Source organism: Diospyros lotus, chromosome 12, assembly GCF_014633365.1.
Source record: "Diospyros lotus cultivar Yz01 chromosome 12, ASM1463336v1, whole genome shotgun sequence".
NCBI classification, from domain to species: Eukaryota; Viridiplantae; Streptophyta; class Magnoliopsida; order Ericales; family Ebenaceae; genus Diospyros; species Diospyros lotus.
In genome coordinates this window covers 14534512-14606600 of record NC_068349.1, presented here as the reverse complement: position 1 = coordinate 14606600, position 72089 = coordinate 14534512, and the positions used below count along the sequence as shown (strand labels likewise).

General features: G+C 35.8%; 1 pseudogene; it reads left to right on the top strand.

Moving 5' to 3' along the window:
* Positions 1 to 25764: 25764 nt before the first annotated feature.
* On the top strand, positions 25765 to 29265 carry LOC127787512 (cucumisin-like; annotated as a pseudogene).
* Positions 29266 to 72089: the final 42824 nt, after the last annotated feature.

Below are 72089 nucleotides of genomic sequence, written 5' to 3'. Positions count from 1 at the left end.
CTGCAAAACTTAATGAAACATGATTATTTTATAATTAATTTACATTTTTACTTGATCATAAAGTTATGAATTTAATTTAATTATAAAAAAATACAATATAATATTACCAATTCAGAACATCATCTAGTATGAACATTTTTAGTTTTTAAGCATCTACTCTGTTCTTGGAGGATGATTGTCAGTGAAAAAACAAGAAAATCAAATATCATAACATCATCTTTGTCATTGTTAGTTAAAATTTCAGAAATTTCGGCAAAGTCTCCCTTATTTTCAGCCCATTGAACCTACATTAGAGACTTAGTCTCTCTGTCCATCAACATACAACTACACAACCTTTCAATCATTAATTACAAGTTTATATCAAGGAAACTGAAAGATTACAATTGTTAAAATATTATCAATTCAAATAATAATGTAAAACACAACATTCATTTCTGGTGGAGCATGACAAAATAGTTTTGATTGATGATGTCTCAAAAGCCTTTTGGTCATCCTTTTTCTCTTGTGGTAATGATTTTTGAGCATTGCTGACACATGAAGTATGATATGGTCAATAAGAAATCCATTCACACTGTAAATGCAAATAAGAAATCACACTTCAAATGATCTAACTATTAACATAAATGATGACATTATCATACCTCAATGAGTTCATTTCTATTGCATGTCTACATCGTTGCCAAAATTATCATCACCTTGATTTCTCAACTGTATAATGCACCGATGACTAGTATGTCCAGTCTCTTTACAAATGCTACATTTTTTACTTCTCTTGTAGTGGCCATAACAGCGTCTCTTGATTCTGTAGTAGCGGTTGTGTTCGACTCTCCAATGAAGGAAGACCATTCATTAGGGTAAGATAGACGATTGTGCCCCTGTGCACTGCATTTTTCATTTTTTTTTCTTTCCACGAGCTTCCCCACTGGAAGGAATCCAACCCTTTCTCAATCTACCCAGTTGTCTTCTTTGTACGGGTGGGTGTACAACCACAATTTTGACATGTGCAGTAATAACCCAAGAAAACTTGTTAGGGACCGGATTGATGGGAAGTTCATATGCTTTTCTGACCCAACTTGCGTTGTAATATGGATGTCAAAACGAATGGTAGTGTACCCAAATTAAACTATCACGTATGATAAAGAAAGATAGAGTGTTAATATATCACATTAAACAATGAACGTAATATGAACAATAAAGTAAAACCATGATACCTACCAGCAACAACTGCATGAAGACATGACAATTGATCAAGATCCTACTTATGACAACTGCATGTCTTCGCAACAATGTTAACGATCCCATCGCCTTCATTGGCATGTTTTACGAGGAACTTGTTCCCGTGTATTATAGGAACTATGCTACATCCTCAATCTAATGTTTTGCTATGGGAAAAGTTGACATGTGCCACTGCAGCGGAGGTAATCTTAGTTACAATCCTGTCAGCAATAGCACGTTTGTCGCTGAACCATTTCTGAAGCATATGTCTCAAAAATTCATGTGCACTCGTTATAGGCAACCAACGTGCTTTCATCATGCATTTATTGAGACACTTGGCAATATTGGTGGTCATCATAGAATATCTTCTTCTTGGACAATATGCACACGACCACATTTCCATTCCTACATCCACTAATGTTAGATGCATCTGAGGATGCATTAATTGAATTTCTGCCATGTGTGTATCACACTCTACTTGGGTGTAGCTGTATGTTATACGGTAGAATGTCTCTATCGCATCCTTTCATTATCTACATCATTTCTTTAGGTTTTGCTTAAGGTGGAAGAAACAAAATACATATGGGATATGAGGGAAAATAAGGCTCATCGCATTCGCAATGCTTTGGTGCCAATCAGATACAATTACCAAATCCTCCAGCACGCTGATAGCCTCTCTCAATTTTCTTGAAAACCAAATTCATGATCTGTCAGACTCACCATCTCCAAATCCAAAAACGATGGGATAAATCATCTCCTCTCCATCTTTGTAAGTGGTAACAAAAATCACCCATTTGTATTTACCTTTCAAATGGGTGGCATCAATAGCAACAATCGGTCTTATGTAAGACCGAAAACCCTAAAGCGAAGCTCCTAGAGCAAAAAATGAATACAAGAAATGATTATTTTCATCTGTCTCTATTGCCATGATAGTGCCAGAATTTGTTTTTTCAACATGTGAAAATATGAGGGTAGCTGCTGAAATAACTCATCTATATTGCCATAAGCAAGTCTCTTCTCATGTTGTAAAGACCTCCAAGCTTTAGTGTACATGATCTGTACACCATGCTCCTCAAGCAGCTCTCCCATTAGCATTCTAGGAGTATATTCACTAATTATCACTCGTTGTGAGAACAAACTCCCAATGAAAATAGCCTTCACACTCTAAAAATGTGAATTGTAGATGTCCGGACTACATGTGTGACCCGGCATAAACTTCACCACATGCCAAAACATACAACTAGGTCTGCATCTTACATGAAGCAAAAACTTGCAATTCACATCTTTGCAACTGGACCGGCCTCAAATCGAACCGTGCACGAACACCTGATTCGATAGTTTATCTTCACATCAACACAATATTTTTCAAAGGCCAAAATCAGTTCCTATTTACTTTTAAATAGTGCGATCTAGTAAAAAATATCACCATAATAGGGAATCAGCACTTCGAGTTGCGTTGCCTCAATTGCATAATTTTCTACACCAGGAATGACCCAATTTCCATGTAAAAGGTTGTCCTCAAAATGAAAACGTGAAAATCTTACTTTTGGATACTCCAAACTAGCTCCTCCTTCATCACCACCACCACTGTCATCACCACTACTATCAATACCATTATCATCTGTTTCATTTTCATCATCATCATTTATGTGTGAAGCATCATCTGACAAACCAGTCGTACCATATGTACCAAAATCATCATTCCACAGTGGATTAAGTGCCAATGTAAGTGGAACGTTAACACCTGCATCCTGATTACTACCACTATATGAAGAAAATTGGTATTGTGGCTTACTATGTATGTTACAAACTCCAGCATCTTTATGAATCATATCAACATAAATCACTTTATAGTTACGTCCTTCATACATAACAAACTCAACACCATAGTTATCCTTGATAAGAATGGAAGATTGCACGATGGTTCCATTAAAAAATGAATGTTGATGTCGTACCTTATCTTATCATTTCCCGTCTCTATGTAAACAATATTAGTTAATTAAGTAAAAGACGCATTCTTATTGGCCATCATACACGTCTTATTACCCTTAGTGTACTTATCATCATTCCATTCCCCATTCCACATAATTACCAACTACACTTTATCCATTGTTACAAGATTCAAAGCAAGAAGTTAGGCTATTTAACTCAGACATGTTAAATTCCCCAATTCTAACTATTAGTAAGTATAAAAGGCTTTATTTCATTTTCTTTTTCTAAAGAGATAATTTGTATAACTTAAATACATGATTTACTTACAAAATAACAATTTTATTATTAATATAATCTTCTCTAATTATGACTAAAATATTTAGTTTATGAAAAAATTTTATAAAAATATTGAAGGATTTTAACATAACACATTAGGCATATTTAATTTAATTATTTTATCATATTTTGGCACACATGAGAGTTTTGCCCGAGGGCTTCTCATCGGGCTTCGTTGGCCAACGAAGCCCGATGGAAAGTCTTATCGAGCTTCATTGCCAACCCATCTAGTCTCGTGGGGTAGGAGGCCGATGGGAAGCCTATCGGGCTTAGTTGGGCCTATCAGGCTTTATTGGGCAATGAAGCCTGATGGGAATCCCCACCGGGCTTTGTTACCTAACTAAGCCCGATGACGGTGTGCCATTTTTGGAAATTTTGATGACGGTGTGCCTTTTCTAAAAAAAAAAAAAACATAGATCTGGAATGAATATCTACCAAAAATGTTTTATTCACAACCACAACCATTCTACACAACTTTAATAAGTAATGTCAACACAAAAATACTTTTAAAGAACAAAACAAATATAAATCAAAATCAATACCTTCAATGCTTGTTGGAGAGGGAAACTTCTCATGAATGCGGCTTCAATGAGGTCATTATGATGATTGATGAAGAAGTTAAATGACCCAACAAGCAAAAGATTGAATATAGGAAGAATGGTTAAGTTTGGTGGTTTCGACAATGGAGAGAAGAAAGTAAGAGCGTGAATATTGGAAGATAAGAGAGAGGGGAAAGGTAAGTGAAAGAGACAAGGGTATTTTGGTAAATGAGGCTTAGGGCAATGTGGGCTTTCCATTTTAAAATTTCATCAAGGGTATTTTAGGTGTCTTACATAAAAGTGGCTATAGAGTGCAATTAGTTTGTTTGATTGTACAAAAACAATTTTTTTTTGTGAAATGGTTAAAAACAAATCTGTTATATTCATTTAGGTTAATTATGAATCCATCCCACATATTTGCAATGTTCTATTTTAGTCAAGTAATGGTGAATTACTTGACTTATGTATGTTTTATGTGAATATGTTTCATAAAGATTATTTGATGTATCTTCATGGTACATGCTATATTGATATATGAACTTAGTAGAATATTCTTTCCTTGATCAAAAAGGAAATATTTTTAGTGTAGTAGCATATATTGTTCTCAACTTTTTGTCAAAACCATGAGCATTAAAATGTCTCATTTTTCTTTTAAGGCTTTCTATGTAACTAAGTGAATGTGATTGGAAAGTTTGTTTTATCCAACTTTCACAAATGACACTTGTGTTTTAAGTTTCCAATGTGTTTTTGCTTAAGGTTTATATTATTTAGATGATGAGAAAATTTAGTCTTATATTTAAGCTGAATGTTTATGATATTTAGATGCTTATGTTGATGAGAAAAGTGTTTTGATGATATTCAAAACAATATATATTGTTTGAATGATAGTCAAGTGAGTAAGAGAGTAAATCAATTATGTTTGAATATCACTCGAATGAATGCTTTTAGTAATCGAGTATTTTTTCAAGTTTTGGTTATTTCAAAAATAATTGAGTGATCAAAGTGATAGTCGAGTGTTATACCTTTGTAATCAACTAAGAGTTAGTCTAGTAAATTCTTGTATTAGTTGAGTATGTCAATCCCATAGTCGAGCATTTGTGTTTGAGGATTGATTATGAAGTTCTATTATCTTTTAATCGAGTATTTTTGGTAAGCAATCGACTGAAGTTGATGGATAATCGACTATTTGTGAGTGATTGTTGAGTATTTATTGTATGTCTTTGTATAATTGAGTATTGCTGAGCATAATCAAGTAGCTGTTGACTATAATCGAGTGTCTGTTGAGTTTACTCGAGTGTTGTCAAAGCTTACTCAAGTAAAGGCCTAAGTTAGTCGAGTATGAACCAAAGTTACTCAAGTAAATGTGTGTTAAAGCTAATTTTTATAATGTTGCAAGTGCTTTTAATGCAAAGTTTGGACCATTAAGGCTTTAAAAATGCTCTAAATTTTCCCTCAAATCATTTGTATTGATATTTGAATATTCTAATAATTTTTTTATGGGAAAAGTAAGGTTGTCCTTGCAGATATCTTTCTATTTGATGGCCACTATAAAAAGAGATGAAGATGAAGATCAAGGTTGTTGTTCTAATACTTCCTACTACTGCTTCGAGCCAAGAAAGTTTCTCAAGTTTTCATCTTCATTTAGAAAAAGAGAGAATGAGTGCTTAAATTCTTTTCATTCTTTGTATTTCTCTTTTATTTGTGAGAAGCCAATCTTATTGTTTGTTCTAAATCTTTATAAGAGCTTCTCAAGTGTTTTAAACTATAATCTTTCTTTATCTTATTGTGGTTACGCCCAATCCCTAAAAGGCAAGAGGTTACGTCTAATCCTTTAAAAGGCAGTGGTTTCAATTGAGCCTTGAAAAATCGAGTGTATTTGTGTAACGGCCAGCCTCCCGAAGCCCCTACTAGCGTAGAGGATCCGTGAGAAGGTCATTACCTGAATGATATAGAATAATAACACAAACTAAAACTCACACACAACCCTTAATAGAACCATACTCTTTTTATTACATAATATATCATAATCGTCCTCAACATGAGCCCATCTAGGCTTACTTAACATACATGCATCTCAAAAGCATAAAACATTAACCTTAACAGTAGCACAATGACACCCAGGATCTAGTTTCGAGAGAGCTCTGCACTTGCTATCATGGCTTGATGATCGGAACCCAACCCCGTCGAACGTATTTGATGCCTCAGACAATTCTCTTACATGGAATGATGGAAAGCAAACATGAGTCACAAGGCTCAGCAAGCTCATGAAAGAAAGGTGTTAGGTTAACGATAGACTCTTCCCGAACATCCCATGCAATTCGTGTCAATGCAACAACACCATGTCATGATCAATACGTGCCTTAGCTCTAAATGCATAACATAAAAATCAACCACACATAAAGGTATCTTGGGGCCCACATAACACAAACAATGGCACCCAAGTCCCACATACAAACCTGTTGCAGCCCAATATAGGCTACCATATCATCATTAAACAAGACCCGCCTTTTCCTGACCTTGGTTGGCTTTTCCTGATATTCATAACATCATTTTCCTGTCATCCATCATATCATTCTATCATGCTGCGATTATGGTCTACTGCCACAGCATACAATCCATGGTGGGTGCCACCCATCCCCATCACTTATAGCCACACATCCTTACCATGCAATGCAACAAATAGGAAATGCAATGGCTTTTGTAGAATAAACGTGATGACAAGGCCCCCATAAATCAAGCATCAGGCCATGCTACGCCCACATAGGAATACACCCATGCAAAATGCTCTAGATGCACCGGCTCACCTAGGGGACCCAAGTTGGCTCTTAGACCAACCGGGTCATGCAAATGCTCACGCATCCCATCACACACAGAGCATGTCCCTCCAATGAATGCAACCCAATCCCCATACATCACACACATCATGATATACACAAGCCAAGGTGAGAATCTAGCAATACCAGCTCTTCTGGACTGTCTAGCACTTATCGTGACAGTTGATGACTGGCACCCATAAATCTAGCCATCGGCTACCACGACCCATGATTGACAGTTAGTGGCTTTGTACCCCATTCCCTTAGACCCACATAGACAACATTACATTTATATCTTTTAGACTTAGCATTTCATAACCTTCCTCCATAACTCTTCATGTACATAGCCACATAGACATCATGATACCATTCTTATTCTCGTCTCTTCTCAAACGTAGAAAACTGTCTCAGTACACATTATACCGATCAACACACTTTTCTCATTAAGACTCTTAACATAGATCCATTAAGCCATAGTCAACTCTTTTAAAAACCTAGCCCCAACGGGTTTGGCATCATTTCCAAAGGAAGCGGAGCAATACAAGGCCCCATGACAGACGTAATGAAAGACACTAAGACATCATTGCTTAACTCATTCCATTAACAATAAACCCATTACTAAAATATAAGTCATAAGGTGGTTGCCACGTGGATTATTATTATTAATACCTACAACCGAAGTCATGGTGAGGGAGGGGATAAAATATAACAAACCATGGAGTCTTTTGCAGGAAATTAATAACATGAGGAGAGGGTTAAGAGCTTTCCTAAAAATGGCTTATTCTTGCCTCTTTTGCGCTCTCGCTGGTAACTAAAACATTTTATAAGAAAATGATGAGATTATGGTCCTCAATAATCAGATTAGGTTGTGTAAAATATACAATCTAACAGTGAAAAATCTATAATCTAAACATATAATACTTTCAATAATTTTACCCTCTTACCTGAGTATTTTAAATACCAAATAACCTCCAAAATCTCTTGAAATTCTCCCATTTCTCCCATTTTCCATGGTTTCTTGCGCCCTCATTTTCTCTTAATTCCTCCCCCCCAATGCCTCTTCTTCAAGAACGGCTGAAATCGACTTTAAAGTGGCTAAATTTGGCCTTTATATATAGCAAAATGGAAGCAGTGAGGAGGGCCAAACTTCTGATCTTATGGTTCTAGGATCAGGTGGCAATACTTGGAGTTAGCTACTCAAGAACTTTATGGAACTCTGACCACTTGAATTTTATGGAAGTATAGATGTTGTGGCCATGGAGACCTGGATGTTATCTATACAAAAACTTCTTCGGACTATGGATTGTATTGATAAGTAGAGGGTGCAATTAGCTACTTTTCTTTTGAGAGGCAATGTTGAGTGTTAGTGGGAAATGGTCCGGCAACGGTTTAGGAATCGAAACCATTGTGGACGGAATTCCAGGCAACATTTAATGAGCATTTCTTTCTCGACTAGATACAGGAGTAGAAGACATATGACTTCATCGAATTGGTGTAGGGTAGCAACACAGTATCTTAATATGAAGCTGAGTTAACTTCTCTAGCTCATTTTACTCTAGACTTAATATCTATAGAGGCCAAGAAAGTAGCCAAGTTTCAGAGAGGCCTTCGAGAAGAGATTTGGCATGCCTTCGTTGGAGTGAGGATTTTGGATTTTCCCACTATTGTACAACAGGCTTATTCCATTGAAAGAGTTGAATGAATTCAAGAACATCCAAGGACCACAGAAAGGAGTAGGGATATCGTAGGGTCCTTATGGGAGCAAGAAAAGGAAGTGGAAGGCATGGCCGATTAAAGATATGGTAAATCTTCCATTATGTAATACTTATGGAAAGAGGCATGGGGGAATTTGCCATTTTGGAGGCAGTGTATGCTATTCATGAGGACAGATGGGGCAGCAGCGTAAAGATTGCCCACAGTGTCAGGGGACAATAATTACGACCAAGGACATAGCTGTGATGTGTTTCCAGTGTGGCCGAAAAGACACCAAATGGATAGCTACCCACAACCATCCTAGCCCTGGTTTGGGGGATAATGATTTGGTGGGTAGGGACCCAGATTTAATCAGAGATTGCCTGCACCTAGAGTGCAAGTAGGAGCAGCTTAGTAGACAGTAACGCCACCAACACAACACCATGTAAATTCAGATAGGCCCCATGTGCAGGGGTGAGTGTTTACCCTCACAACAGCTGACGCTAAGAACGGTATTGAGACGGTGCAAGGTATCCTTTCCTTATATGGCATAGATGTATGTGTGTTTTTTGACATAGGTTCCACTCATTCATTTATTACCCCACATGCTATGTGTCATATTCCTATCCCTAAGACTCCTTTATTATATCATTTAGTAGTGGTTAGTCCAAGAAATATGGTTTTATTGGGTAATGAAGTCTTGAGGGATTTTTAAATTAAAGTATGTGACAGGGATTGTTAAATTAAAGTATGTGACAGAGATTGTCATAGTGATTTGGTGGTGTTAGATATTAAAGATTTTAATCTTATTTTGGGTATGGATTAGCTGTTTCAGCACAATGCTAAGGTTGACTGTCAAGAGAAGATCATTCATTTTGAGTTACCTCAGCAACCTACTATTGTGTACAGAGGGGTTAATCCAGTCAGTTCCACTCCAATGATTTTAGTGATGAAAGCAGAAAAGTTAGTGTGACATGGTTGTGAAGCATATTTAGCCTTTGTGACGTCGAGCGGGAGACATTAAATAGAGTTGACAGAGATAACTGTGGTATGTGATTTCCTTGATGTTTTTCTTGATGATCTACAAGGTTTACCACTCCAACGAGAGATTGATTTCTCGATAGATTTAATACTTGGGACTTAGCCCATCTCTAAGACTCCATATAGAATGGCCCCAAATAAATTAAAAGAATTGAAGACATAATTACAAGAGTTAATTGACAAGGGCTTTATTTGGCCTCGTACTTCACCATGGGGTGCATCGGTGTTATTCGTACGAAAGAAGGATGAGTCAATGAGGTGGTGTATTAATTATTGACAGCTAAATCAAGTGACCCTAAAGAACAAATATCCTCTCCCTCGTGTGGATGACTTACTAGATCAACTTTAGGGAGCCTCTGTATTCTCTAAAATTGATTTGAGATCGAGTTATCCTCAAATTCGAGTGAGAGAAGAAGATATTTTGAAGACTAATTTTTGCACCCGTTATGGACACTTTGAGTTTGTGGTGATGCCATTCAGGTTTACCAATGCCCTGGCTATCTTCATTGATCTCATGCATTAAGTATTTCAGGAGCACCTAGATTGTTTTGTGATTGTATTCATTAATGATATTTTAGTGTACTCTTCGAGTTTTGAGGAACACGAGATTCACCTTAAAATAATATTACAAAAGTTGTGGGAGAAGCAACTTTGTGCAAAGCTTAGTAAATGTGATTTTATTGAGAGATTTGCTAGGTTGGCTTTGCCTATGACTAAATTAACAAGGAAAGGGAAAAATTTGAGTGGAGCAAGGCCTATGAAGAATGTTTCCAAGAGTTGAAGTGACGATTGACTACCATGCTGAAAGTAAAGCAAGATCGCTAAGGGGCAAGTAGCGTAGTTCAAAAATTTTGAACTTTACCCCGATCCTGGCGATTGGATCAACGTCGAAATCAAATCGTTCACATACAAATTAAAATAAATCTAACCTTTAGATTATTAAGTCGTTCGCAGATTCAAGCTGTCCAAGTGTCCGGCCTCTAACTAGTGATATACGGCACGCGTCCGTTGGCAAGGAGAGTGGAATAGGAGTGCTAGCTCTTTCTCCTTTTCGCGGCTTGTGTATGGATGGAAAAAAAACCCCCACGTTTCAAATTGATGCCAAAAAGAAACGGGGAAGAGTGAACAGCAATATGTTTTTCAACTCTTGAAAAACGACACCAAAACTCACTATTATTTTGGCAACCTATAAAGGGATATTTATAGACAAATATCCCAGGGTTTCTAAAACCCTAATGGATTGGGCTACCCCATTAATTCTAATTTAATTAGAATCTTAAGTGGACTTATTCTAGTCTAACTAGAAATATAATTAAATGGCCCAATCCTTTTATAGGTTTAAATATAATATTTTTGGCCCAAATCTAATTTAAGGCCAAATATATTTTATTTAATATTTAGCCCAAATCTAATTTGATCCAAATATAATATTTAATATTTGGCCAAAATCCAATTTAGTCAAAATATAATATTTATTTTAATATTTAGTCCAAATATTAACTTAAGCCTAAATATATTTTATTTCCTATTTGCCACTCCAACAAATAGAAAATTATTAAATTAGAAACTCCTTCCTAATTTAATCAATTGCCATTTTAGGAAACTCTTTCCATTATGACGACTCCTCGTCATATCAACGTCATTACGTCTATTTGTTCTTTTCCCGTGAGACCCTACGATGGCACAACTTCTTACTGAAGTGTCCCACTTAACCATATGTCCACTCTCCCGGTTTAAGCCAGGGACCGTGCCTATTGCGTATGACTCATTAGGCTTTCGAATATGTTGGCAATGTGTTAGTACAAACACATAAGACAAGATTGGCCTATAGCAAGGCATCATGCCTACCCAATTATTCAGAAGGATTCATAATCCGCAAATAACCTTTCATGAGCATGGTTACTGTGTAATACAATCCTCTCGTCAATGTATCCTATGTGATCTCAAGTTGGCAATGTGTTGCTTGATTATGATCACATAAGTTTTTCTTCGGTCATCCGGATATCTTCACTTAATAGAAAGTGAATCAATAACTCTTTATTGATCTCTTTCACCATGGCCATGGATTTAAAGTGAATATCCACCGAAGGTGCCTTAGATACATCATCCTCTATCAAGGGATAGACGAGTCCCATCTTGGCTATGCACCCATCTCCATAAGCCTCATGATATGCCCAACGATCGCCCATGTGCATCCTTTATCTAGGCCCATCAAAACGATGTTAAAGCATACCGATCTTCTTATGAGATGACCGTGACAATCTCAGGTCCAATGATTAGTTACACCCATCTCGTATGAGAATTCCATCAACATATAACCAAAATGAATTCTCATGGCTAGTCATGTCCAATGACACGTTCTCCAACATTAATCACCTATGTACTTGTCTAGACATCCCCATGCCTATGGGTGTGAGACCCCCATTGCTATCACATAGCAAAAACATAGTACATACAAGTCTTACTGCAATTGTCAATGTCCATTCTTGACATTGCTAGGACTTGGGACGTTTAATGATGTCTAGAAACTATGATGCATCATCTCACATCTTTATGAATTAATCACAATATATATCATATAGACTTCTATCTAAGTTTCATTTGGTTATTACAATAATAACAAGAAACTAATAGAATGACTTCTTATGAATTTGAACAACTCCTTATTCAAATAATAAACATGATTACAATTGTCAGTGTATAATTTGCCCAATCTGATTGGGTCTAGAGCACCTACACTAACACACGCTTGTATGAATTATTCCTAAGAGTGGGGTAAGGTTTAGTATATATAGCGATGCTTCCCATTTGGGTTTGGGTTGTGTTTTAATGTAGGAAGGTTGTGTGAATGCCTATACCTCTAGGTAATTGAAGAAGCACAAAATGAAATACCCTACTCATGATCTATACTTAGCCGTAGTGGTATTTGCCCTTAAAATTTGGAAACATTATCTCTACAGTGAGAAAGTTGAAATTTACACTTACCATAAGAATTTGAAATACCTCTTCTCTTAGAAAAAACTGAATATGATGCAACAGTGTTGGATAGAATTGCTCAAGGATTATGATTTGAGATTTTGTATGACCATGAAAGGCTTATGTTGTAGCAAATGCCTTGAGCCGACGCAGAGCCTCCATGGCAACTATGATGGTGTATGAATGGGAGTTACTGAAACATATGAGTGAGTTGACTATTACCCCTACTGAGGAAAACTTCCTGTGTTATATTCTTATGTATAGGTGCAACCAGAATTAACAAATCGGATTCGGGCTTGATAGCACGATGACAAACTATTGGCTAAATTTCTGGGAGATATGGAGAGATTTACTCATTTGAGATATAACCGACAGGATGATGGTTTATTGTTATATTGAGGATGGATTTGTGTGCCTAATAATAATGATATAAGACATGAAGTTCTTACTAAGGCTCATAGGGTACGATATGCTATCCACCCAAGGATGATCAAGATGTATTCAACACTATGGCATCAATTTTGGTGGGACAACATGAAGATAGATGTAGCAAAATTTTTAGCTCGATGCATTGTATGCCCACAAGTGAAAGACAAACACCAGAGACCGATAGGTACGTTGCAATCTTTGTCTATACCAGAGTGGAACTGGGATTGTGTGTCCATAGATTTTGTCATAAGCTTGCCACAGACTATAAAGGGGTATGACACCATATGGGTGATTGTGGATAGACTAACAAAGACTACACACTTTATACCAATGAAATAGACCTATCCCCTGAATAGATTGGTTGAATTATATATTAAGGAGATTGTAAGATTACATGGAGTACCATTTAGTATTGTGTCCGATTGTGATTCTTAATTCACCTCTCATTTTTGGAGGGCCCTATATGATGCTCTAGGGACTTAATTATAGTTCAACATGACATTCTATCTGCAAACTGACAGGCAGATAGAATGGACCATACAAACATTGGAGGATATGTTAAGAGCCTGTGTGTTAGACTTTCGTGGCAATTGGGATGATCATCTACCTTTGGCAGAATTTTCATATAATAATAGCTACCATTCCACCATTGGGATGCCACCTTATGAGGTTTTGTATGGTTGACCATGCAAGTCAATGTTATGCTGGGAGGAACCAGGAGATAGGATAATGTTGGGACTAGAAGTGGTTTAGAAGACGACGGAGAAAATTCGGATTATCAAGGCATGTATGAAAGTTGCCCAAGACAGATGAAAAAGTTATGTAGATAAATGGCGTCGTGAGCTAGAATTTACTACTGGGGATTACGTATTATTGAGAGTCATGCCTACAAAGGGCATGCAAAGATTTGGAATATCAGGGAAACTTAGTCCCTTGTATATCAGACATTTTGAGATACTTAAACGACTAGGATCTATCGCCTATCGCTTAGTTTTACCCCCATAGTTATTGCATGTGCATAATGTGTTCCACATGAAATATACAACGGGATCATACATCCACCTGTTATAGACACTTTGAGTTTGTGGTGATGCCTTTCGAACTGACCAATGCCCTATCTATCTTCATGGATCTTATGCATCAAGTATTTTGGGAGTACCTAGATTGTTTTGTGATTATATTCATTAATGATATTTTAGGGTACTCTCTGAGTTTTGAGGAACACGAGAATCACCATAGAACAATATTACAAAAGCTGCAGGAGAAAAAACTTTATGCAAAGCTTAGTAAATGTGATTTTTGGCAGAGACAAGTTGGCTTTTGGGGGCATATAGTGTCCAAGGAAGGCATTTCAGTAGATCCGAAAAAGATGAAAACTGTTGTGGAATGGCCAAGACCTAAAACTGTGACTAAGGTTCGAAGTTTTCTTGTACTTGTCGGTTACTACCGAAGGTTTATTGAGGATTTTGCTAACTTGGCTTTGCCTATGAATAAATTAACAAGGAAAGGGGAAAATTTTGAGTGGAGTGAGGCCTATGAAGAATGTTTCCAAGAGTTGAAGCGACGATTGACTATCATGCCTATATTGACTATTCCTAAGAGCGGGGTAAGGTTTACTATGTATAGTGATGCGTCCCATTCGGGTTTGGGTTGTGGTTTAATGTAGGAAGGTCATGTGAATGCCTATGCCATTAGGAAACTGAAGAAACATGAAATGAAATAACCTACTCATGATCTATAGTTGGCCGCAATGGTATTTGGCCTTAAAATTTGGAGACATTATCTATATGGTGAGAAAGTGGAAATTTACACCGACCACAAGAGTTTGAAATATCTCTTCTCTCAGAAAGAACTAAATATGAGGTAGCAGCATTAGATAGAATTGCTCAAGAATTATGATTGTGAGATTTTGTATGACCTTGGAAAAGCCTATGTTGTAGCAAATGCCTTGAGCTGACACGAAGCCTCCATGGTAACTATGATGGTGCATGAATGGGAGTTATTAAAACATATGAGTGAGTTCACTATTACCCCTACTGAGGAAAAACTTCTTGTGTTCTGTGCTTATGTATAGGTGCAACCAGAATTAACAGATTGGATTCAGGCGCGACAACACAATGATAGACTGTTAGCAAAGATTCTAAGAGATATGGAGAGATTTACTCATTTGGGATATCACCGGTGGGATGATGGTTTATTGTTGTATCGAGGCTAGATCTATGTGCTTGATAATGAGGATATAAGATAGAAAATTCTTACTAAGGCTCATGGGGTGCGATATGCTATCCACCCAGGGATGATCAAGATGTATCAGACATTATGGAGTCAATTTTGGTGGGACGACATGAAGAGAGATGTAGCAAAATTTGTAGCTCGATGCCTTGTGTGCCAACAAGTGAAAGACAAACACCATGTTAGTTCCAATGGTGGAAAATATATCCCAAGAGGGGGGTGAATTGGGATTTGTATAAATTTTACTTCTTTTAAAACACTAATTGATGGCAGAACTCTATGTTTTGAAATATAGGGTATATGTTTCAAAATAAACCTTTCCGTTTTGCAAGTTTCGAAATATATGGGGTATGTTTCGAAATATAACTTTCTGTTTTGCAAGTTTTGAAATATATGGGGTATGTTTCGAAATATAACTTTCTATTTTGTTTGTTTTGAAATCTTTTTGTTGTATTTTGAAACAACTTTGACAAAGGTGATTTCCTTAAGAATAAGTATATCAAAATACTTAAGATAAAAGTATGATATCAATTTAAATACTTATGCTTATACCAAAAGAAAATTCGTTTTGGACTTAAATAATGATTGTTTTGAAAGCTTAAGCAACGAGTAATAAGCAAATAAAATAATAAATTTAGTGCACATGAAATTTATAGTGGTTCGACAACCCACCTAGTCCACTACCTTCAAGTCTTCCCACTTGAAGGATTTTTCAATCCCAATCACTTTCACAAGTGAAAGAATCACAAGGGTTTTACTGTGTTTCACCCTAAAACCTTGTACACATTGAGTTTTTATGGCTTAACTCAAACCTTACAACAAATGAGTTTTTAGGCTCAACTCAAACCTTTGACACAATGAGTTTTGAAGCTCAACTCAAACCTTTTCCACAATGAGTTTTAGGCTCAACTCAAACCTTATAGTAAATGACAATATAAATAAAGTTTTATCCTTACAGCCCAATGAACTGATAACAATGAATATCTTACCAATGGCTGCAGAAACCTTTATATCAACTTGAGACTAGGAGAGCTAGAGGAGATATGACTTCTTGTTTCCACTTGCTTCTCTTTCTCACTTTCAATGCACAAGAGTAAGATGTGTAAGGATCTTCTTTGAGAGCTCAATCAACGTTTTGATCACCACTTGTGCTTCTGTGTGTGTCTCTAGTGTGTGCTCTCTCTTCTTGTCTTCAAACACCTACTATTTATATCAAGAGATGGAAATTTGATCGTTTATAGCCATTAGAGACAAGATTTAAAACAATGTTTCAAAACATAGCTTTTTGATTTCAAAATAGTACAAATTAACACTAAGGTTTCAAAACATATACCACATGTTTTGAAACATCCGACCTTTACAGCTGGACTTCCACTTAGAGATAACATTTAGTGGGAGATAGAATCTATTCCCCACTACGATATTTAAATGATCTCCACTTCAAATTTGAATTTGAATTTGAATTTAGAGAGTATGGAGATTAATTTAAAAAATATTTGAGAAGCTTTTAGATAAGAATAAAAAATGTAAAGCAAAAGCATCTCAATTTTTAAATGCTCTGTTGATAGAAATGTCAGAGGTTTCGAAACATATCATGTAAGTTTTGAAACAGAGTCCAAAACCTGATTTCAAAAACATATGCATTACGTAGATGTTTCGAAATATAACTTGCATACTTAGAAAACATTTGAAAACCTTATTAGAGAGTTTCAAAACATGAATAGAAACATGGATTAGCCATGTTTCAAAACATAGAACATAGGTTTCGAAACATGATGCATGAACTAAAGATTTTTCAAACTTTTGAACTTTCGAGCCAAAACGTTTCATACATGTTTCAAAATCAAGAAAGCTTATTTCAAAATATGAAATTGACATAAATGATTTTTCATTCGAACTTAGGTTTTTCATCAAACTCATTTTTTCATTAATCAAAAATATGTTCTAATTGGTTTTTTCCTTAGAGCAATTTTAGCTTTATTTTGACCAACGATTTCAAGGCTAATTTTTTAAAATCTTTTTAGGAGATTCTTTTAAATCTTAATACTTGTTTTATGCAAATCTTCATATGAATAAGAATGAAATTAATTTTGCTTTCATTTAAACAAACTAATACTTGATATTGAAATTGATTTATATTGAAAAACTTCTTCGAAACTAGGGCTAGGATGGTTGTGGGCAGCTATCCATTCGGTGTCCTTTTCGGCCACATTGGATACACATCACAGCTACGTCCTTGGCCGTGATTATTTTCCTCTAACACTGTGGGCAATCTTTACATTGGAGCCCCATCAGTCCACATGAATAGCATACACTACCTCCAAAATGGAAAATTCCCCTGTGCCTCTTTCCATAAGTATTACATAATGGAAGATCTACCATATCTCTAACCAGTCATGCCTTCCACTTCCTTTTCTTGCTCCCCCTAGGACCGTACGATGCCCCTACTCCTTTTTATGGTCCTTGGATGTTTTTGAATTCATTTAAGTCTCTTTCAATGGCATAAGCCTGTTGTACAATTGTGGGAAAATCCAAAATCCTCACTCTAGCCAAGGCATGTCAAATCTTTGCTCGAAGGCCTCTCTGAAACTTAGCTACTTTCTTGGCCTCTATAGATATTAAGTCTAGAGCAAACTGAGCTAGAGAAGTAAACGCAGCCTCATACTAAGATACTGTGTTGCTACCCTACACCAATTCGATGAAGTCATGTGTCTTATACTCTTGTATCTAGTCGAGAAAGAAATGCTCATTAAATGTTACTTGGAATTCCACCCACAATGGTTTCGATTCCCAAACCGTTGTTGGACCATTTCCCACTAACACTCGATGTTGCCTCTCAAAAGAAAAGTAGCTAATTACACCCTCTACTTATCAATACAATCCATAGTCCGAAGAAGTTTTTGTATAGATAACATCTAGATCTCCATGGCCACAACATCTATACTTCCATAAAATTCAAGTGGTCAGAGTTCCATAAAGTTTTTGAGTAGCTGACTCCAAGTATTGCCACCTGATCCTAGAACCATAAGATCAGAAGTTTGGCCCTCCTCATTGCCAGCTAGATCCCACTTAATCCCCTGACATACCTGATCCTGCCTTACTTGGTTAACTGCGAGTGTTTCCATAGTCCTCATCATCCAAGCCAAAGTCCCTCATACTCCTGCCATCTCTTGGCGCCAATCTCCATTGGGCTCCTCTAGAATCTCACTTGCAAGCTTAGCTCGACCTCGGCTGTAGATTGGTGGCCGTCCCTAATGAGAACTCATCTTTCCTACACAACCAACATATCCAAAAGTTAAAATTCTTTAACCAAACTCACATCAATTCATAAGGCGTATCCCTAACTCTACCTAACATGCCTACGTGTACAAAGACTTGTCCCAACCCCACTTTGATGCCAAACTTATGGCTACCCTGCCCTTGAAGACCCCAACTGAGGAAAATAAGGGAGAAGTGTCAAAAAGAAAGGGTGCCTGCGAGAGTCATGAAGGAAAACACCATAATCATCTCATACCCAACATCAAGGTTATGTATACAAAACTAAACATTAAGTACTGACATATACAATGAGATCATACACCCATAACATCTCTAAAGAAAAAAAAAACACATAGCCCTCAAAAGAACAAACATCTACAGACACGCACCATGCCAAAATCCCCCATGGATCTTCTAGCTAGAACTGTTCTGTACACATCTAGACACTAGACCCCACATTGCTAAGCTCCCCTTCCCCTTTAGACTTGCCTTTACCTGGAATAATGCAAGCATAAATGAGCTACTAAGCCCAAAAAGCATAATAAAATAACAGGTAGCAAGAGTACCAAGGACTAAATCATAGATAATAACGAGTATCCCCACTCACACATTAACACAAGAGAGTAACTGAGTCATATGCACTGTGACCATGCAACGATATGCACCCATGATATGCTAGAATTAAGCCACAAATGAACATGTATAAAGAATAAGGTCACAAGCTCTACTGTAACCATAACCATATCAAGGGATCGAAGTCCCACATGAGTCCAGCATTATAGCCCCCACGAGCTTTCGGCTTAACACCGTAAAGGATATATCCTAGCGGATCTCATCTGCAGCACCCGTCAAGTATCACATGTTTTCCCAAAACCATGCCATGTATAAGCATAAACATCATGTCCCACAAAACCCATGCATAGGACCACTTATAAACTACATGCACAATGCAAAGCATAATCTTATAACCATGTTTAAAATGCATTGGACACACTCAAGGATAGGGAAACATGACTTAAGAGGAAGAAAATAGACATTTAAGCCTGTAAGAAGTATTTGGGCTGAAAAATGAAATAATCGGTCGATAGTGTCATAGGCAATTGTTGATAGTTTACTCCTGGGAAGGGAAATTATCGGCAATCTGTCAACAGACAAACTCACAAAACCCTTGAAAACTCTATTTCTCATACCCCAAACCATGGCAAAATGGATTGAAACCTTGCCAACTCTTCATTCAAAAAAAAAAAGAGGCATCATTCACATAGAAGGTAGGGAGAAAAATCCTTATTGGAATCGTTTACAAGGAGGACAACCAAGCGGGAGGAAGTAAATTACAATCATGTCGCTACTTTGCAACTCAAAATAGAGGGTTTTCGTAAATTCATTTTAAAGGCTGCAATTCAAGACTTTCGGACCATTAAAAATAAAAAGAGATTTCCTTTTCTTCCTTCTTTATCAAGCCCTAACCCTTCTTTACCTTCAACTCAGCTTATAGGTTATCATACAAGGAGGATTACGTCTCTCTTTAGCCATAAAACTGGGGGAAACATAGTTTCTAACCTAAGGATGCCTGGAAATTGAGTTCCTACCATTTAATTTCATTCCTTGAGAACCCTAGCAGCCATAAGAAGAAGAGAAATGGAAGAGAGAAGAACCCTAGTAGTTGGAGAGCTTTCCCCAAATTTTCATCGCCTCAAACTTGCACTACTTCTAGCTTCTTCTTCAAACATTTGTTATATATATATATATTTACTTAATATTTTCCTTTAATTTAATCCCGCCCCCCACTATTAGCCTACTCTAGTATATTTAAATCTCACATTTGCATTTAATTTCACGAAATTTAGAGGGTATTAACCTTGCATTTATGCCACTACTTGCACAATTGGTGGCTCAAGAGGCTGGACCATCTAGCAAACTATCAACAGTTTTCTAGAAACCGTCGATAGCTTCTTGACCTACTATCAATAGTTCCCTTGGGTTGTCGATAGTTCCTTTCTACAACCCTTTTGCTAATTCTTCCAACCTTTTTCCCCTTTCCAAACCCTCTAATATCCCTAAATTACATTCACATAGCAAACACATGCAAGATAATATAATCTAGGTATCATTAATTCACTAACGGGGCATTACACCTAGTGGTTCAACTTGACTTGATAAACCAGATACGTCAGTGGATTATGGGAGACAAACATGTGAAACTATGGGTAGATGATCATGGTTGGGAAAGAGTTTTGATTTTGAGATGTGTGAGGGCATTCTTAGGTTTCAAGGTAAAGTGTGTGTGCCTAACTAACTGGGATTGAGCCAATTGATTTTAGATGAAGCACACTAAACCTAGTACATTGTACACCCTAGTGTGCCAAGATGTACCAAGATCTTTGAGAAATCTATTGGTGTCTTGGGATGAAAACGAGTCTGATAAGAAGGGTCACACAATGTGACACGTGCTAGTGAGTGCAAATTGACCATAAAAAATAGGCGGGTCAAATACGACTAGTAGAAATCCAATAATGAAAGTGGGATTGTATCACAATGGACTTTATAATGTGATTCCTTAAAAGCTAGAAAGGCAATGATGTTGTATGAGTCATGGTAGATTGACTCACTGACGTAGAGGAAGCCTTCTAATAATCCGTTGATTCACTCACGAATACTGGATTATAGGACTCAATCAATAACTCGTTGATTCTTAAAGAATGCAGAATAAATTGAAGAGAATTAAGGGAAAATCTCAACAGAAATTTTATTCAAAATCAATCAAATTGATTCAAAACCTCCTACAACAAAGAATTTATAGGCTATAATTTCGAAAACATTCAAAAACCCTAAATCTCGAATCTTACCAAAAAAAGTAAGATTGAGATTTTATTACAGAATTAAAAATCAGCAAGAAATAAAGAAAATCTCTCAAAACGGCATATAAAAATTCACTCCCTAATGAAAGTTATTAGGGAATCCATTATTTCCAAAAATAGAAAAATTGCTAATTCCGAGGCTTAAACGAAGGAATTTGCCCGAAAAAGCATAGGCCTCATCAGCAAAGCTTATGACTCGAAATCATTAGCCTAATTTCCTTAAAGTTAGCCTTTAAAATTGCCCAAATCACACTTGTCATAAAATGCTAAGGCCATCTCATCCACATCACTCACAAAGTTCGCACGCTTTTTGGCAATAAGAATGGGTTAGTTTGTGCATGAGTTTGCAAAACAATATATCAAAAAGATAGCCAGGCTCCATAGAGCACTTGTGAGGATAATCTCACATTGAGACCTGAGATTTACTTTGAGGTTTAAAGTAAGCTTGCAAGATTGCTTAGGGACTAAGGTGAAGCTTAACACTAGTTATCACATGCAAACTGATGAACAATCAAAAAATATGATCTAGTCGATGAAAGACATGTTCAGGGCTTGCATCTTAGACTTTAAGGGTGGTTGGGGGGAGCATCTATCATTGGTAGAGCTTGCATATAACAATAGTTACCATAGTAGTATTGGGATGACTCCTTACGAGTTACTATATGGATGGAAGTGTCAATCACCCATTTATTAGATCAAAGTCAGAGAGAAATAGATTATAGGGACCTAAGTTTGTGTGAGCGATGACTTAGAGGATACACAAGAGAGGATTCGAGCTACATATAGTGGACAAAAGTCGTACACCAACTGGAGGCGACATAACTTGGAATTCAAGGTGGAAGATCTAGTGTACCTCAAGTTGTCACCATGACATATGACAACATGGGATGGTAAGAGCGAGAAGTTGAGGCTACGTAGGACTATACCTAATCATGGAAAAAATTAGGTGAAAGCAACATGGGAGCTCGAGGATGCCATTATGAAGAAATAACATCACTTATTTCAAGAAATGAAAGTAGAGTGGTAAGACTCATTATACTTTTCCAAAATGTTGTGGTGTTTTAGCTCAATAATGAAACTAAGCACTTTGACTAAGTGATAGTCCATTTTATTTATTGAAGGCTACATGTATAAGCTAAGAAAAATTTTAAGGACAAAATTTCTTTAAGTGGGGTTGGTTGTAACACCCCAAACTATTTTTAGAATATTTGGACGTTTAAGGAAATAAGTTTGAATTAAATTTGGAGAATAATTTATTTGGTCACATGAATGGGTCAAATGGCTCAAATATATATATATATGTACAATATGTATATAAATAATAAGGTTTAAATAGTATGTATATAATTAAAAAAACTTGAAAGAAAAAGGTCGCCTAATGAGCTGGCTTATGCTAATCCACCAGGACACTTAGGGAAAGAAGGTCCCTTTCCAAGAAAGGGACCCCGCGACCAAATATAATGAGCAATTGTAATTACTCACCTATTCCAAAGGGTTGCCTTAGATATCCCCTTACACCATTGAGGATGGATTGTAAGCCATCTCCCATCGATCCCATTGACCCCTTTCTTTTCCTACTTTCACCTGTGTGTATATAGATACATTTCACAAGGAAAGAAGGTTTAAAAAAAAAAACACACACACACACACAAATTCCTCATATTAATTGACTTTCTTATGGGAAAATTTGGGGATCCTATAACTTGGATGATAGTCTCCCACTTAATGTTGGTCCTTGAGGGTTTGGCCACTCAAGAGGGGGATGAATTGAGTGATTAAAATTTTTGGCTATTTTAATAAATATTCTTGATTAATGATTGTATTGGAGAATATATATTCGATAAATATAATAGATGATATTTGAGATTAATAATAAATGCAAGCCACAAGATATAATAAGAATAAATAAAATGAGGCTCAAGATAATTTATAGTGGTTCGATGTCTCCACTCACACCTAGTCCACTTTCCCAACGTCTAACCATCCTTAGGGTTCCATTAAACCAATTTCACCAAAGTTTCCACATTAGTTCATCTTGGAAATTAGATACATACCTAGATTACAACAGCTTCTAGGCAACCACTACACCAAGGTTTCCACCCTACCTTACCTTGGAAACTAAATTCACTTAGATTTTAACGGTTTTAGGAAACTCATACAGTCCACAATAATAGTGTAAATATTTACAAATAATTGTCCACACTTGGACACAAATAAATAAGAAATTAAGAATGAATTTACAAGGCAATGAAATATAAATAAATTTTGTAACCTCGAGTTTGATGGAGAAATTCAGAGTAGACTTGAAAATCTTTTTCTCATCTTGACTTATACTTAATTGTTTCTTGGATGCAACATAGGTATTTTATAACAAAGAGAAGATGCGTACAAACGAGATATCCAACAAGAAAAAGAAGGAAAAAGATTGAATAGAGGAACTCCCAAACATTTGGCGAATTTTATAACAAAGAGAAGATGCGTACGAACGAGATATCCAACAAGAAGAAGAAGGAAAAGGATTGAATAGAGGAACTCCCGAACATTTGGCGAATTTTATAACAAAGAGAAGATGCGTATGAACGAGATATCCAACAAGAAGAAGAAGGAAAAGGATTGAATAGAGGAACTCCCGAACATTTGGCGATCTCAGATATGTTGATGGTGACTCAATCATTTTTTTGATGAGTCATTTCTTCAGACAAAAGAAGATTATGTAAACACTTACTCGAAATCTCACTTATCAGATTTCGTTGTGGAAGACACCATTTTTTCTGAAGAATTCGACATGATCTATTTGATCCATACATAATATCATGAAAAATGGATACAAATTTTTTACTGCTACTTAGTATCAGCAATAGGTTTGAAAAAGTATCTAAAAATATCAAATTTAGATATTTGTACCCTGTCGAAGTAAGGAACCATGGCATATATGTTTGGAATAGATTCCATTTTGAGATACTAAAATGAGACATATATGTACTACATCGTGTTTGTTTAAACCATGTGACAATGAGATTGTTTTAGTTCATAGCAATTTATTGAAAATATATGAAAATGATACCAAATTTTATTATATATATGTGAAAATGAAATATTTTGTAGAGCTAGTATTGCTAAATTCAAATGCAATGCAATATGCTTAGAGATGGACTTGGAGTAGGGGACACCTTTAGGGGGCTTATTTATTTGATAAATTTGACACACCCTTAATGTTTGGTAAAAAGGCATTAACCATTCCTATACTTTTAGAAATGTTACTGACATCTTTTGAGGTTAATTACCATGCTAGTCATACCTCGTGTTGTTAAGTAATGGCAACTAATTTAAAAAAAAAAAATCTAAAATGCCCTTCCCTCGCTATAATTAAAAGAACAAAAAAAAAAAAAAAAACTCAAAACTAGTTATGGCTAGAAATGGTTGATGGGTTCCAATTCTTTTAGAAAAAAAAAAATCACATTGGGTTCTTCCCCTTTGGTAAGAACCCATCAACCTTATGATGGTCTAGAGATAGAAAGGGAATAAAAGGAGAGAAAGAGAGAAACATATATATATATATATATAAAGAAAAATAGAGAAATAGTCAACAATGGCTAATAAAGCTAAAGACATAGAAAGAGAGACGATCAGCGGTGGGGTTTCATCCCCATTATCAACGATGTAGAGAGGTAGAAATATATATATATACACACACACACACAAGTCTCTGATACCCCATCACCAACAAACTCACCAGTGTGGAATCGAAGAACTTAGAAATAGATTATTCTTAAAGAGAGAGATTATCGTTGTACCGATATTATTTCGATGACCGTCAATCATCAAAGAGAGGGATGGGAGAGAAGAAAGATAGAGAAGACAAAGAGACAAAAAATATGGTTTAAAAACAAGCATGAAATGGTAATGTGTGTGCTTAACTGCAAGGGAGTATGGTGACATTTTTAAAAATATAGGGATAGTGGATGCCATTTTGCCAAACTTCAAAGGTGGTGTGTGAAAACTCTATTTATTTTTGCCTCACTTGGATTTGAAAGTAAACATGGAGGATATTATGTACATATCATTGTTGGATGTTTAATCAAATTATTACGACATACCCATTTTTCTGCAGATATTTCTTTCAATATTTTTTTGGTGTCATCTCTCTTGTTTTATCTTCTCCAACTTCTCAAGGCCTTTATTTCCAATGCTTGTTTTATGTATGTTTGTATTGAATCTTCCAATAGGGAAAAAAGGGGACAGCTATGAGAGATCTGTCCTTGTCATTTTCCACGAAAAGAATAAGGTGAAGATCAGAAACAAGAAGGGACGGCATTGAGCCAAAAAGCTCCAAAAAGGGTTGCTGACATTACCAATGTCAATGCTCCCCTATTTATTTACAACTTCTACTCGCTGCATAGTCATAAATCTCAAACAAAACAAGAAGTTTGAAATTACTCCGCAATGGCGAAAGCTAGCTTGCTCTCTTTTCTGTACGCATTTCTATTTGCAGCATTGGTGCTAAATTGCCATTCCTATTCACATGAAAGAAAGGTATAGTGCATGCCTAGCTAGTTTTTGTGTTTCTTTTTTCTTTTCCTAATTAATAAGTAAGATTATACCACTTAAAATTTAACAAGAAAGTAACTAAAACTCACAATAACTCCAATTTAAAATCTCAGGTTCCCCAATGCTTTTCTTGCTAAGTTCGTGGGTTAGCATTATTTATATGGAAATAATTAGATTAATGTTGTGATTTGCATGTGATGTAAGGTTCATGTGGTGTACATGGGAGAGCGGCCTAAAGGAGATGCGCCCCTTGCATCTACGCACCATTCCATGCTGAAAAACGTACTTGGAAGGTTAATGCATACATACACACCTTAATTTACTGCAACTTCTGGTACAATTGCATAAAGTTTGATGTTTGAATTTGTTTAATTAGTGCTACAATCTAGATTTATATTTATGTTTTGATCATATGTAGTACTGAAGAATAAAAGTTTGCAAAATTATCGAATGATCACAAGAGTTTGTTTTCTAAGTTTAATGTGTGGATTGCATGCAGTGGTTCATCCACCAAAGACTCGCTAGTTTACAGCTATGGAAGGAGTTTCAATGGATTCGCAGCCAGGCTAACCGATGAAGAAGTTGCCAAACTTTCAGGTGAAAATTTTAAAAGTCTAGCATCTTAAGATATATAGATTTATCAAATATATTCATCAAATTAATTACTCACCGTTACATGTTCTTTTACCCTTTAAAATGTTGATTATAACATATGGGGATTTGCAGAAATGGACGGAGTGGTATCAGTGATGCCGAATCATATACTGAAGTTGCACACAACAACATCTTGGGACTTTATGGGTTTTAATGGCAAGCTTGGAAGCTCCAAAGAAGGAGATGTCATCGTTGCACTTTTGGACACTGGTAAATTTAATAATTTAATTGACCGTAATCATTTATATATATATATGGCGTATCAGTCAACTCTCCTTGGACTGTTTAAAACAGAAGCTAGAAGTTTATTTAATTTGTCTATGAATAGTATAGGAGTCTGGCCCGAATCAGATAGCTTCAGTGACGAAGGCCTGAGCCCGCCACCAGCTAAATGGAAGGGGACTTGCAAAGCCACCAATTTCACCTGCAACAAGTATGTATATGCATTCAACTTTCTTTCTTCCCAAAACCAATCATTTTGAAATGCATCACTCGATAATTAAAGCTTTAATTTTGTTCTTCCTTTTCCATTTTCTGAATCTTAAAGCAAGATCATTGGAGCCCGGTACTACAACAGCGATAACTTCTACTACATCACTGACTTCAGATCGCTAAGAGACTCCATCGGGCATGGAACTCACACTGCATCCACCGCAGCTGGCAGGGAGGTGGCTGATGCCAGCTACCTCAGCCTAGCCAAAGGAGTTGCGAAAGGCGGTGTCCCTGGCGCCAGGATCGCAGTGTACAAAGTTTGTTGGTCTTTCGGGTGTGGCCTTGCAGATATACTTGCAGCATTTGATGATGCAATCGAGGATGGAGTCGACATTATCTCTGTTTCCCTCGGATCAGACTGGCCAGTCGACTACCTAGAAGACCCTATTGCCATTGGAGCTTTCCATGCCATGAAGAACGGAATTCTGACATCCAATTCTGCAGGAAATTCAGGACCCTTTCCGGTATCAGTATCCAACTTTGCACCATGGATGTTAACAGTTGCCGCCAGCACCATCGATAGGAAGTTTATTGCCCAAGTTGTTCTAGGCAATGGACAAACTTTCACTATAAGCTCTGGCTAGATATTTTAGAGAAGCTGGCCATATGGTGTTTTTCATTTGTTAGCACTGACATAATTTTCTTGGCACTATTTAGGGGCTCTCCATTAACAGCTTTGACCTCAATGGAACCACATATCCTTTGATTTGGGGAGGAGATGCTGCAAACTATACCATTGGAGCTGATTCCACAGCTTCAGGACCATGTTTTCCCGAGGCCATGAATTCGTACCAAGTGAAAGGGAAGATCGTTCTTTGTGACGCGTACCCTCAAGGTTTTTTATCTGATGGAGCCGCCATCCTGCTAGCTAATGGTGTCAGTACCATAATGACAGTGTCTGATCCCATTTACACTGATTTTGCCTTCAGTTACCCGCTGCTCGCAACACTAATCAACGTGGACAACTGGGCGAAAATTTTGGAATACATTAGAGCAACAGAGTAAATTACCGTACTCAGTCCTAATTAGATAGTCTAAACTATGTCTTCTCATTCTGTCATCATCGTCTTAATGTTGATCTCATAAACCTTTTCAGCAACCCCTTCGCAACCATTCTACTGGGTGAGACTCCTAAGGATGTTGTAGCACCTGTTGTCGTCTCATTTTCTTCAAGAGGACCTAGTACTATCACTCCAGACATTCTCAAGGTGACCAAACGATTCGTCAAATGATCAATTTTCTTGCTTTGTTCTTTGTAATCGTGTCTCTAATATTGCATATACCTCGAACTAATGACGTGCAGCCTGATATCACTGCCCCTGGAGTCGACATCCTTGCAGCTTAGTCTCTGGTGGCTCCACCTTCCATCTACTATGATGACAAAAGGAGCATAAACTTCAATATAATCTCCGGCACTTCGATGTCTTGCCCCCATGCCAGTGGCGCTGCTGCCTATGTTAAAGCTGTCCACCCGAACTGGTCTCCAGCCGCCATTAAATCTGCGCTCATGACCACAGGTGAGGAATGTGACACACAACAATTTTTCACTTGTGAAGTTCATGCTAATCTTCTTTGGCATCTATACAATTTTGATCAAATCCTATTTCTAAATGATCAGCTTATGTCATGGATCCAAGGAAGCACAAAGACCTTGAATTCTCATATGGGTCCAGTCACATTAACCCGGAGGCTGTAGTGAATCCCGGACTAGTCTTTGACGCATCAGTGGAAGATTACATTAACCTCCTCTGCAAATAGGGCTACAACACAACAACTCTAAGACAAATCACCGGGGACAACAGCACTTGCAGCAGCACAATTATTGGTAGAGCTTGGGACCTCAACTATCCTTCGTTCTCTTTATATGTGTTGGATGGCTAGAAGATCAATGGCGTTTTCCCCAGGACGGTAACCAATGTGGGCTCGGCAAACTCGACTTACACAGCTACAATGTACATGCCGGCAGACATCATTATCACGATTGAACCTTCGGTTCTCTCTTTCTCTGCTGTCGGAGAGCAAAAGAAATTCACAATAACAGTAAATGGACCAGAAATTGCCCAACAGCCTATCGTGTCAGGCGCGATCATCTGGAGCGATGGAGTCCGTGCTATGAGAACCCCACTAGTGGTTTATAACTATCTCCCGGGTGCTCCTTATAACCTTGACAGCGACTCAACAACTAATAAGAAGGAAACCTTTAGAGGTTCTTCTATATTTCACAAGAAGATGATTACTGGAGACAACTAAATCCCACCAATGACTGAACTATGAATTATGATTCCCGGTGGTGAGGCTTTTTGTTGAGTGTGAGGCAGTTCGGCAAGTTTACGCTGCCTTCATGAAGTGTTTGTTGGAAATAACAAATCAAAAAGATGTTTCTTTTAAGACCAAGTCCACTCAATAAATTGTAGAACCAAGTCTTCAGTTTCTGCTCCATTTTTTTCTACAACCTCCCTACTTATCTCTATCTTAATTGTAGGCTTGTTTTATGTATTCCGTTTTCTGCTTCGGTTATTTTCTTGTTATTCTGCTCTGCTATATAAAGAGCTAGTGATAAAATAGAAATGTATGACTTTGTATTTTGATTGAGTAATAAATCATCAGTTCTCAAGTTCTTTTTCAACTTCTTTCTTAAAGTTAAATACCAACAAACTGGTATCGTTGGTTCTCTTTCTTGTTTCTTGTTTTTTTTTTTCTCATGGCATCAAACTTGGTCCAGCTTCAAGTTCCTAAGTTGACAAAAGAAAACTATGAAAGGTGGTGTATCCAATTCAAAGCACTGTTCAGTTCACAAGAGTTGTGGGAGGTAGTTTCAAATGGTTATGTTGAACCAAGTTCAGAAGCTAAAGCTCTCTACACTGCTGACCAGAAGAATACTCTAAGAGACCAATGGAAAAAAGATAAGAAGGCACTCTTTTTGTTGTACCAAGGATTGGAGGATGATACGTTTGAGAAAATTTCTTAAGCAACAAGCAGCAAGGAGGTCTGGGACAACGTGAGCACAATTTATAAAGAAGTTGAAAGAGTGAAGAAGGTGAGATTGCAGACTCTCAGAAGTGAGTTTGAAGCAGTTCACATGACAGAAGGGGAATTAGTCTCAGATTATACTCATGACTTATTGCAATTGTCAATCAAATGAAGAGAAATGGAGAAAAGCTTGAAGATGTTCAAGTAATGGAGAAGATACTGAGGTCTCTTACTCATAATTTTGAGCATGTAGTAACAGCTATAGAGGAGTCAAAGAATCTGGAAACAATGAGTACTGAAGAACTTTTAGGTTCTCTGAGAGTTCATGAACTACGTATAAAGAAGCATTCTCAGTCAAGCTTAACAGATCAAGCTTTGGTGTCAAAACTCACTTTTGATAATTCAAACAGTGAACATGTTTAAGGACAAACTTCTCAACGTGGAAGAGCAACTTATCGTGGACGAGGTAGAGGTCACAGAGGATATGGCAAAGGTAAAGAAAATGTTCAATGTTTTAATTGCAATAAATTTGGACATTACTCTTTTGAATGTTCCAAGAAATTTGAAGATCATGCCAACTTAGCCGAAGCCTCCAATGACGTTGATGAAAAACCAACTTTGCTGATAGTGCATAAAGAATCTGTTGAGCAAACTAATGTCTGGTATCTTGACTCCAGAGTGTCTAATCATGTGTGGTCGAAAGAAATGTTTTGTGGATATGAAAGAAGAATCTGGTGGACTAGTAAGTCTTGAAGATGGCTCGAAGTTGCTGGTTGCAGGGAAAGGAAAGATCCAGGTGTATAAAAACAATGGTGATATCATTTATATTACTGATGTCTATTATATTCCTAGGATGAAGAGCAATATTCTTAGTCTTGGTTAGTTGCTTGAGAAAGGAGATATTATTCATATGGAAAAGAAACAACTCCAGCTAAGAGATGCAAATGGGCAACTCATTGCCCGAATACAAATGTCAAAAAACCGTATGTTTCCTCTACACTTAAATACCACGAATACATCTTATTTTCTTGGAATAACTGAAAGTGTGTTAGAAAAATGGCATTTATGATTTAGGCATCTTCATTTCAATGGACTAAGATTGTTATCTTCAACTGGTATGGTGCATGGACTGCCAAGTATTGAACTATCAGATCGTGTTTGTGAAGGGTGTGTACTTAGTTAGCAAACTCGTCTTCCTTTTCCCAGTATATCATCATGGAAAGCACATGCATGCTTATAGCTTGTACACACAGATATTTGCGGATCAATCAAACCTCATTCTTTTGGTGGCAACAAATATTTCATAAGTTTTTTTGATGATTTCAGCCAAAAGGTATGGGTTTATTTTCTGAAAGGAAAAAGTGTTGCATTAACTGTGTGTAAACAGTTCAAATCACTTGTAGAAAATGAAAGGAAGTGTAAGATTGTGACCATAAGATCTGACAGAGATGGAGAGTATACTTCAAATGCTTTCCAAGAGTTTTGCAGGGAACATGGTATACGTCATCAGCTCAAAACTTCATACACCCCACAACAAAATGGAATTGTAGAACAAAAGAATCGCACCATACTTGACATGACAAGAACACTGCTCAATGAGAAAAAATTGCCTAAATAGTTTTGGGCTGAAGTAGTGGCTTGTTCGATTTTTCTCAATCATTGTCCAACGAAAAGTGTTCGAAATATGACACCGCAAGAAGCATGGAGTAGAGATAAGCCTAGCGTTGGTCATTTGAGGATTTTTGGGTGTATCGCATATGCTCAAATACTTGAGAGCAAGAGAAAGAAGATGGATGATCATGGTGAAAAATGTATCTTTATGGGCTATAGTTAAGAGTCAAAGGCATATAAGCTCTACAATCCATTAACAAAAAAATTAATGGTGAGTAGAGATGTTATTTTTCATGAGGCAGCAATGTGGGACTGGAACAGTGACAAAGATAAAGGAAAAAATATTGTTGAGGATGCAACAATGATTCATGAAGATGAAGCAACAAATTAATCTGTAGCCGGGAGTCAATCGGTCACAATTACGCCTACAACACAGTCAACATCAGCTGCAAGTTCTCATGTAAGTAGTAGCAATTTTCATGCAGATTCTCAAGCAAGTAATAGTAGTTTGCATGAAAGCAGTAGTAGCCATCCCAACTCAAATTCAAGTTCTTCAAGTGATAGTTCCTCTCCAGTCAAATTAGAAGCCTACAAGACATTTACAGGAACACACAACAAATTGAAGAGGAAGCTACAAATCTATTTTGTTTATATGTTGACCATGAGCCCATCAATTTCAAAGAAGCTGTGACAAAAGATTGCTGGAAGTTTGCCATGGAGGAAGAAATGATGGCTATCAACAAAAATGACACATGGGAATTAACCACATTTCCACCAAATCAACAAGCAATTGGAGTCAAATGGGTATAAAAAATTAAGCGTAATGCTGATGGTAGCATTGCTCGCTACAAAGCAAGACTAGTAGCAAAAGGGTACAAGCAAAAATATGGAATTGACTATGATGAAGTGTTTGCTCCTGTGGTTCGATTTGATACGGTAAGACTACTGATTTCTCTTGCAGCATCTCAGAGGTGGAAAATATATCAACTCGATGTTAAGTTGGCCTTTCTCAATGGAATTCTCACAGAAGAAGTATATATTCATCAGCCTGAAGGGTTTGAAACAAGAGGTGAGGAACACAAGGTTTACAAATTAAAAAAGGCGTTGTATGGTCTGAAACAAGCCCCACGTGCATGGAATTCTCGCATTGATGATTATCTTCGTCAAACTGGTTTCGATCAATGCCCATATGAACCTTGTGTTTATGTAAAAAATAATATTGATGGTGAATTTCTAGTTATCTGTTTATATGTGGATGATCTTTTGTTTACAGGGAATAGCCAAAGATTATTCAGAGTTCAAACAAAATATGTTTGATGAGTTTGAAATGACAAATAATGGGCTGATGTCTTTCTTCTTGGGGTTGGAGATTCAATAAGACAAGGATGGAATATTTGTGTGCCAACAAAAATACACAGATGAATTGCTGAGAAAATTAAAAATGAGTGATTGCAGTATTGTAGCAACTCCTGTCACTACAGATACTCGATTGACAAAAGAAGAAAAAGGTAAGCTTATTGAATCAACATTTTTCAAAAGCTTGATTGGAAGTCTTAGATATTTAACTGTGATAAGGCCGGACATTGTCTATGGAGTTAGCCTATTGAGTCTCTACATGGAAGTGCCAAGAGAATCTCACTAGCAAGCTGCAAAAAGAATTTTGAGGTATGTGAAAGGCACACTTAATCTTGGCATTTTTTATGCTTATGGAGAAAGTAGGAAACTTGTTGGGTATTCTGATAGTGACTGGGGTCGAGATCCTGAAGAAAGGAAAAGCACAACAGGTTATGTTTTTTACCTTGGCTCAACAGCATTTACTTGGGCATGCAAAAAACAACCAATTGTGCCTTTATCATCATGTGAGGCTGAATATGTGGTAGTTTCATTTACTGTATGTGAAGCCATATGGTTAAGAAATCTTCTGACAAGTCTGAATCATACTCAGGAAGGATCTACATTGATACGTGTTGACAACATGTCAGCAATTAAACTGTCAAAGAATCCCACCCAGCATGGAAGAAGCAAGCATATTGATACTCATTTTCATTTTCTCAAAGATCATGTAAAGCAAAAGACAGTCGAGCTGGTGTATTGTCATACAGAGGAACAAGTAGTAGATATCTTCACTAAGCCACTGTCATCAGAAGTCTTTATCAGATTAAGATCACTGCTTTGGATGAAGGCTTTTTGATTTGAAGGGGAATGTTGGAAATAACAAATCAAAAAGATATTTCTTTTAAGACCAAGCCCACTCAATAAACTGCAGAACCAAGTCTTCAGTTTTTGCTCCATTTTTTTCTCCAACCTCCCTGCTTATCTTTATCTTTATTTTAGGCTTGTTTTATGTATTTCATTTTTAGTTTCGATTATTTTCTTGTTATTCTTCCGTGCTATATAAAGAGCTAGTGATAAAGTAGAAATGTATGACTTCGTATTTTGATTGAGTAATAAATCATCAGTTCTCAAGTTCTTTTTCAACTTCTTTCTTAAAGTTAAATACCAACAGTGCTATGGTATGGTTTTTAAGTTTCTCGGATGAGAAAAAGGTCACATCCAAGGGGGAAAATGTACTGGAAAAGGAGGCATCTTCTCCAAGTCTTCTGAACACAACATACCAAACCCATTCTATACTTGCTTATGAAAACATAAACACAAAGAAAATTCCAAAATTACAGCCAATTACAGCGCAGTGTGTGTCCCCAAGCAAGTATACGGTCACTTGATATTTTGATACAGGAGCATACTCGGGAGATGAGAAGTCCATTTAATTTTATTTTGTTTTCTAGTGTTAGTTTTTGAAAACCTTTTAACTTCTATATCTTGTGAATGTGTGTTGTTTGTCTTGGAAATATGGCTTGCTTTGGAAAGTCCTAATGCAATAAGTGTAGGGAAAATAACGCGGAGTGTCTTTTATAATCTCTCTATATATCTTTGTGAATGGAAATCTAGGGATTTTTTGAGAATATATATATATATATATTACAAGTCCTTTCCTTGCTTGAAGTGAGCTAGTCTTTCTAAATATCAAGCGTCTAGCTTGGTCATATGAGTGTCTTCCGCAATTAGCAACGTCGAGTGACGCCCGCAGCCTTCAGTCGAGTGATTCCCAAAATTATCCTAACCTTGTAGGTTCCAACCTGCATCAAATTGGTATCAGAGCAAGAAAATCCAAATTTTGAGGGATTTTTCTTTGTTCCAGTGATTATACCTCCTATGCAGAGACGAAATGTTAAGGATGTCACTTTACATTACGAGGTCGCTAAATTGCGACGATCTAATCAAATGCTTTAAGAAACGATCACTAAGATTCTCCAACGGATGCAAAATTCCCTCGCATGAAGTCAAAGAAGTCACTCCAGAAATTCAAGATGACATGGAAGAGGAATCTGATTCGTTTGGTTCGAAAGAAAATTTAGAAATAGTTTTTGGTGATTGTTAGGCCATGGAACGATTAACAAGAGCTCTTGAAGGGACAAACACGTGTTGGACTTCGAAGGAAAGTTAGATCCTGATGAATATTGTGACTAGATTGTGTCTTTCGAAGCATTCTTTGAATGGAAAAACTTGACAGAAGAAAGAAAGGTGCAGTTTGTCGCTACAAAATTAAAGGGCCATGCTTTGGTTTGGTGGCAGCAATATCAATGAAGTCGAGATAGACGAGCAGTCCCAAGAGTTCACACATGGGTAGAGATGAAGTTGAAGTTGGATGAGAAATTTCTTCCGCTAGATTACTCACAGTCCTTGTACCAAAAGTTCCACAATATTCTCCACTGCAATGAACATTCTGTGGCTGATTACACAGAGCAATTCTACAAGTTGTTGAGTCGGATTAATCTTACGGAAATAGATGATTAGCTTGTTGTGAGATACACAAGTGGCTTAAAACTCAATCTTCAAAAGGAGTTAATGATGCATCCCATCCATTCGCTTAAAGAGGCATATCAAATGGCTCTTAAAGCAGAGGAAAAAGTTAAATGGGCCTCTTTCGGAAAACGTAACAACAGTAAAGCTTTGAAAGCAAAGATAGTGATCCCCAACAAAAAAAATTCAACACCCAACTTTGAGTGTCCAAACCCACATACTGGGGGAGGAAAAAAGGACCTTAGTAAGACTGGATCTTCAATTTTCAAGTGTTTCAGGTCTGGTGAAGCTGGTCATCGTGCATATGAATGTCCTTTTAAGAAAGCTAAGGTGAATGTTGTTCAAGAAGGGCAAGAAGAAGAAGAGGAAGAGCCTGAAGGTGGAACTGAAAAGGAGTATTGTGAACCTGACTATGATGCTGAAAGTCTTGTGATCCAATAGGTAGTGTGTAATACCCCGAGAGCCCAGAGAGATTAGTATATATCGAAGATAGTGTAAGAAAGGAAACAACACCAGCTGGATACCTTTTGGGCTGAATGTTGGCAAAGAACTCCCAAGTTAAGCGTGCTTAACCTGGGGCAATCCATGGATGGGTGACCCCCTGGGAAGTTCGTGTAGGCCCATCAGGGTAAGTTGTTCCGGATCTTCCTATCGCTCGATACGGGATGTTACAGGTGGTATCAGAGCCGACCCTTGGCGAAAGCGGTCCGATGAGGGCGGGGAGTGGCGCCGGGGCTCGAGGGCCTGTACAAGGAGCGGCTTCTGGCAGGCTTCTAGGATGGCAGCCCCCAAGGGGAGAAGGTCTGGGACCAGTTGTAAGGTCGCATGACGAGGACGTCATGTGCTTAAGGGGGGAAGAATGTAATACCCCGAGAGCCCAGAGAGATTAGTATATATCGAAGATAGTGTAAGAAAGGAAACAACACCAGCTGGATACCTTTTGGGCTGAATGTTGGCAAAGAACTCCCAAGTTAAGCGTGCTTGACCTGGGGCAATCCATGGATGGGTGACCCCCTGGGAAGTTCGTGTAGGCCCATCAGGGTAAGTTGTTCCGGATCTTCCTATCGCTCGATACGGGATGTTACATAGTGACTATTCAAGACGATGATCAATGGCTCAAGCATAACATCTTCCGAACTTATTGCTTGACCAATGAAAAAAAATGTATCTTGATGGTTGATTCTGGAAGTGTAGAAATATGGTGTCTAAGACGATGGTCAAAAAGCTAAAACTTCCTTGTGAGCAGCATCCTAAACCCTACGAGGTGTCATGGTTAAAGGAAGGAGGAGAGGTTTTGGTAACACAGAGATGCCAGGTGAAATTCTCCATTGGAAAGTATGAAGACAAGCTCTATTTTGATGTCCTTCCTATGAACACTTGTCACTTACTCCTTGGGAAACCGTGGCAATATGATCGATGTGCTCAACATGATAGGAGGAAGAACACCTACACAATTAAGAAAGGCAGAGTAACATTTGTGTTGAACCCTTTGAAGGATGTCCCCATGAGTGTGGCATCTCAAGGCCCGATTAGCTTGTTATCCTATAGAGCTTTCGAAAAGTTTTCAGTAAAGAAAAGGTGTCTTATGCTTTGGTGGTTGTAGGGGAAGATAAGGAAGATGCTAGAGATGTTCTTGAAGAAGTTTCAAGTCTATTCCATAGATTTGAAGGTTTAGTTCTGGATGAATTACCTGCTTACTTACCTCATCTTCATGATATTCAACATCAAATTGATTTCATACCAAGTGCAATCCTTCCTAACTTGCCTCATTATAGAATGTCACCTAATGAACATGCTGAATTGGAAAGACAAGCTGAAGAATTGCTAAAAAAAGTGTTGATTAGGGAATCATTAAGTCCATGCACTGTACTAGCCCTTCTAACACCAAAAAAGGATGGAACTTGGAGGATATGTATTGATAGTAGGGTAACAAACAAGATAACAGTAAAGTATCGGTTCCTGATCCCCCGTCTCAATGACATGTTTGATATGCTTTGTGGTGTAAAGGTCTTTTCTAAAATTGATCTTAGGAGTGGATACCATCAAATTTGAATTAAATCCAAAGATGAATGGAAAATAGCTTTTAAAATAAAGAATGGCTTATATGAATGGCTAGTCATGCCATTTTGGCTTTCTAATGCCCCAAGCACTTTTATGAGGTTGATGACTAAAGTTTTGAAGGATTTTTTGGGAAAATATGTTGTTGTTTACTTTGACGACATCTTGGTGTATAGTCATGATAGAATTCAACAAGTGGAGCATCTACAAAATGTGTTCAAAGTTTTGCATGACAACCAACTCTATATTAACCTAAAGAAGTGTTCTTTATCACTGATCGGGGTGTATTTCTAGGTTATATAGTAAATGCAGAGGGAATGCAAATGGATGAGAAAAAGGTAAAGGCAATTCTTGATTGGCCAACCCCAAGAAGTTTTATGGAAGTGCAAAGCTTTCATGGCTTGGCTTCTTTTTATCGACGTTTCATGAAAAACTTCAACACCCTTGTTGCACCTATGATGGATGTCTTGAAAAGCAAGGAGTTTTAGTGGACTAAGGAAGCACAAAAGAGTTTTCAACTTGTAAAAGGAAAGCTTATGGAAGCTCTAGTGCTAGCTTTGCCCAACTTTTAAAAAATGTTCCAAGTTGAGTGTGATGCTTCAAATGTGGGTATAGGTGTTGTCCTAATGCAAGAAGGGAGGTCGATTGCTTATTTTAACGAGAAATTAAGTGATGCCAAGAAAAGGTATTCAACTTATGACAATGAGTTGTATGCGATTGTGCAAGCCTTGCGACATTTGGAAGAGTACCTCATTAGTGTGGAGTTTGTTCTCTATTCAGACCATGAAGCTCTAAGATTTCTCAAGGCGCAAAAGAAGTTGAATTCTCGACATGTTGGGTGGGTATCTTACATGGAAAAGTTCATTTTTGTTCTAAATCACAAAGCAGGTTCCTTTAACAAGGTTGTCGATGGTTTGAGTAGAAGATATAACTTGTTGACTACACTCTCTTTCAAAATTGTTGGCTTTGATCTCTTACTATAACACTGTGCAATGGACTCTTTCTTTTCAAAGGTTTTGCAAGAGTTAAGTGATGGGAAAAGCCAAGACTATTTTCTCATAAATGGGTATCTTTTTAGGGGAAATCAATTGTGTGTTCCAGAGGGATCATTAAGGCTTTTTATCATTCAAGAGTTGCATAGTGGCGGACTTGGTGGGCATTTCAAAAGGGACAAAACTGAATTGTTAGTTAAAGAATGCTATTTTTGGTTGTCCTTGAAGTGGGATGTTGCTCGTTTTGTGCAAAAATGCTTGGTGTGTCAAAAGGCCAAAGGAGGAGTGCAAAATACAGGTTTATACCAGCCACTTCCTATCCCTAATGCTCATTAGGAGGATATTTCGATGGACTCTGTTATAGGCTTGCTAAGAGCACAACATCGGTATGATTGCATCTTCGTAGTTGTTGACCGCTTCTCAAAAATGGCTTACTTTATACCATGCAATAACTCCACTGATGCTTCCCATGCTACTACCTTATTTTTTTGAGAGATAGTTCGTTTGCATGGCATTCTGAAATCAATTGTATTAGATTGTGATGTTCGATTTATGAGTCACTTTTGGAAGACAATATGGAAGCTTTTTTGAACTCAACTACAGTTTTCTAGTGTTATCATCCTCAAACCGATGGCCAAACTGAAGTAGTGAACAGATTGCTTGGAAATTTATTGAGAAGTTTGGTGGGGGACAGTCCAAAGAGATGGGAGTTCGTCATTCCTCAAGCTAAGTTTGCCTATAATAGTACTTTCAATTGATCAACTAAAAAGGCCCCATTTGAGGTGATTTATGGAAAAAAAAAACCCCATCAAGTTTTGGATCTTTTGCCATTAAGTAACCAAGTTCGAGTTAGCATGGATGCGGAGGAGTTTATGACCCACATCAAAAGCCTTCATGATCAAGTTCGAGAGCACTTAAAGGAAGCTTCTAAGTATTACAAAACTAAGGTTGATGCGCACTGGAGGAATAACGAGTTTGAAAAGGGTGATTTGGTTATGGTTTATCTATGCAAGAAGAGATTTCTAGCGGGATCTTATAACAAGCTCAAGCAATGGAAGTTTGGGCTATGCCGAATCATCAAGAAGCTTAGGCCAAATGCTTATGGATTGAAGTTGCCACAAGGGTTATCAATCAGCCCAATATTTAACATCAGTGATTTGTATGCTTGTTATGGAGATGACGATAATGATTCCCTGAAGTTTAAAGAATTGATTGCTTCACCAGAAAATTCCCATCAAGAAATCATTGATGTCGTGGATGTTCATTCAACCACTACTCAACAAGGAACCTATACACAACATCTGGTTCATTAGATAAGAAAAACGCATTGTGAAGATGCATGGGTGTCAGCTCAAGAACTCAAGAAGCATAATGAAAGGCTTTGGGAAGATTTGGTTACAAATTCCAAGAAGACTTCTTTTCCAGCAGAAGAGAATGATGCGGGAGCATACTCAGGAGACGAGAAGTCCATTTAATTTTATTTTGTTTTCTAGTGTCAGTCTTTGAAAACCTTTTGACTTCTATGTCTTGTGAATGTGTGTTGTTTGTCTTGGAAATATCGCTTGCTTTGGAAAGTCCTAAAGAGATAAGTGTCTAGGGAAAATAACTCAGGGTATCTTTTGTAATCTCTATATATATCTTTGTGAATGGAAATTTGGGGAGTTTTTGAGAATATATATATATATATATATTGCAAGTCCTCTTCTTGCTTGAAGTGAGTGAGTCCTTCTAAATATCAAGCGTGTGGCTTGGTTGTGTAAGTGTCTTCCGCGATTAGCAATGTCGAGCGACGTCCATTGCCTCCGGTCAAGTGATTCCCAGAATTATCCTAACCTTGCAGGTTCCGCTTTGCATCGTATTTATTCCTCATTTTTTCCTCTTTCCTTACATAAGAAATACAAATAAAGTTTTCTATTGGAGATATGAAAAATTGGCTTTCGAATCATCTCTATCTCTGTTGAGATTTATGATATTTTTTAATTAAAGTTGGTTTAATTTTATGTTTTTCATTTATGTCTCCACAGTTATATTCTCCATTTATAACCAAAGTTTGGCATGCAAAACACCCCCGCATTTAAAGTTTTATTTATAGATTTTCAATTTTTATTTGATTGATGTTATGTATTTAAATCCTGTATAAATAAGACTTTGTTTTTGTTTTTGTACAAGTGCAAGCTTTCAATTTAATAAGAAGAAGTTATCTTTCTTCAAGTTCTAATTTTCTTCTTCTCACATTTTCTTTTGATTTTTGTCTCTTGGTTTAACATAACCTTGAGGCTTTACTATTGCTTCTGCAATACATTTCTTTATTATTTTTTTCAATTGTGGTATCCAAGCATTAGATTTAAAGGGCTGTGATTTTTTTTAGAGAAGAGAATTCCAATTTTATACTTTACAACAATATGTCTTCTAATTTTGGTGTTTCCACCCCCACAATTTAATGGTGACAACTACCAATTTTGGGTTGTTAAAATGCAATCCTATCCAAAATCACTTAGCCTTCAGGAATCCCTTTTGAATGATGTTGATCCTCCACCATTAGGAGCAAATCCAACCTTGAATGAAACAAGACAACATGAGGAGGAGAAGTCAAAGAAGCCTAAGGCTTTATCTCGCATTCATGCTGCTTTATCAGATCCTATTTTAGCTAGGATTATTGATTGTGACACAGCCAAGAAAGCTTGGGATAAGTTGAAATATAAGTTTGAAGGAAGCACAAGGGTAAGGGCTGCTAAATTAATAACTCTCAAAAGAGAGTTTGAAATGTTGAAGATGAAGGATTTAGACTCTATGAAGGAGTACACTGCCAAAGTAATGACTATTGTGAACCAAATCAGATTAGCTGATGAAGTTTTTCTAGATCAAAGGGTTAGGGAAAAAATAATGGTAAGTGTCCCTAACAGATTTGAATCAAAGATCTCAGCCATAGAGGAGTCCTGTGACTTGACTACTCTCTCTATAGCTAAGTTAATCACCAAATTACAAGCCCAAGAGTAAAGGGAAGCAATCCGTAATAAGGAGCATGTTGAAGGTGCCTTTAATGCCAAATTCAAAGGCAAGAAACCTGTTGCAAGGGATGATAGAAAGGCAATTGTAGATCAGGGGAGCAAGGGAAGAGGAGGAGCATCAAGGAGGGGAAAATGTCCTCCTTGCCATTTTTGTAAAAAGACCAACCATGCTGGGAAAAATTGCTGGTCCAAAAACAAGCAAGTCTACCATTGTGACTATTGTGATAAGGATGGTCATACTGAAAGGTTTTGTCCTGCCAAGCAAAACCAAACATCCCAATAGCCCCCGCAGCAAGCAAATCATATAGATGATCAAAAGAAAGAAACAACTTTCTTATTTATGGCTTCTCATGTTGTTGAAACAGAAATAAACTCATGGTTTATTGACAGCGGCTGCACCACCCACATGGCTAAAGATATTAATTTTTTTAGCCAGATTGACAAATCTATGAGGACAAAGGCGATCCTTGGACATGGAGAGACAATACTAGCTAAAGGTACAGGTAATGTCACCATGGATACTAAGCAAGGTGAAAAGAAAATCTCTAATGTTTTATTTGTTTTGAGATTATCTCAAAACTTGCTTGGTATTGCTTAATTGATGAATAAAAAATTTTATGTTTTTTTCAAAGATCATGTTTGTACTATTTATAACCCACATGGAGTGGAGATTGCAAGGGTCAATATGGTTGACAATGCATTCTTTTTGAATGGCGACTCTCTATGTCATCATCCTCTAAATGCCAAAGTTGAAGACAGGGAAAACTAGCAACAACGCTTTGGCCACTACAACGACAAAGCTTCACAAATTTTGCGTTCTTCTAACATGGTTGAAGATTTTCCTGGTTTTGATTCCTTTGGACAGATTTGTGAAAGTTTCCAAGAAGGGAAGATGCACAAGCTACCTTTTCCAAAAGGTGGCAGTTTGAGAGCTAAGGAGAAGCTTGATTTGGTGCACACTGATGTTTGTGGTCCTGTGCATACCACTTCTTTTGAAAACAATAAATATTTCATCATTTTTATTGATGATTTGACAATGATGACTTGGATTTATTTTTTGAGGGAGAAAGCTCAAGTATTTGACGTCTTCAAGAAGTTTATGAATTTGGTTGAAACTCAAAGTGGTTGCAAAGCTCAAAACTTTGAGATCTAATAATGGGAATGAATATACTTCCAAGCAATTTGACAAGTTTTGTGAAGATTTCGGAATTCAACACCAACTGTTCATTGTCTACACACCATAGCAAAATGGTGTATCTGAAAGGAAAAACAAAACTATGATGGGGATGGCAAGATGTTTACTCTTTGGGAAGAAATTGCTAAAGAATGTCTAGGAAGAAGCTATTTGTATTGTTGTTTACTTGCTCAACAAACTACCCACAAGGGAAGTAGAGGGTAAGACTCCTTATAAAGCTTGGTCATGTATACAACCTTTTGTTAAAAACCTAAAGATTTTTGGATCTTTTTCTTATTCTTTTGTTCTTTCTATGAAGAGGTCCAAACTTGATGAGAAGGCGATCAAAGGAATCTTTATTGGTTATGCTCCTAATTCCAAGTGGTATAGAATTTTTTATATGAAAATTAAAGAAATTATCTTGCATCATGATGTCATCATCGACGAAGACTCTTATTGGGATTTTGAGCAGTAAAAAGTTGTGAGAGACTCCCCCACCAACATTGAAGGTTTGGAATTATTTGAGTCTTCTTTTGACTCAATTGATTTTAATGGTTCTAATATCCAAGATCCTCCCTTGGATGATGATGCCTTAGTTGAAGCCACTGGAGACAGTCCAAACTATAAGGTAAAATCAATTGCTGATGTGTATGAAAGATGCAGTCTTGTTGTTGTTAAACCTAACAACTATTATGAAGCTTTACAATTTGCTAACTAGATTGCTACTATGGAAGTTGAAATCGAGATGATCAATAAAAATGATACATGGGAGCTCGTAGAGCAACCTCTACGCAAAAACATCATCATTGGTGTGAAATGGGTGTTCAAGATGAAGTATAATTTTGATGGCTCTATTAATAAATACAAAGCGAGATTGGTGGTAAAAGGCTATGCACAACAACCTAGAGTTGATTATGGAGACACATTTGTGCCAGTTGCATGGCATGACACCATAAGGTTGATTATTACTTTAGCTGTACAATTGGGGTGGAAAATATTCCAATTGGATGTCAAATCAACTTTTTTGAATGGTGATCTTGAATAGGAGATCTATGTAAACCAACCTAAACGGTTCATAGAAGAAGGAAAAGAAGACAAAATGTATCATATGAAAAAAGCTCTCTATGGACTAAAGCAAGCACCACGAGCTTGGTACAACAAAATTGATTCTTACTTTATTCGTCAATGATTCAAGAGGAGTATGAGTGAAACTACTCTCTATGTTTATGTTCGTGATAATTCTAAGCAACTCACACTTTCTCTTTATGTTGACGATATGCTTGTAATTAGGAATGATCATCAAACACTACAAAATTTTAAAGTTGAGATGGAAAAGATGATTGAGATGTCAAATCTAGGTTACATGCATCATTTTCTTGACATAGAGATACATCATGAAGAAAAGGGTATTTTCAGTTCTCAAAAGAAGTATGCCTAAGACATTTTGAAGAAATTGAAGATGAACACAAGTAAAGCAGTTTCCACTCCTCTAACTTTGAATTTAAAAGTCTCTAAGAATGATGGTGAGAAACTCTCCAATCCTACAAATTTTAGAAGTTTGGTAGGAAGTTTGTTGTATTTGACGGCATCCAGGCTAAATTTAATGTTTGTTGCAACTATACTATCAAGATATATGAATTCTCCTAGTGAAGTTCATTTTGGTATTGCTAAAAGGGTGCTTAGACACCTCAAGGGTACTCTTGATTTTGGAATTTGGTTTGAGTCCATTGGTGACTTGAAATTGATTGGATATGCTAATAGTGATTAGGCTAGTTGTGCTAATGATTCTAAAAGCACTTCTAGTTATATTTTTTTTTTTTTGCACTGGGGTTTTCTCTCGGAACTCAAAGAAGCATGAAGTTGTGACTCAATCCATTGCTGAAGCTGAATATATTTCAACAACATGTGCTACAAATCAAGCAATATGGCTTTGCAAATTGCTTAGTGATTTAAGATATGAACAAGAGGAGCTTACAAAATTATTTTGTGATAACAAGTCTGCTATTGCTATCGCCTCCAATCCAGTACAACATGGTAAAACAAAACACATTAAAGTCAAGTTTCATTTGTTGAGGGAAGCAGAGAAAGAAGGCAAGATCAAGCTCACTCATTGTAATTCAGAATTTCAACTTGCTGACACCCTCACAAAAGCTTTACCATGTGGACAATTTGAATTTTTACTCAACAAGTTGGGTTTGACAAAGAAAAATCTCAAGGAGTTTTGAGATTTGTGATATTTTTCTTTAATTAAAGTTGGTTTAATTTTTTTTTTCATTTATGTCTCCACAGTTATATTCTCCTTTTGTAACCGAAGTTTGGCATTTAAATTTGGCATGCAAAACATCCCACATTTAAAGTTTTATTTATAGCTTTTCAGTTTTTATTTGATGGATGTTATGTATTTAAGTTCTGTATAAATATGACTTCATTTATGTCTTTTGTAGAAGTGTGAGCTTTTAATTCAATAAGAAGAAGTTATCCTTCTTCAAGTTCTGGTTTTCTTTTTCTCACATTTTCTTTTTATTTTTGTCTCTTTGTTTAACATAACATTGAGGCTTTACTATTGCTTCAGGAGTACCTTCCTTTATTATTTTTCAACAATGTCATCTTCTTCTCTAGCACCAAGTTCACAAAACAAATTAAAACATCTCTTCTTTTTTTTTTTAACATAAATTCTAATTTTTTAGATTGAAAATTAAGTTTCGATAATTCTAACATTTAAATAAGTTATCAATTTTTTATACAAAATAAAAAGTAAATATTTTATATAAAATTAGAGATAGAAAAGTAGAAATGATTTTCCATAATGAAACAACCCCTTGCTTAGGTTCTCAAGGGAATTCTTGTTAAAGGTTGAAACTTTTGCTATTCAAATATAATGATAATTTTTGGTATGAAGTTCAGCTTAAATTGTGAAATGTTGCTGACAATTCTAGATTGATGTGTAGTTTGTGGAGGAGAAGAAAATCAGAAAAAATTAGGTGGTTAGATTGCAGATTTTAAGGAAGCATGTTTTGTACTTTATGACTATATGTATGTACTTGTTCTTGATGAATGAAATTAGAGTTTTTGCCTCATTTTTTTTCCTACATTTTTTTCCTCCTCAACATACTCAAAATAACAAATGGTATCAGAGCTACCAAGTTCTTAAGAGGGATTGTGAGAAAGAGAGAAACCAACAAGCTTACCCTTACCAGTAAAGCCCATAAACCTGGAAGTTTAGTAATGGCCTCAAGCAGTTTTTCATCACCTTCTGTTCCTATATTTTCAGTAGAAAACTATGTTGTTTAAGCTATAAAGATGAGGACTTACTTAGGGGTCTTTCCCTTTAGGATGTAGTTAAGACAGATAGAGATCCTTTACCACTTAGAGCTAACCCTACCATAGCATAAATAAAGCATCATTTAGAAGAGTTAGCTAAGAAATTCAAGCCTTTGGCATGTTTGCAAACAGTTATGTCAAAAGCTATTTTTGACAGGAAAATAGCATGTGAGACACCTAAAGAAGCTTCGGACAAACTAAAAGAGGAGTTCTGAGGCAGTGAGAAAACAAGACAGATGCAAGTCTTGAATCTTGGAAGAGAATTTGAACTACTCAAAATGAAAGATTCTGAGATAGTTAAAGAATATGCTAGTAGACTCTTCAGGGTGTTGAACAATATCAGGTTGTTAGGGGAAGAACTTGTTAGTGATAGTGCCCTAGATGCTAGATTTACACTTTGAGATGTAAGTGAGTGGCACTGTTGATTATTCTTGATGATAAAGTTCATATTTTCATTTATATCTCTCTATCTCATTTCTATGAATGAGTCCCTAGATTTTCTGATAGACTTCCAACTCTCAAGGTGTTGAGACTATGTGACTTGGATTTCTAGTCTAAGATTTCATAAAGGTATTTCCAGTCTTTAGACTTATCAGAAGGGGCCTATGATTTGTCGATTAGTGGACTGACACATGAGCTACTACTATTATTTAGCATGATGATGCTAATGATATGGGGTGTTGAGTCATACGCCACATTGCATGGGATGTATATAGCAGACATGTGGGTAGGTGTTAAAAGAACATCCACTAAATGTGATGCTTGGGACAAATCACATGGCTAATGGATTAATGATCTGTCTTTGGCTCTCGATTGTGTAACTGTCCTTTGACTAAAGGTGACATAGTGTCTTGTACACTAGTGTCAAGGATTTTTCATTGAGTGAAACCATCCACTATAAGAGGTGGGATTGCTCTCTGTGCAGTGATGTATGGAGGCAAATGTTTGTCGATGGGAACCATTGACCTCCATTTGTTGGGGATGAACATCCTATGTGATCCATGTAGGTGATTGTGATTGGAAATTCCCTGGCTATGGTGAGCATGAGATTGTAAAGTGTTCCAATGTCAAATGGGATCTGACATGCTACCTAAATCACACACCGTATTGGATTTCTTATAGTTACCAAGTCCTGTAACTTTAATTAGTCCATAACTCTCACTCGATCGGAATGTTAGTCAGTGGAAGGACTATAGTGCACAGTAATTGAGGAGCCTTAATAGGTTCATATGAAGTTGGACTTCACTATTATATTAGGATCATCCTGAATTCTGGCTAAAGGATACTCAGGATCTTTCAGGTAATCTGGGAATCTAGAGAGATTCTTTTAGTATATCGATGGAATCAATCAACGTCAAGGAGTTGACATGTCCTAATTGTTACATAGTTGTGAACCTAGAAAATCACACGCATACCAAGTAAGGTAGCAGATTAATGATCCATTGCTATTAGTGTGTTCCTCGTCACTGTTAGACAGTGAAGTAGGTTGATATATTATGTGTAGGACACATGGATCTATGGTTATAGGAGAGGGCTATTATATAACAGGGCCTTAGAGGCATTTGTCCAAAGCTGGTACTTGGCATACAAAATCGATTAATAGGTATAGCTGTCAATCATTTCAAAATAATTGACTGGTGCTCGTATACTGTCGACAGCTACATGTTGTCGACTAGCGCACCAGGAAAGTTAACCACCTCAAAACAGTCAATCAAGTACCTCATGTTGTCAATCGTTCATGCTATTAAATGTGACATAGCTTTGTCAAATGATGAGAGATGGTATGGAGATGGGAGAGGTGTGAGCGACTATGTAAGAGGGGATAGGGATTTGAAAAGAGAGATTTGGTGGATTAAAGGAGGCAACTCAATCGTTCGAGCTACTCTCCACCTTCTCTCTTCTTCTTATTCTTCTTCTTCTTCCTTTTGAGCTACAGCTTCTCCTTGTTCTTGCTCCAAGATAAGCCGATGTAGCTCCCATCTTCTTCTTCTCCCCATAGAGAGGTTGTTACACAACCAAGAAGCAATCGAGGGAGGGACCGTGTATATTTTAAGGTCATCTTCATCGAGGGTCCTAGCACGGCTCTATTTAAGGGTTCTGTGGCGGCTCGAGCATGGATTAACTAGGTCCTTTACACTTACAGAGGAGGGCTAGTCACCTGTGTGATGGCAGAGACAAGGAGGCTTGCTAGACAGAAAGAATATGAGGTTATTGCAAAGGTAATCAGCACCGAACTCCATCCGAAAGATATACCGAAAAACCCCCTATGGCATGGCCTTTTTCTATTTTGCATGTGGGTGATAGAAATTGAATCTTGCAAGGTTGATTTTGGTTTCCGTTGTGTATGTTTTTATGCTTCCACTATGCTATTTTTTTTTTGTTGAAAAATGCTTTGAAAATAAAACCCTTACATAAATCCACACCGGGTTGGTGTTTTTGGCACGCCTTTGGCCGCTGCCTTTCAAAACTATCAGACAAGAGAGTTATGGAGAAAGTGTTGTCTCTTCAAGATTCAAGAGACCTTAATTAGATCACCCTACCAGAATTGGTGAATGCCTTACAGGCACAAAAGCAAAAGAGATTGATTAGGCAAAAAGAAACTATGGAAATAGATTTCTTGGCTCAGTTGAATGGTAAATCTCCATCTACTAGTGAAGGAAAGAAGCAAAATGATGGTAGAAAAGATAAAGAAAAGACAAAACTCAAGAGGGTAAAGGATGAGGCAAGAAAGGAAGGCATAAGCCATGTCTTTATAGAAACAATAAAGGACATTCACCAAACTGGTGCTAGTTTAGACCTAGAGTCCAATGCAGATCTTATGAGCAGTATGGACATGTAGAAAAAGTATGGAAGAAATAGGAGGTGGATAGCATTTGTACATGAGGGATCCCCGCGAGCCTTTTGACCTTTTGTTGGTACTGACAATGATCCGAAGAAAGTTAATCAAAGCACAAATCATTCCCGGAAGAAATCAGTTCTTCCCGAAAGCCATCCACCTCCTTTCTTCCCGAGAGAAGCCAATTTTCTCCGAAAACCGATCACTTTCTTCCCAGGGTAACCTCAATCCTCCCCAGAAGCCACGCATTCTAAGAAAGCCAAACCTTGAGAGATTATTTCTAAAGAAACATTTTCTCCGGGGTCACATCCCTGTGCCATTGCCTCTCTAAAATTCTCTCAGGTGACATATCTCTCTCAAATGACTTATTCCTTTTTGGACCTATTTACAGAGTTGATTTTCCTATGAGAATCACTAGCCTAACTCAACCATTAGCAATCAACAACTCTTCCTACGTCATAAATTCTAATTGTTGTATTCTTGAGAACAACAACCAAATGATTGCATACGCATCCTTAAGTAATAATAAGTTCCTTATTTTTCATTTTCTTTTTTGGAATCCAAAGATTTTCATTATCAAGATATTTTTCAAGATATAAAAATAGCTTATCATGAAAGTATCAATTAGATAATAATTATCATGATATTTTTTAATAAATATTATTTTATCATGAAATTATCAATTAGATCCATGAAGTTTTTCATTATCAAAATTATTGTTGAGCCGACTTGTTCGTATTAATTAAGTTTTGATGATTAACAAGAAGATAATTTTTAATATACACATTATAGTATTTTGGGTGATTAACAAAAAGAGTATTTTCCTTGAAAATATTAATTTTAATATCAAACTATTTTTTATTAATTTATAAAATAATTTTTCATAGCATATGTATTACCAAAAATATTATTTTCTATTGAAAATATTTTATATAATTTTTAGATTAATTTATAAAATATTTTTCATAGTATATGTATTACCAAAAATATTATTTTCTATTAAAAATATTTTTTAATATTTTTAGATTAATTTAGAAAATATTTTCATAGCATATGTATTGTCAAAAATATTATTTTCTTTTAAAAATATTTGTTATATATTTTTTGGAATAATTTATTAAATATTTTTTTCATAACATATGTATTATCAAAAATATTATTTTCTATTAAAAACATTTTTAAATATATTTTAAATTAATTTATAAAATATTTTTATAACATTTGTGCGCGCACGCCCCATATTAGAACCCATGACCTCCAGCCAACACAAGCCTTCCTTTGCCAGTTGATCTACAACCCTCTTTAGTTATATGAATGTACATATTAAATTTAAGTTATAATTATAAGTTTTTCTGCCTATAACGGTTAGATTTTTTATCGTTGAAAAAGTGTTCAAAATGCTTCTAAATACCCCCCAAATCTCATTTTTGAGATATCAAGTGCTTCCATTGCAAATCCAAAGCACCCGAAAGATCTCAAACGCTCTCAAGCTATCATCCAAGCAATCCAAGGTTCATGAAGTATTATTGCATATCCACTGAAGAGCCACAAGGTAAAAGGAGAAAAATACTTTCAAGTCTACTCTAAATTTCTCCAAGGTCACTAATTTATTTATTTATTTAATTATTATTGCCTTGTATAATTTGTTCCTAATTACTTATTTGTGTCCAAATGTGGATAAATTATTTTTTAACATTTAAATTATTATTAAGGATTGTATAGATTTTCTAAAACCATTAAAATCTAGGTAAATCTAATTTCTAAGGTAAGATAGGGTAGAAATCTTAGTGTAATGATTGTCTAGAACCCGTTGTAATCTAGGTGTGTATCTAGTTTACAATGTGAGCTAGTGTGAAAATCTTGGTGAAATTATTTTAGTGAAACCCTAGGGGTGGTTAGACCTTGGGAGAGTGGACTAGGTGTGTATGGGTGTGTGGAGACACCAAACCACTATAAATTGTGTTATGCCTCAATGTATTTATTTTTACTATATCTTATGGAGGCTCATGATATTTTATATATGTGGCAACATTACTCAAGTTTTTAGAGTAATGTGCTCTATATTTATATATGATGTTTAGGTGTTATACATCAAGATTGTTAAGTAAATGATCATATACTCAAGTGATGGAAATTGACTTTTGATTAAGTTATTTTATCCTTCATATTTAGGCTAAACTAAGAACGTTACCATAATTTATTTATGATTAATCTTGTTTGCGTTTTTATTTGTCAATATGCTTAGTATATTAATATGTTGCTCTAAGTTTCCAAGGGATATTCCATGTATCCTCAATGCATTAGTGTACGGGATAAATGTCATATATCCTCAAGACACTTAGAGTAAGCTTGAGGTTGAAAAATATGTTAAGTGCTCTATATATGTGAAAGCATTACTCAAGTTCAAAAGCAGTGTGCTTAGTTGATGCTTAAGTGTCAATCATCCTTGCTCTTGAGTAAATGTATTTATACTTAGGCAAGTGATCCTAAGTTCTAGAGCATAGATTCCTAAGGTTCTCAATGTTCTGAAATCTAATGGAAGAACACGTGAAGAACTTGTCTAGTTGAATGTTTGTTGCTTTGATTCAAGTCTTTATAGGATTGTTGATTTCAAGTAGCATTTGGTTAAGCTGTTGAAAATTCATCTTCTCAAGCTTATAGTCGAGTAATGGTTAATTACTGGAATAAGAATGTTAATGCAAGTGGTTCTTTCTTAAAGCATCTAAATATAGCCAGAATAGTTTTTGAAAGAATTCAAAAGTAGAAAGTATGTTTCTTGAGAAGTAAGATCATTCAAGTGCTTGAAAGAATTTAAATGATGTATATTTTCCAAGCAATACTTTCTAGTGTTGCTCATATTTAGGCTCAATGCAATTGAGTAATAGAATTTTAAAGTTTCTATCCTTCAAGAATTACTCATGTATGCATTGTTCATCTTATATGTGTTCTTGTTTATTAAGTATGAATGAGAAATCATGATGCTTAAGGTAGTGCATCTTGGTGTTTATATGATGTGCTTTATTAATTAACATATAGTGTACTCAACATATTTGGTGGAAATTGCACAAAGTAACCACCTTTCAAATACAAAATTCATTTTTAACCACTTTTTTTAAAAAAAAAAAAAAAAACATTTTTAACATTTCAAACAAACTAATTACATGATATACCCACTTTACCAGATTCGACCATCATTTTATTTAATAAATAAATAAAAATATTTAAATACCAAAATATCCTCATATACTTTAAACCCACAAACCTATACAAATACTAAAATACCCTCACAAACCATTCACAAACTCACATTCTCACTACCGCTACCTAACCGCCATCGTTACCCCTGCTTGACTGCCTTAGTGATAGCCACCATCACCGCCGTCGTGACCGTCGATCTCATCGCTGAATGAGCTTAGTTTTTCTGTGCGATTTGGTGTAGATTTGTGAACGAAAATCTGGTGATGGTGTTAGTGGTTATGGTCACCGACGACGAAGCTAGGTCATCGGGCTTTGTCGTAAATAAAGCCCCACCGTTAGGGGATTCGTTCACGATAAACCCCCATGAACCAGGCATCATTGCAGAAGAGACGAAGCCTTAGACATCGGGCTTCATCACGAACAAAGCCCAATGTCCAGGGCTTTATCAGGGAGTCCCGCCCCATCTCGGGTGACAAAGCCAAACGTCGAGCTTCGTTGGAAATGAGGCCCGACATCGAGCTACATGGGAGTTAACGATGAAACCCCATCGGGTGCGCCGCCCCATGGAGCCCAATCTAAGCAATAGGGCTTCAATTGGGGTGATGGGGCTTCGTTTAAAGCCCCGTCGGCAGGCGTCAATAGGGTTTCAATGAAGCCCCATCACCCACCGTCTTCGATGAGAAAGACAATAAGGCTTCGGGCGGAAGCCCTATCGGTTTGGCCCGATAGGGCTCGATTTTGAAGCCCTATCAGGCCAAATCGATAGGGCTTGAAGCCCTATGGGGCCATTTGACAACAAGGAGCCCTATCGGACATAATTAGGCCCGATAAGGCTCGGCTTTAGCTCGATAAGGTGCCAAATTTGGCCCGATACGGCTCAAAGTTGAGCCCTATCAGGCCCTTTGGCCCACCAAGGCTCGTGCCAAATTTGGCCCCCCAAGCCCTAGGGGGCCAAAGGGCCCAATAAAACTTCAGCCCGATGCCCAATCGGGCTGACGATTCGACCCGATTGGGATTCAACCCGATAGGCCTTATATGTCAAATAATTTAGAATTTAGAAGAAAATAAAAAAATATATATTATTAATAGGATAAAATGCAAATAACTTGTAGCAATAGTCATACAAATACAAGTTTGAATACAAAAGAAAAACAATGTGTCATACAAACACAAGAAAATAATGGAAAAAAATCTAATTCCAAGTTTTAATTTCTTTGCCATGTCATACAAATACAGAATTAAGGAAAAAAATATATAATTTCAAATTTGAATTTCTTTTCCTAATTCCAAGAAAGGATCTCCACAAATAATTAATAAAACTAACGACATCAATGATTGGTTTAAGTATGTTTTGGTTGTGCAACAATTTCAAATTAACTTTTTTCACTATCATTTTTATCACATGTTCTCAATTAGTTTATTAAATTATTTTTCTTATATTAGTTTTAGTGTTTTTCAAATTTTTTATTTGACTATTTGTTAATTTATTTTAATTTTTTATATTGTTTTTTTTTTCTTTTTCTTGCAGATGGCTTATCAATAGACTAGGGAATTTACTTATGTTCACGCTCACCGAGTAATACCGCAGGGAACGCAACTCACTACTCATTGTGGGATCAAGCACCTTATGGCAGTTTGTGAGGCTCTTAACCAGTATGCATTATTGGATAGAATCATACAGGGCCCATTAGGTAACTTCGTATAGATACCTCTATCATAAATGATGACTGCACCACAACTATTACTTCAACTTCTAGTTAGGGAGGTAACATTTCCTGGTGCCCGCTATGATGAAATGTGGCTCAGGATTGGCGGCGCACCATACAAGTATGGGAGGCAGGATTTTCCTTATTAGTGGACTCCAATTTGGCTGCGTTGATAAAGAAAGCATTAAAGCGAGGCCAGTTGAGGCAGATAGTTTACAAGTAGGGCTATTTCTATCGCAACGATTTGTGTCTGGGCACGACATAAAACTGCAACTTACGAAAAATGACTTGGTATCAAAAGATGTCTCGAAACTAATTTACATTGTTGGGCCATGATGAGCACGCATATGTTGAGGATTTCATGTGGACTTTGGTTGAGGATTTACATGCATTTGAGGCATTCCATTGGGGGACGTACATCTATAGTCGGAGTCTACATTACCTTCATTTGGCCACAAAGAAGAAGAAGCTGACTAGTGAGGTTGGGAAGAAAATCAACATTTATGGTTTCGTGTGGGCGTTTTAGGTACAATCACTAATATGTTACTCTCTTTGTATTGTATTACATTACATTATAAATTGTTTATGATTTGTATTTACTAACGTTTGTTTAATTTAATTTGTTTTATATTCTTTTATTATAATTTTTTTTTCTCTTTATAGTGGTGGTTGATCGAGGCATTCCTATTTGTTGAGAATAAATGGGTTGTCAAACTACCTAAATCAGTCACCATTCTTATGTGCAGGAAATGGTTGTGTAATAAAAGGCCACAAATCAAAGTTACGAGAAATGTTTGATGAATGTAAGTGTAAATGTGACCTAAAATGTCTTTTTTCTTTTTATTTATGTAATATCTATCTAAAAAATATAATTTTATAGGCACGAGGATCGTTTACGACACTAGACCCCACTGATGTTGAGTGAGAGAACTTTTTGGAGGTCATGTAACCCTCGACACTCGATTGGAGTAGACATATACAAAATTAGGAGTCGAGATGAGGATGAGAGGGGTGAAGATGAGGAAGAGGATGGTGGAGGTAGGCATGGTAGAGGTAGGGAGGGCGGGCATGAGGAGGAAGAGGGTGTAGGTAGGAAGGGCGGGGATGAGGAGGAAGAAGGCTGAGGTAAGGAGGGCAGAGGTTAGGACGGCGGGCATGAGGAGGAGGAGGGTGTAGGTAGGGAGGGCGGGGATGAGGAGGAAGAAGGTTGAGGTAGGGAGGGCAGAGGTTGGGAGGGCGGGCATGAGGAGGAGGAGGGTAGGATTGACTGCACTCTCACCCTGCAATTAAAACACAATAAAAACACATTAAAACTTTTATATTTTTTTCTTTATTTTGGTGAGAGGTTTATACTCGTCAATATATGAGTGCAGTTGTAGTTCAAATTTAAATTTATATTTTCTGGATGACTCCAAGTCGTCCACTAAGAGATTTATTTATGGCAAAATAAAAAGAATGTCACACACACGCACATGCATTTGGACAAATTAGCAACAATATTTTTTTATGATTTTTTTTAGATAACAGATACTAGGAAATAAGGCAAGGCAGAAGTTGAAATAAACGCTGAATGTGAGAATATGAAATTGGATAGCACTTGAGTTAAGACAAGTTTAGAAGTTCAGCACCAACCCCGTTTATTTGCAAATTTTAGTAGACAAGGTTAGTAACATTAATTTAATTTCAGATATGAGGGTTTGTTATTAAATTCAATTAGAAATGATGATAGTTTTAGTTTAAGCAACCCCCATACATGATATGCGGAATTCTAATTTAAACAACTACCATAAATCCAATTGCAATTAATACACAAAATAACTAAATTAATCATCTAGGTTTGGGTATGATAGCGTTTTCAGTTCTAGTAATTCCCATGCATGACATGAAAGCTCTAAGTTAGGCTTACGCTCCAATCCAAACCTAGTGATTTCTCAATAATTAATACACACTCATACTGAAATTTAAATTAATGTCACTCATTTAAAGCGCAGCTTTCTTTAGGAATCATTGGCGTTGGACACTGTCCTTGCCTTAACCCAAGATTGGATTTAGCTACTCATCTCCATTTAAAAGTTAATTGACAGGAATTTAAATGGCGTAATTTAAATAATAGAATTTAAATGACAAGAATTAAAATAGCAGAAATTAACCGGCCATTTAGACGGTGGATAATAAAATAATAGGAATTAAAATTGCAAAAATTTAAAAATATAAATTAATCGGCCATTTAGGTGGTGTATAATAAAGTAACAATAAATGACATAAGAATTCAAGAGAATAAAGAAAGAAAGTAAGATCACAAGAAAAAATAATAGAGAAAAAAAGAGAGAATAAAAGCAATTCTCAAAGATAGAATTCTAAGAAAACAACTAAGTTTTGATTCAAAAATAATAATCACTCTTACAAATGCAATCAAATGAGCTATTTATAGCCCACAATATGCAATACAAACCACACAATTTCAATTATTCAATTAGACATAATTATTTCTAATGGGCACTTACACACTTAAAGTTAAATGGATTTTAGCTATAATACACACCTAAAGTTAAATGGATTTTAGCTAAAATACACACCTAAAGTTAAATGAATTTTAGTCAAAATACACACCTAATAAAGCACTCATAAAATAAATATTTAAAAATAAAATAAATAAAATAAATTTCTACAATTGGGTTTTTGGTCTTCATTAGGATTAAAAAATGCTTGAGCCTTCTCCAAATTATGTCTTCCATGGGTTGCTCAAATTGGGCATTAAACATGTGCTGGGCTTTAATTCTTCATGGGATAGGTTTGAATTCTTCATTCTTCAATCCAATTTGAGTCTCCATACCCACATTCTTCATGCCTACAAGCAAGCAATTGAGTGTTATTAAATTATATATTACGAATATATTTATATGATATATTATATAGTATATTATATACTTATATATTATATAGATGCTCTACGCATGCACTCCATTTAGTATATGTATTATGTTATAATATATATTATATTTACATGTTTATTATAATATATTATCTATTATATATATATATATACTAGGGAATGCTCGTGTCTAAAGGCACGGCGTAAATAATATAAGAGTAAATAATATTAAGATTAAATATTAAATAAAAATTAAAGTTATTATATATTTATTAATGTTGTATAATAAAAAATAAAAAAGTTAAATTAAAAAAAGTTTTCTGCAATTTGAACAAATTATTAAAAGTTAAATATCAAATAATACATACCAATTAGTGCTATATTGTTGCCAATCAAATATAAAAAAAAATAAAATATCAAATACTACTGCTACTACTACAAATAGAAATTAAAATTAAAATGCACACCAATTAGTGCTACTACTGCCAATCAAATTATAATTATATAAGAAAAATAAATATTATATTGTCATTCACCAAAAGAGTGGGTTAAAATTTTACAAAAAGTGGGTTAAAGCTTTACAAAATATGTATGTTTTACAAAAAATATGTCAATAACATGTCTTCAAACATGTGTTTGTCCGAACTTCCTTCTCATTACTTTCCAAAAAGTTTTCGTATCAATTTGTATGTATCCCCAATGAGGAACATGCAAAATAATCTGGTAATTTGTGAAATAAAAAAAATATAGATTAGTACATTAGTTGGAAATATACATATCAAAATATACTTTGAGATTGAAATTACCTTATTACATCCTCATCGAAGCAAGATAGTTATATTTCTCCTTTTAAGCTCCATATATTTTTCGATCCAATCCTACAGAAGTCCATATTCCAAATTATTATTAAATTTAAATTTTAAAAAAATTATATAATCAATAGAAATAATTCTACATTGTTACCTTCTGAACACTACAACAACACTTCAGGATAAACAATATTTGTAGTAGAATCCAAGCAATCTTTAGGGAGTAGAATACTTATACAATCAAATGATGTACATCTGGACAATGCCACATATAATTGCCCATGGCTAAACACTGGTATGCGCAAATCAACCCCAACAAATTTCACAGATTGTCCTTGAGATTTATTAATGGTTAAGGCATATCTCAATCGGACTAGAAATTGACATCTTGTCATTTGGAAAGGCATTTATGAAGAAGATGGTGCCAAAGATATCCCTGGTATGAATGCCAAATTGCCAAACTTTTCTCCAGTTAAAATTTGAGTTTCGATTATTCGAGTGTCGCACCTAGTAACCATCAATCTTGTACCATTACATAGTCCATCTTTCGGTGTAATGTTTCTCAACAATATTATAGGACAACCCACCTTCAACTCTAACTTAAAAGTTGGCAACCCAGGAGGGTCCAATGAATTTAAATATTCATTAGGATATCTATTTGTAATAGTAGGATCAATTTTATTATCTTCAGACATTTTATCTGCTGCAAGGTAAGAATATAATCTCCCTGGAAAGATATTCAACGCAGTAGTATTGATGTCACTGACATCATCGTTACGTCTAGACATAATTGTGCTTTCAGTTAAAAATGTTGGGGTTGACGTCTCTATTATGTTCAACCATGGGTAAACTGTAGAGTAAAATATTTGAGTAAAATAACAATTATTAAATTTATAAAATAATTATTCATTATTGTTTATAAATATTATTTATAATTATTCATTATTATTAAAATTTTAAATGAAAAATATTATTATTATTCATATAATTATTCATTATTATTAATACTCATAATATAATTATTATTAGTCATTTTATAAACAAAAGAAATAAGTATTTTAATTATTCAAATAGTGAACGAATGCATTGCATCATTTACCATTGGTGTCTTTTTCTATTTAAAAAAATTCAATTGTTGTAGTCCTTAATTTTTTTAAATAGAAACCAAATGCTAGGTTTAGGTGTTGAATGAATGTATTGCATCATTTACCTATGATTTCTCTTCTTTGTTTTTTTTTTATTATTTAGTTAATGTGTGTTCTTTCACCATTTAAGTGTTAATAATGTTTTTAGCGGAATATTATTTTTTAAAAATGTTCTCATAATATTATTATGTATAATTGTTATAACATAATTAATTAATTAAATTATTTATTTAATTGACAAATGGCTAGCTACTGGCAATTGAAGTGGAAGACAAAGTGAGGAGGGCTGGCAGAATTAAAAATTGAAATTGAAAGTAGTAATGGCCTGGAGAATTATGTTGAGTGTAGATTTTGATGATTGATAATTGGCATGTGTGAATGTGAATTTATATTTTATGTTCTAACAAAGCATGAAGCCTTCATAAGGCTTACAAAGCTATTCTTTAGTGATTTCATGACACAGGTTATATATAGAAACTTCTTATACTTATATAGAGATTTCATTATATATGGAAACAAGTTTTTAGAGAGCTTTCTAGAAATTTGAGTATTTGAGCTATGAATGGAAAGTTCTTCTTAGAATGGAAAGTCTAGAAGATATATTGAATCCTTGTTCATATATGGGAAGTTCAAAAGATATATATGGAAGTTTTTGAGGAGATTGGAGTAGTCCACTATATGGAGTTGCCATATATGTAACTTGGCGACATGGCATTGTTAATGTGGCATTTTGATGACATGGCAGCCACATGGAGCACACTCATCAAGGTTACATCTTCTCGTTGGTCTAAATATGGTAAGAGAATCATGGAGTAAATTTAAAGGTTCTTAGAAGCTTCTTTTCTTAGTTAAATATGGAAGAATTTTTGAATTGCATTCAAATGGAGAAGCTAAAGATACAGCATTATTGTTCATCATTAATAGAGGAAATTAAGGTTTGAAAGTTAAACCTTGATTGATATTACTTTCCTTTATTGTTGATTCTATCTCATTAAAAGGATCCTCTACTCAAATCATGGAATCAATTATCCTACTCATTATGACTAATTGATATCTTCATTATGGGAGAATATTCTAAGGATATCTTGCATATATTCAGCTACACAAATTGATTCTCTTCTTGTTGTCAACATTTTTAGTATGGAAACTTGATCAATTAAGGGCTTTTGAAGTTATGATTGATATCTTCATTGTTGGACAAATTTGCTTCATTATTTGAGAATATTTGGATGGATTTTCCACCATTTGGAGGTTTAAATTCAAATTTCAAATTAGCTATACTTGTTATGGAAGCTAAGGGGCCAATTGCACAATCAAAGGTGATTGAAGATTCAACTAGAAGTCAGAATTGATTAGTTCTTATTTATGGTCGATTTTGCAAGAATTATGAAGGATTTTGTTGATATTTTAATCCTTAAAGTCAACCATGCATTATTGGAATTGATTTGCTCATTCAAGGCTGATTGGAGATCAACAAAAGTCAAAGATCTTGATGATCAATCAAGTTAGCTGATTATAGAAGGAAAATCAAGAATTCAAATGAAGGGCTGAGATTGGCTTGAAGACTTGACACATGGAGGGCTGAGATTGATCAAGGAAAGCCTTCTCTAGCACTATATAAAAGGGTCTCTTGAAGGCTTTGGAATAACTTTTGGAAGCCCTATCATTTTCTACATCATTAGCCAAGATTCTCATTCTCTCCAAGTCTTTCTTTTCCTCTATCTTCTTGAGAGAAAACTAAGAGAGTTCTCTACACTTCATTGTATTATTTTTGAGAGAACCCTATTTTTCAATCTCTACTATCTTGTAAAGAGCGTACAAAATCCAAACTAGTGAGTGTGAGACTCCAGAAATAGTTTGGTGGTGGTGAAGCCAAGTGAAGGCTTTGGTGGTTGTAAGAAAATTTTCATATAGTGGATTTGATTGAAAATCCTAAGGAAGGGAATCCTTAGGTAGTGGATGTAAGCCATAAGGGCCGAACCACTATAAATCGCTGTGTCCTTCTTCTCTTCACTCTTTACTTATTCTTGCTTGATTATACTTATTTGTTTTTGTTTTTGTGTGGCCAAATCCTAAGGCCTACATTCTTGTTGGCTATTATATTCTGATTTGCTTTAATTGATCATTCTTTGTACTCATTTAATATTCCATTTGGTTTATTTAAAGTCTTGTTATTGTGTGCATTCAAATCACATGTTTTTCACCAAGTTGTAATTTGAAGAGTATATTGGATCTAAGCACATACTAGCACAGCTGGCGGATATCATATTATCCATCTAGTATTTAAGTGCTCCCGTACTCTCAACTACAATTTTGGTTTATATTAAATTTGTTTTCTCATATATATACGTGCATAAGTTTTGCATTAAAGTTTTTAAAAGGTGTCAATTCACCCCCCCTCTTGACTAAGTTAGAACTCAACAAGTGGTATCAGAGCGAGGTTCCTAAGAGAGTGATTAATCATCACTAGGTGTATCCATGGCATCGAGTTCACGTTTTTATGAAAATGAGGGTCGTTCTTTATCTAGGGCACCATTCTTTGATGGCACCGATTATGCATATTGGAAAACAATGATGGAAGATTTTTTAACTGCATATAGTCTTGATTTGTGGGAAATAGTTAGAGATGGTCCATATGTCCCTAAGGAAAAGGTAAAGAGAGGAGAAGTAGAAGAGATAGTAGAAAAGAGTAGAGATAAGTACACGGATGAAGATAAGAGATTAATTGCTTTAAATGCTAAGGCTAAGAGTGCATTTCATTGTGCTTTAAGTAGATCCGAATTTAATTATGTACAGTGTTGTAAATCTGCTTATGAAATTTGGAAGAAGTTAGAGTTAAAATATGAAGGTACTAGTCAAGTTAGAGAAACAAAAATAAACATGTACATACATGATTTTGAATTATTTTCTATGAAACCTAATGAATCTATCTCTGAAATGTATACTCGCTTGACTGATATTCTTAACTCTCTTGAGTCTCTTGGTAAATCATATTCAGATTTTGAAAAGGTGCAAAAGGTTCTAAGATCTCTACCGGAGGCATGGGATCCAAAGGTGACAGCCATTCAAGAGGCCAAGGATACCAAGAAGTTGTCACTAGATGAACTAATGGGTTCACTAATGACACATGAGCTTACTCTCAAAAACAGGTATAGAAACAAAGAAGATTCTCTAAAATCTAAATCAATTGCTTTACCTGTTGCACAGGAATCTAGTGGAGAGGAGGATTCCGAAGAGGAGATTGCCATGTTGGCTAGGAGGCTCCGAAACTTTATGAAAAAGAATAAAAGGAGTTTCAGCAAGACTAAGCCTGTAGAAGCCTCAAATGAAAAGAAAGTGGAGGTTACTTGCTACAAGTGTGGTAAGATTGGACACTACAAGTCCGAATGTCCCAAATCAAAGAAGGGTAGATCCAAAGGAAGGAGAAAGGAAGAGAAGAAAGATAGAAAAGCATTCAAAGCAACTTGGGATGATTCTAGTGAATCTGAATCATCTTCGAGCGATGAAGAAGAAGAAAAGGCCAACTTTTGTTTGATGGCCAAAGGAGAAAAGAACTCATCTTCCACAGATGAGGAGGTAAACACTTCCGAAATGGATGCGTTATTAGAAGAGTTTGATTTTCTGTTTAAAAAACATAAATCGGCTATTAGAGAAATCAAGGAGCTTAAGAGAGAAAATGGTAGATTAGAAAAGAAAGAGGAAGAGTACATGGAAGAAATAGATGAGTTAAACTCTAAAATTAGGAAAATGGAAGAAAATAAACCAAATGAAGTGTGTGCATTAAAAGATACTATAAATGAATTGCATGACACTATTGATAGTCTTAGGGAGCATGAATGCATTGTATGTGATCATTCTGAGTTACTAAATGAAATAACATGTTTAAAAGAAAAGAATGAGCACTTGGAAAAATCATTTTTAAAATTCTCTTTGAGTTCCAGTAAATTGGATTCTTTGCTTGCATCTCAAAAACCATATTTTGAAAAAGCTGGTCTTGGTTTTGACCCTAGTAAACTAAAAGAGAAAATCCAAAAAACTGGTTCTTCCACTCATCTTACTCATTCTAGGTGTGTGCATCATGCTAGAATCATTAAAGGAGCAAAATATCTCCCTAGAGCTAAATATGCAAAACTAGCTAGAACTAGAAATAATAAAGTTGTTAAAACTAGGAGTTTTTGGATTCCTAAGGGTTTAAATGATCAAAAAGCTAAGGAACATATATTTGATACATATGGCTATGATTTCATGTTCTCTAACCCCCAAGGACCCAAAGTTTGGGTACCTAAGGTTCCTTGATTTGCTTAATAGGTGTGCTTGAAGGCCAAAGGTACTTCAAGCCAATGGTTCTTGGACAGCGGATGTTCAAGGCACATGACTGGAGATGCCACCTTATTTTCGTCTCTTAAAGCTAAAAAGCATGGAGGTAATGTTACTTTTGGTGATGGCTCAAAAGGGAAAATTGTAGGTATTGGAAATGTGGGTAATCCTTCTAAACTCATGTTTGAAGATGTCTTATTTGTGAGTGGCTTATCCTACAACTTGCTTAGCATAAGTCAATTAATTGACAAAGGCTACATGGTTGCATTTGAAGGTAATGAGTGCTTGATTAAAGATTCTTTAAATAAGATTGTTTTAAAAGGCATTAGAGAAGGAAACATTTATGTGCTAAATCTGAATTCTTTATGTGTTAATGATGCTACTTGTCTTATGGTGAATGATAACTCTATGGATCTATGGCATAGAAGATTAGGTCATATTAGCACATCTACTCTTTCTAAACTAATAAAGAAAAATCTGATTAGAGGAGTGCCTAAATTGAATTTGAATGACCTACATATGTGTGATGCATGCATTAGAGGAAAACAAGTTAGAGAGTCATTTAAATCAAAACAAGATGTTACCACAACTAGGCCATTAGAATTACTTCATTTAGATTTGTTTGGTCCTAGTAGGGTTAAAAGTTTAGGTGGTAAATCATATGCATTTGTGATTGTGGATGACTTTTCTCGTTTTACTTGGTGCTTGTTTATTTCTCATAAAAGTGAGGCATTACATGTTTTTGATAGTCAAATTCGAAAACTACAAAATCAACGAAATGCATGTGTAATTAAGATTAGGAGTGATCATGGTGGTGAGTTTGATAACTTTGGTTTTGGTGAGTTATGTGATAAATATGGTATTTCTCATAATTTTTCTGCACCTAGGTCTCCACAACAAAATGGAGTAGTTGAAAGAAAAAATAGGTCATTACAAGAAATTGGTAGAACTATATTAATTGAAAGTGGTTTACCTAAGTCATTTTGGGCTGAAGCAATTAATCATGCAAGTTATGTGTTAAATAGGTTGTCTATTAGAAAAGGGCTAAATAAGACACCATATGAACTTTGGCATGGTAAGACACCTAAAGTAGATTATCTTAGACCATTTGGGTGTAAATGTTACATTTTGAACACTAAATATAATTTGGATAAGTTTGATGCTAAATCTGATGTAGGTTCTTTGGTTGGTTTTTCTTCTACTAGTAGAGCATATAGAGTTTATAACTCTAGGACAAAAACAATAGAAGAGTCCATTCATGTAAAATTTGATGAATCACTAGCTAAGGGATCTAATATTGAAGAAGATGAAGATGTAGTTTTTGAACCACAAATAGAGTCTAGTTTAAAGGAATCTACACCTAATAACATGGATTCATATATAGAAGTAGATAAATTGGAAAATGAGACTCACTTAGAATCGCAAGAAAATAATGAATTGATAGGTCCTTTGCATGATCAAAATTGGTATCAAATTAAAAATAAGCACCGACATCCTAAAGAATTAATAATAGGTGACATTTCTCATGGAGTTAGAACTAGATCATCTCATGGTGTGCATCCTTTTAGTTCTCTTGCTTTGATTTGTGAAATTGAGCCTAAGTGTATTAATGATGCTCTAAAAGCACCCGATTGGGTAATAGCAATGCAAGAAGAGTTAAATGAGTTTGAAAGAAACAAAGTGTGGAGTTTAGTTCCTAAACCTGAAAATCATTCTATTATTGGTACAAAATGGGTTTTCAAAAACAAAATGGATGAAAATGGAAAAGTGGTTAGGAATAAGGCTAGATTAGTGGCACAAGGATATACTCAAGAAGAAGGAGTAGATTATGATGAGTCGTTTGCACCGGTAGCTAGAATAGAAGCTATTAGGTTGTTAATGGCATTTGCATGCTTTAAAGGTTTTAAATTGTTTCAAATGGATGTTAAGAGTGCATTTTTAAATGGCTTTATTCAAGAAGATGTTTATGTGAAGCAACCCCCTGGTTTTGAAAATCAAAAGTTCCCAAATCATGTTTACAAGCTTTTTAAATCTCTTTATGGCTTAAAACAAGCTCCTAGAGCGTGGTATGATCGTTTATCAAAGTTCTTGCTTCAAAATGATTTTAATCGTGGGAAAATTGATAGTACTTTGTTTGTGAAGCATAAAAATAATGATTTGCTTATTGTACAAGTGTATGTGGATGATATTATTTTTGGATCAACTAATGATTCTTTGTGTAAAGATTTTGCTGATTGTATGAGTGGTGAATTCCAAATGAGCATGATGGGTGAACTAACGTTCTTTTTAGGTTTGCAAATAAAACAAAGTGAGAATGGCATTCACATTAGTCAAGCTAAATATACTAAAGATTTGCTATTTAGATTTGGCATGGATTTAGCTAAACCTTGTATTACCCCCATGGCTGCAAATACAAAGCTTGATAGTGACATAAATGGTAATGAAGTAGACCAAAAGCTATATAGATCTATGATTGGCTCACTGTTATATCTTACTGCATCTAGACCCGATATTATGCATGCTGTGTGTTTGTGTGCTAGATTTCAATCTAATCCTAGACAATCACACTTAATTGCGGTAAAACGGATTTTTAGATACTTAAAAGATACCTCTACTCTTGGTCTTTGGTATGATAAGAGTTCTTTATTTGATTTGTATGCTTATAGTGACTCGGATTATGCTGGTTGTAGATTGGATAGAAAAAGTACTACGGGCACTTGTCAATTTCTAGGAAATAAGCTCATTTCATGGTTTTCTAAGAAACAATCAAGTGTAGCACTCTCCACTACTGAAGCTGAGTATATGGCCATAAGTAGTTGCACTTCACAATTGCTTTGGATTAAACAACAATTAGAGGATTTTGGTTTAGAGTTCAAGAATATTTCCATTTATTGTGATAACACAAGTGCTATCCACTTATCTAAGAATCCGGTGTATCATAGCAAAGCTAAACACATAGAAGTTAGACATCATTTTATTAGAGAGCATGTGTTACGAGGTGATATTGTGATTAAATATGTGGATACCAAGAATCAACTTGCTGATATTTTTACTAAGCCTCTTTCAAATGAAAATTTTCTTTTTCTTCGAAACTCACTTGGTATGATTCCTATTCCCTAATTGTATTTTTTTTCTTTCTCATGTATTTTTTTGATAGATTACAAAAAAGGGGGAGAGAAAATATGTAGCTAAATGGTGTTTTTAAAAGGATAAGAGGGAGACTAAATTAAGGGGGAGAGAGCAAGTTAAGGGGGAGCCTAAATTAAGGGGGAGCAAGAGCAAGATTAAGGGAAAATCATATTTTTGTTAAATCATTTAAGTATAGCTTCTTTCACGTTTTTGCAATCATCAAAAAGGGGGAGATTGTTGAGTGTAGATTTTGATGATTGATAATTGGCATGTGTGAATGTGAATTTATATTTTATGTTCTAACAAAGCATGAAGCCTTCATAAGGCTTACAAAGCTATTCTTTAGTGATTTCATGACACAGGTTATATATAGAAACTTCTTATACTTATATAGAGATTTCATTATATATGGAAACAAGTTTTTAGAGAGCTTTCTAGAAATTTGAGTATTTGAGCTATGAATGGAAAGTTCTTCTTAGAATGGAAAGTCTAGAAGATATATTGAATCCTTGTTCATATATGGGAAGTTCAAAAGATATATATGGAAGTTTTTGAGGAGATTGGAGTAGTCCACTATATGGAGTTGCCATATATGTAACTTGGCGACATGGCATTGTTAATGTGGCATTTTGATGACATGGCAGCCACATGGAGCACACTCATCAAGGTTACATCTTCTCGTTGGTCTAAATATGGTAAGAGAATCATGGAGTAAATTTAAAGGTTCTTAGAAGCTTCTTTTCTTAGTTAAATATGGAAGAATTTTTGAATTGCATTCAAATGGAGAAGCTAAAGATACAGCATTATTGTTCATCATTAATAGAGGAAATTAAGGTTTGAAAGTTAAACCTTGATTGATATTACTTTCCTTTATTGTTGATTCTATCTCATTAAAAGGATCCTCTACTCAAATCATGGAATCAATTATCCTACTCATTATGACTAATTGATATCTTCATTATGGGAGAATATTCTAAGGATATCTTGCATATATTCAGCTACACAAATTGATTCTCTTCTTGTTGTCAACATTTTTAGTATGGAAACTTGATCAATTAAGGGCTTTTGAAGTTATGATTGATATCTTCATTGTTGGACAAATTTGCTTCATTATTTGAGAATATTTGGATGGATTTTCCACCATTTGGAGGTTTAAATTCAAATTTCAAATTAGCTATACTTGTTATGGAAGCTAAGGGGCCAATTGCACAATCAAAGGTGATTGAAGATTCAACTAGAAGTCAGAATTGATTAGTTCTTATTTATGGTCGATTTTGCAAGAATTATGAAGGATTTTGTTGATATTTTAATCCTTAAAGTCAACCATGCATTATTGGAATTGATTTGCTCATTCAAGGCTGATTGGAGATCAACAAAAGTCAAAGATCTTGATGATCAATCAAGTTAGCTGATTATAGAAGGAAAATCAAGAATTCAAATGAAGGGCTGAGATTGGCTTGAAGACTTGACACATGGAGGGCTGAGATTGATCAAGGAAAGCCTTCTCTAGCACTATATAAAAGGGTCTCTTGAAGGCTTTGGAATAACTTTTGGAAGCCCTATCATTTTCTACATCATTAGCCAAGATTCTCATTCTCTCCAAGTCTTTCTTTTCCTCTATCTTCTTGAGAGAAAACTAAGAGAGTTCTCTACACTTCATTGTATTATTTTTGAGAGAACCCTATTTTTCAATCTCTACTATCTTGTAAAGAGCGTACAAAATCCAAACTAGTGAGTGTGAGACTCCAGAAATAGTTTGGTGGTGGTGAAGCCAAGTGAAGGCTTTGGTGGTTGTAAGAAAATTTTCATATAGTGGATTTGATTGAAAATCCTAAGGAAGGGAATCCTTAGGTAGTGGATGTAAGCCATAAGGGCCGAACCACTATAAATCGCTGTGTCCTTCTTCTCTTCACTCTTTACTTATTCTTGCTTGATTATACTTATTTGTTTTTGTTTTTGTGTGGCCAAATCCTAAGGCCTACATTCTTGTTGGCTATTATATTCTGATTTGCTTTAATTGATCATTCTTTGTACTCATTTAATATTCCATTTGGTTTATTTAAAGTCTTGTTATTGTGTGCATTCAAATCACATGTTTTTCACCAAGTTGTAATTTGAAGAGTATATTGGATCTAAGCACATACTAGCACAGCTGGCGGATATCATATTATCCATCTAGTATTTAAGTGCTCCCGTACTCTCAACTACAATTTTGGTTTATATTAAATTTGTTTTCTCATATATATACGTGCATAAGTTTTGCATTAAAGTTTTTAAAAGGTGTCAATTCACCCCCCCTCTTGACTAAGTTAGAACTCAACAAATTATTCTCTAGAGGCTGCCGAGCACAGACTTCTAATTTAATCAAGCCATAGTCAAAAATTAAAAAAGTCATTAAGTGGGAGACAAAGTGAGGAGGGCTGGCAGGAGGCACAATTGAAGTGGGAGACAAAATGGCCTAGAGAATTGTTCTTTAGAGGCTGCCGAGCATTTTCGTTTTAATCAAGCACAAAACTAAAAAAATCATGCTTAATTGACAAAATCAGTGACTACACACATTGAAACTATATACACACATGAACTATATATAGATACACACATAAACTAAAAAAATATATATACACACACAGTGACCATGCTCACAAACACACACGGAATTAACACACAGAATTAACGTCCTAGCACATCAGCATATATACAAACGCAGTGACTATATACATACAATAGATACATACAAACACACACAGTTGCGACATTGAAGCTATATACACACATTGGATATGCTCACAAACACAAACACAGTGATATACAAACACAATGACTATATACATGCAATAGATACCTACAAACACACACAGTCGCGTATACAAACAGAGACTAAAAAAATATATACGCAAACAGTGACTATGCTCACAAACACACAGTGACTATATACATGCAAATACACAATGACTATATACATACAAACACAGTTGCAATGGAGCTTCAGCGGTCGCAGAAAAACACACACAGTAGCGATGGAGTTTCAGCGACAACGGAATATACATACACAGTGAGGAGAGAGAGATAAGGGATGATAAACGCACAATGACTATATACATACAAACACAGTTGAGATGGAGCTTCAGCAGTCGCAGAAAAACACACACAGTCGCGATGGAGTTTTAGCGGCGGCGGAATATACATGCATAGTGAGGAGAGAGAGATAAGGGATGATACACACATATATACCTTTGAGCTAGAGGCGAAGCTTCAGGTGGCGTTGGCAAGAGGCGACAGCAGTGGCCTGGTGGGGGTGACAACGGTGGGCGGCGGGGGCAACGACGGAGGGGGAGGATGGGATGGAGTGGGGCGTGATGGCGGTGGGTGGCAAGGGCGACGATGTAGGGGCTTTGAGAGAGAGGGGGGGAGGCGGGCAGAGAGGGAGTGGCAGAGAGGAAGTGTGTTGGGTAGAAAAGGAGGATGGGATGGGATGCATTTTTTTTGGGGGGGGGGGGAAAAACCACTGATCTCAACCATCAAATCTTTAGAAAACCCATCTCAACCATCCAAAAAATGTCCCCCTCACATTTGTCTCTCAATTTCAAAAATCATCCTCCTTATTATATAGATTACACATAAATATTCAATTAAACCAATTTAAAAATCAAAACAAGGGTTATAATTATAACAAAATTTTACAAAATTAACCACTAATCAAGGATACACAAGGATGAGGAGGGAAAGGAAAAGGAAAAGGCTATACATAAAGACAAGACCCCAAGATTTGGGTAGCACAGTCCACATCGCGCACAGTATGAGAATGGGGTATGTTTATTACATTAATATTTTTTATTTTTATTTTTTATAATTGTTTGTAATAAGTTTTTTCTTTTTTTATTTCTTTTATTTTTTTTCCTTTTACAATTCACCAAGAGGCTAGATCTATCGTTGGAAACACTGCGGATGATGGATGGAAAAATTAGTCAGTTGAGGCTATGGATGCAATAGGAAATCTGTCAGTTGAGGACATAGTTTAACAAGAAAATTGGTCAAATGAGAAAACAGATCACAACACTATGCACTCATTTACGCGTCTCGCCTATTAATTAAGGATTCCTCAACTCACAAAGACGAATGCGATGAGCAGCACTTGGGTGCTGATCAGATAGATCCTGATCATCACGATTTCCAGGGCCAGACATCTACATCTGGGGTAAGTTCCTAATTCACTTTTATTTATATATTTTAGATATCGTTTTAAAAATGCATGTTGTAATAGCTATTTTTTGTATAGTTACAAGAGGAAGTGGTTAGGGTCGCCAAACGTGTTATGCGAGACAAACAACCATCGCAGTTTCTAAAATCTCCATACAATGATCTAATCCGACCGAAGAAGAGAAAGAAAGATGTCCCAACAAATGAACCAGACGTGGAGGCAATGCCATTATTGCCCGAGCAAGTGGGGGATGATGATCTTAACCCCGCTTGAAGGTTACATTGAGTTCATAACCTCTAAAGAAATATTTGGTAAGTAACTTGTATTATTTTTTCTATTTACAACAACAATACGTTCTCAACTTTAGAAATTATAATTTTTGGTTATTGTAGTCCACACACCAGTTACGTGCTCGATCTATCCCCGATCGACTTCCAGCGCATAGAGAAAGAGACCGAATGGCTGGGGGAGGAACACATTAATAGTTACATTTGTTGCTTAAGACGTGCACAGTCTCATCCACTATACGATAGGAATTATGCTATCATGTCGATTGGGCTATTTTGAGCTCTCCAAGCTTCTTAAATTACTCCTCTCTTTTTTTGTTGCATTTCAATTTAGTTTGTCGACTGGGTTATTGTTTTGTTTTTTTTGGTTGCAGGTGTTTATAGCAGAATTTTGGAGAAAATAATATGGGGATACTAGGATAGTTTTCGTACCTTCTACGGTGACTATCTCGGAAAAGTGGGCACGTTTTGTTGATTGGAGCATTGACAGAAATCTTCCTTGGTGGACGATCGACTACGTAAGTGTTAATAATTTTATCATTGATGTATTTATTTCGGTATGACTAACACATCTTGAAAAATGCAAGTTTTGGTCCTGTGTAATAACAAGAATTATCATTGGTTTCTGGTCAAGATTTGTTTGAAGGATAGAAAAGTTGTGATATATGACTCCAACGCCATGAGTGAAGATAGCCGAAGGATCAAGGTAGAATCTGTACAACCATTGGCAAGCCTCCTACGTATTATGCTAAAGAGTAGTGCATATTACTCCCAAGCAATCGAAATTGCCACTTCAGATAATGAATGGGAGATGGAGAGTATCGATCCTCAAAAGGTGCCTCAACAACAGGACGGGTAAATTAATTAATTAAAATCTTATTATAGAGTCAATTGAATTTTTCAATATGATTATTTTCAATTGATTATTATGTCTAATACAGGGATAGCTATGGGTGCCTTATTTTAAAATACACCCATGACATCTTGAGGCATAATGAGGATTAGTTACAGATGCGACTAACTCCAGGTGTTCTTACCCTTTGTGGGCAGATAGGAATATTTTTGTATAGATATAGCACTGTAGTATAAATTGTATATCGATGTACTCTTTGTAAAATGGTGTGATTTGAACTACATGGAAGTAGTTAGTGTATACCTATGATGTGGCTATTTTTCTTGATGATATGTGTTTTTGTGTTGTTGATGAGATAAGTGGTTGTGGCGATAGTTCGTTGTTGGATAGGGAGACTGAGTCTCTATTATAGGTTTATTATCCAAAAACAAGGGAGATTTTGCCAAAAATGTTTTAAAATTTGATTAACTAAATGTAAAGAACAGTGATGAAGTGACCATATCTCAAATTGAAAATTTATTTTTACCCCTCATCTGGTTCAAATGAAGTGACCATATCACTGATATGGAATTACAGTTCCAAATTTTAATTTATAAAATATACTAGCATTTACTTGGTCCAATGTAAACACTTGATAGATAGAAGGAATCATCCATCCTTCCACCTAATTCCAATGTGATGTATAGAGTTGTTTGATGTGCATTTTTTGTTTAATTAACCCAAAGAACA